Here is a 72,089-nt window from a genome sequence, read left to right as displayed (position 1 = left end):
ACATCCTTACATCTTTTTTGTACCTCATTGAGCTATTAGGCCTTGCACATTTCTCATACACAGTTTTATTTTTTACCCTTACAACCCCTCTTTTCAGCCCATTATATTCACATGTAACGGTTTTGTCATATTCATCCTCATAACTCAGCTCCCCCTTTAATGCCTTCATTACTAAACTACCCTTAGCTTCTCCATCCTTCTTTGACACCTCCACATCACTTCGGCTGCTTGGTCTGTGTAGTTTGCCGGAGTTTTTTTTTTTTTTGAACAAGAGAGCTCAACACAATACAGTGGAGCAATAGACAATCAAACTGAGGACATGAAAATAAAGGAAATAACCAAAGTAAATCAACTACCCCTGTTGTCATCTCCGGCATTGCCATCAACAACAACAAAGTTCCTACTACTCCACTCTCCATAACTGGTCAAGGATCGTTGATACACCTCTTCTGAACCACCTTCGTTGGAATTAAAAATACGCCTGTTCCTCTCAAGTCGTATATTCCAAATGACCGCAAAGAAGCACCTCAGCCATCGATTCCGCTCCTCATTTCTGTTCACAACGCCTGTCCAACTCTCAAAATGTTCCTTTAGTGAGCCCGGAATAGACCACGCTCTCCCGAGATCAGAGAGCCATCGACACCAAACCTGCCAAGTAAACTCACATCCCAGGAACAAGTGGTAAATATGTTCAACATCCCTTTTGCAAAACACACATATATTGTCCCCATGCCTAAGTATTCCAAATCTATGTAGTCTTTCTTTAGTATTTACTCTTCCTATCAGAACAAACCAAATAAATAACTCCACTCGTGGTGGCGCCAAACCTTTCCAAATGGTTCTGGTGAATCTGAAGCTTGTGATATCCTCTGGGAGAGTCTCTGATTGCACCACCTGCACAAAAGAGTTAGTTAAAAAATTTCCTTTCTTGCCATACTTCCACACGAGCCTGTCTTGCTTATCACTTGCTAGTTTAATAGGCCTTAAAGCCTCATGTAACCTATTCAATAATTCCAACTCCCATTGATGTAGGCCTCGCCTCCACTGGAAATTCCATACCCACTCTAACCCATCCCAAAACCCGCAATCCCCTATGGCAGATCCTTGCTGGTTTGAAATAGAGAAAAGTCTCGGAAACCTCAACTTGAGTGAACCGCCTTGTAACCAGACATCTTCCCAGAATAGAGTCCTCCTGCCATCACCCACCTCCATAGACAATCCAGTAATCATCTTGTTCCTTACATTACTATCCTTGAGCTGCAACTGGCATATGTCCTTCCATGGTCCCCCTCTAGTAGGCAGTGTCTGAGTTGATAACATCATATCGGGCTTCAAGTCATAGCAGGAGCATACAACCTTCTTCCATAAAGGACACTCCTTTTTTGAAAATCGTCACCACCACTTAAATAGTAAGGCAGAATTTCTAATCACTGCATCTCCTACCCCCAAGCCACCCTCCTTTTTAGGAGCCTAAACCACCTCCCACTTGACTAGAGCTATCCCATTTCTATCTTCCTCCTTACTCCATAAGAATCTTCTCTGCAATGATATCAACTTTTCTGCCACGGCCTTCGGCATCTTATACAGGCTCAGATAGTACACTGGCAAGCTATTCAACACAGACTTAATAAGGACTAGCTTACCCGCTTTATTTAGCACCTTAGCCTTCCACAAACTCAGCTTTTCCTCAACCTTGTCTATTATCGGCTTCCATGTCTTTACCAGCCTCGGGTTTGCTCCTAGAGGAATGCCAAGATATCGGACTGGGAGCTTCGCTTCTTCACATCCCAATAAGCTACACATGTTGTTAGTCCAATGCTGTTCACAATTGATTGGAATTAAACTGGATTTATCAAAATTAATCGATAACCCCGACATAATCTCAAAGCACCTTAACAGTCTGGCATAGTTTCTAATGGTCTCCTCCTCCTGTGGGCAAAATAAAATAGTGTCATCTGCGAACTGGAGATGTGACAACTCTATGTTTTCCTTACCCACCAGCAGCGGCGAAATTCGTCTATTTCTCACTGCCTCCCCTATCATTTTGTGTAAGACCTCCATTACCAGAACAAACAAGAATGGGGACAAAGGGTCACCTTGTCTCAAGCCTCTCTCCATCTTGAACGGTTTGGAAGGGGAACCATTTATCAGAATTGCCATGGACGCTGTACCGATACACTCCCTAACCCACTCTCTCCATCTCCGACCAAATCCCATCTTCTATAGCACGATATCCACAAAGTTCCACTTCACCCTATCATAAGCCTTCTGGAAGTCTAATTTCATAATTTTCGCCTTCTTCTTCCTCGTTTTCAGCCATTGCACTGTTTCGCACGCAATCAGAGCCCTGTCGTGAATTTTTCGACCTTTCACAAATGCACTTTGAGTCTCCCCTACTAAGCCTGTCATCACTGATCTCATCCTTCTGATCATCACCTCTGAAATGACTTTGTAGATGCAGCCGACCATGCTGATCGGTCGGAGGTCTTTTATCTCCTTGGCTCCAGTGTACTTTGGAGCAAGAGCCACCCAAGTAACATTGGAATCAGGCAGCAACCTAGATGACCAAAAGAAATCCAGAACAGCTGTCGAGAACTCTGTGCCGATCTCATCCCATCACTTCTTGATGAAGTTCATATTATACCCATCACTACCTGGAGCCTTAGAGGATTCACAGTCCCAAACAGCCTCCCTAATCTCCACCAATGATGGTATGCTCTCCAATGCACTGGATTCTTCTTCGCTAATCCGGTTAACCAGCCTGTCCCTAAACCCTATTACCGGGGATCTCTCCTGGTGATACAACTCTCTGTAGAAGTCTCTTATGGCAATCTTGATCCTAGCTTGATTTTTTGCCAACCTTCCATTAATCACCAAAGCATCAATCCTATTGTTCCTTCTTCTTGCCGACACCAAATTATGAAAGTACTGTGTGTTCTTATCCATGTCCTTCGCATGCCTAGATCGCGACATCTGTTTCCAGTGAACCTCTTTCCTCACATACCACTGCTTACAACAGCTTCTAGAGCCTTCCTTCTAGCCTCCACTGTACCATCATAGACTCCACTTCCAACCATATCATCCACCTTCTTTATCTCCTCCTCAAAACGCTGAATTTTCTTTTCCAAGTCACCAAATTTCTCTTTATGCCATTTTCCCAAAGGCACCGTAAGAGCCTTCAACTTATCTGTGAACTGCCCCTCTCCAATATTTCTCCATTCCTCCCTGACCATTCTTAGGAATCCTTCATGTGTAAACCATGAGTCTAATGTTCGAAATGGACGTAAAGGCCACCTCTATACTTAGTATCTTCAACTATTATTGGGCAATGATCTGACAAGCCTCTCGGACCACCTTTTAAGCGAATCTCCGGGAACTCCTCAAACCATTCTACACTCAGAAGGACTCTGTCAATACGACTACAAGATCCACCTCTATACCATGTAAAACTTACGATCATTCAGTGGTAAGTCCACTAACTGCATATCTTGGATCCAACCCTTAAATTCCTCTGAAGACATTGTTAACCTGTCCTGATTTTTCCTTTCATCAACCTGTATCACCTCATTGAAGTCACCTATGTAGCATATCAGGACTTGACATAACCCAGCTATATAGCTCAGTTCTTCCCAAACAGCAAGTTTTTCAACTCTCGTATGAGGACCATAAACCAAACAGAAAGCACAGTGGAACTCATTTTTCAATAAAATTCCCTCAACACATAGCCACCTATCCCCTTTGTAACAGTTATTCATTCTAAACAGCAACTCATCCCACATTAACAACAGACCCCCAGATGTGCCTTCCGATCCTACAAACTCCCAGCCCACTGCATCACTTCCCCAAATACGTATGACATCGAATTTATTCACAACTTGCAATTTTGTTTCAATCAAGCCTAACATATTCAATTTTTGGTTCTTTTTTAGCTCTTTTATCATACTCAACTTTCCAACCCCCCTTAACCCCCTCACATTCCAAGAACTAAAAATCATTTTAAAACATTCTTGCACACCTGTTTGAGCTTTTTCGGTCTGCTTCTTCGCACCTTCTCTTTCAGTTTTGCTAGCCTCCTCTTCTCAGCTATCACTTCATTTTGCTCTTGTAATATCCTCATTAAGTCGTCTTCTTCATCGTACTGCACTGCACTGGATTCAACAGCTAAATCCCACGCCTTCCTATTTTCAATCAACTGTTCTTCAATTTTGGATATTTTATGCCCTTCATTTGATTCCACGATTCCAGATTCACTACTGCCCTCAACCACTGTTGCAAGAGCCAGGTTTCTCCCTTCATTCACTGCATCGGTTCCCTCGGAATTCGAGCTAGGCTCCTTGGCATTTCGGCCAGTCCCGCCTGCGCCGGACAGATCACCTCCCTTCATCTCCTGCCATGGAGCCCCAGGGCATGTTGACAGGCTTCTAATTGGTCCATGGATGCCCGCGTCGTAACCTGTCCCGAGCACGACGTCGGCCTAAACTCTCCCGTTGGTGTCATGGTTATCTTCCATTTGGTCTCGGCCTCGTCGTGGTGCTGTCTCTCCGGACTGGCCAATGTTCAGATTCTCCATATCCGTCAGGGCAATGGCCACGGCACTCTCCTTTGCTGCTGGACAACCTCGACCCGGATGGAATCCTGTCCGGCCCATCTGAGTTGATGCCCGCGCCCCAGCAGTCCGCGTATGAATCTTAGCTGGGCTACATGTGACATGTTCAAGTTGTTTTGGGCCTACGGTGGGGCAGCCCGCATTCAAATCCTCCAAAGTGTTGTATCTCTTCTTGTTTTTGGCCCAACCATCACCCCATACTTGGACTCCTTTTTTTGAACAGCAACATCCTTCCTTCAGCCCATTATCATATCCCCAACTAACCATTTGTTCTGAACCCGAATCACTAACCAAATCAGCATATTCCTTTAATTTAGTGATTCCTTTTGAAACAGTGCCTTTCGTTCCTCTTGGAATTTGAAAATGAATTGATTTGCCATTACTCCATTCATTCAATATGTCTTCTTGAATTACCAAAATGTCCTTTCCACCATCTTCCTCCCTAGGAGTCATCATCACCAATTCAGCCGCCGGATCACCATTTCCCAAACCACTGCGCGCACCGGAGAACTCGCATATTTTTGAAAAATAAGGTTTACTTGTTTCCTTAATCTGAAACTCCCTTCCAAACCTCTCGTGACCAACCTCTTTAACAAGGACATCGAACCCACTAGTCCTAATTGTGATGTGGATCCACTCGTTAATCCTGTCCATACAACAAGTGTCAATTTGGATCCGCGCCACGCTGAAGGAGATGCATGATTTCGTGGCTTTGTCACATCCAACAACCTCTCCCCATTGGCTTCCTATCAACTTGAATGTATCTGATGACCATGTATGCAAAGGAATGCCAAAGCACTCTAGCCATACCCTTCGAGTTTCGCTCCGCTCCTCCTCATCCCATTTCCATACATTATGAAAAAACTTGAGGAGGTTGTTCAGTTCAAACGTGTAGGCCTCTTCAGCACTGAGTATACTGTCAAACGTCAGGAGTGCTTTGTATGCTCCTAGTTCTCTGATTTCCACCACCTGGGGTATATTCTTTCTGATCATGGCCTTCAAAGAGTTATAGTCTATTGGCTTTGTCGTTCCGCCTACTAAACTCCTTTGCAACCAGACCAGATTCTCTTTTGCCACCGGCACTTCCAACTTCTTCGTCCACCTATTGCCGTGTGGTTCCCTTGGTGTTTCCTTCTTCTTCAACTCCTTCCCATTACTCCTCTCATCCTTTTGTCGCTCTTCGTGTAAGGGTTGAGCCTTGAATGAATTCTGAGTGTCGTTTTCCTCTTGACGTCCCTTCGTAATTTTTACTTCCTTTGTGCGTCGATATCTAGCTTCTCCTACTGTGACAATCTTACCTCGTAACCTCATCCCATTCATTTCCGCAATAGCCTTCGTAGCTCCTCCCTTTGTTGTATATCGGATGAACACAAAAATGTACAGCGTTCCGTGTTTTTGTTTTCGTGACAGGTAGATATCATTTATCCGCCCAGTCCAATTGAACAGATGATACAACTCCTTCTTGGAAATATCTTCTGGAAGCTGATCAACGAATATAGTGAAGGATTCGTTTTCCAATCGATAGTACTCTTCTCTATTCCAAACCCTAGGATCCTTACGAAAAAACCTACTTCTACCCCTCTCAGTGTCTGCCGGAGTTGTTATTCTTGTTTCCTCCGCCACGCACTCATTTCCTGCACCTTTTTAATGAGGCACAACATATGCCACTAGTATAAGCCTCTAACTAGAGACTCTCTTTTTTTAAGCAAATAGATTTTCAAAAATTTATATTCATTGATTAATAAGGTGAGAAAGTAAAATAAGAAGGCTGAATCAATCTATTTTAAAATTAATTCAGATAAAAGATTTTCAGTAGTCTATAATTAGTTCCAAGTTTGGGAACACATAATTTTTATTTTATTGGATAAAATATATTTTTTGTTCTTGAAGTTTAATAGAAGTTTTAAAAATATCTCTAAATTTTATTTTGTTTTAATTTTGTCCCAAAAGTTTTCAATTTGCATCAAATATATCTCTGAAGGCTAATTTTTCAAAAAATTTAAGACCAATTCAACAACAATTTCATAAGAACAACTCTCAACACAAGTAAATTAAGCATAATTTTCATGCATTATTGTTAGATTGATCTTAATTTTTTTGAAAATTTAGCTGTTGAGAGTATATTTGATGCAAGTCGAAAACTTTTAAGATAAAATTGAAACAAAATAAAATTTAGGGATATTTTTGAAACTGTTGTTAAATTTCAAGGACAAAAAATATACTTTACCCTGTTTTATTTAATAATTTACATTTATATTTTACTATTAATAGTGTTTATCTGTACTATTGTTCATTGCTTGTTGCTTAAACAAGACTTTGGCTGTTTGTGTTGCACCTATCTTTAGCCATCACAACCGGCACAGCCTTCTTATCCATATATAAATGTGTCATGTTTAATTTCGACTTAACAATCTTAATTGTCGATAATGCTCAATTTGTTATAATTATTTTTAATAGGACACAGAGTGAGTTAAAAAAAGATGTAACATCACGTATCTGTGTTCAATTGTTCATGATTCAAGGACTTGAATATTTTATTTCCAAGTCATTTTCCTTTAACATAAATGTTAGACGTATGCATCTAAAATACTTGGACTGGGTACATATGCCATTTGGGCATATGACAATAACTAGTCCTGTATTCCTGAGAGGATATTTTATTTATTTAATTTTTTTTGGGAATATTTTATTTGCTTGTATATTATATTTTATAATCATTATAAATAAGAATTATTCGCAGTGACTTATTTTATAATAGTAATAATTCTTCATCAAAGTCAATAATAAAATTGTCGGTTATGGTTACCAGATTTGTCTTCTGTGATGTTGAAACTACAACCCACAATGAAAATAATAGCAAAAGGAGTAAAGGAAGGAAAAAAAAATACAAAAGGGAAAGGACAGAAAAGAAGAGGAATAAAATAACCGAGTGCTCAACCTAAGAAGTTTCAAAATTTTAGGTGATCATCTTATCTTATTAATAAGAAAGTTAATCTCCATATTTAATGATAAATACTTCTTTATCTTAAATTAACTATCTCTTCTATTTTTTGAACTTATTAACAAATTGATGTATCTAAATACATTCTTATTTAAATTTTAAATACATTACTTTTTTAATAAATAAATAAAATATAAAACAACGGTCTGATGAAGGACATTTTATTTTTCCCCTTCTTTTTTTATAAGCAAAATGTCAATTACTAATAACTAATAGCAGTTAGCTATGGTTTCTTTTGACTTACAGCTTTTCCTACGCTTCATTTAGAGAATGTTTGGAAAAAATTCTTTTTTTTTTCTGTAAAAAGTTAAAATAATAATTATAGATAAAAATACTGAAAATTGATCAATTAAATTAAAAAATAATTTATAAGCAAAATTAATATTTTAAATTTTATGATTATAAATGGACTAAAATACTAAAATTGACCATTAAAAATTATAAAATTGACAAAACTAATTATAGAAAAATTAAATCTAATTTACAACCATAAAAAGATAAATTTCAGTAAACAAAATTACTCAAATACTTAAAAATTATAAAAAAAACTTTTTAATTATTCTTCTAACCTATTTTAACTAATTTCATACTCTAACTCTATTTTATCTCTAATCTCAAATACTTCTCATCACTATTTTCAATCTCTTAATTTCTATGAAGCACGGACACTTTTTTTATTTGTCGTGTTTACATGTTAGACACATTTTGGATACGATACTCATCGACACTCGTCTGAAACACGTGTCTTCTGTATCCAATCGTTTCTTAATAAAAAAATAAAAAATTATTCTCCAGACATGTTTAAACACACCTAAATACCATCACATATTAGCATATCTAGTCTTATTCTTAACATGTATTCTTGAAATAAATTTAAAAATAGTATATATTATTAATTATTACAAAAAAATATTTTAAATAATTTAAATAATCAAAAAATAATATTAAAAAATAATTAAAAAATTAATTTATATTTTAATATCAATAAAATATCAAAATATCATTATAATTTATCTAAAAAAACTTTATATTTTACATATATGTTGTGTCCCATGTCTTATATAAATTTTAAATTTATCTGTCCAAATATCTCGTATCGTATCGTGTCTCATATCCATGTCAATATCTATTCATCATAGTTCAATTCTTTTCCCAATCTCTCTCCTATTTCATCCACTCCGTCCTTTCCGTCCTTGTACCTACCTCACCCCAATCTCTTACTCCTAACCCTCTCCTTTTCTATTCACCTTCAAAGTTGAATTCACCCTTAAATTGAAGTGAGCATAAGTTAATTCAAATACAGAATAAAAGAAAAAGAACAAAATAATTCACCAATTTATTTTCTGTTCTTTTAGATTTATTAAAAAAATGAGTTGAAGTATAATTAGAGATCAGTATGCCTAGCACACCTTTACAGGTTGTTATGTAGGGTATCTCGTTTTGACTGCAAGAAAATCAATGGTCCACTAACACTTCTGTTAGCTTGGGCTTGGATCCGTCAATCATTTCTTACGCCGACTCCTAGAGAACCCCACAATTTTCCGCTTGCAAATAGGTAACATTATCGACTAACATCGTATCTTCATATTTAGAATCCAATTATATTAATGAAATAAATCATATTAGGTGGCGTAACAGGGAGTGTGCAAACCGACGCTATAGGTATCTTAGTCTTGCTCACTTTAGAAAGTCATTGGATGATCTTCAGGAAGGCCAGATATGTTTTCATTAAAGAAGTATTGGTTTCAGGTTTATTCTTATTATTATTTAGCATGTAATCATCTGTTTCTTTTATTATGTGCAGTTTGTGTGGGAGGACTATGGTGTTGATCGCATTAAGCCAAATATAATTCCTGTAGACATCTACATGCATTCAGTTGTTTAGAGCGCTACGGTGCCATTAGTATTATTTGAATTCATTGAGTGGAATGTAACTGATAAGTTTAGGCGATAGTTTAGTTTCATTCAGGGAGTTGTAAGAACCAAAGTTTTCACGTAAAGCCGCTTTAATAAAATAGTAATTTAATTGCTTGAAATAGGTTCGAAAATATAGAAATCATATTTTGAAAATAAAAAGGCAAAATTTGAATTTAGTAAATTTTTTTGAATGAAAAAATGTATCTTTTATGAAATTTTTTTGTAAAAATACGTACCGGCAGTACCGGCTTTAGTCTGTCTAGTACCGCATATTGAGAAAAATAAGATTTTAAAAATTAAATTTATTATTTTGAAAGGACAAAAATAAGTTAGAATAAAAAATCAGGCACTAATCTTAAAATTTTGGACTAAAATGGGTCAAACGGATTAAAAATGCTAATGGGTTGGACCGGGCCCAAGTTGAGCCCAAGTCCAACTTATATAAACACAACTAATGAGCATTTCAACTTATTTCTAGCCCTAAAATAAGAAAGAGGCATTGCTGAAGTGAGAAGAGTGGAGGTGAGGGTTTGCACTATTCACCTTCTTCTTCTTTTGGCCATAATTTAAGCTACGGAGCTCCGATTGACGAGTCATTTGTAGCCACGCGAAGCTCTCATTGAGCCCGTCATTTCTAACTAAGCTTTATAGGTAAGAACTCTAAAATCGTGCTCTAGTTTCTTGCCCTATCATTTTCACATTTTTTGTTCTAGTTCTTGAGTAGATTTTGTGATTTTGTGATTTTGTTTGTTTAGGTGTAATCTAGCGTTAGAATATTACTGGGTTTTGCCCCTAATTTCATTGGGTAAAGTAAGTCTCTTCAAAATCTTGTGGTTTGATGTTTTGGGTTAGCCCTAGTGATATTTTTGTATATTATATGATGTTAGATTGAGGTATGGTGTTTGTTGGAGTGAGCTTGATGGTTTTGGAGCTTTGAATTTGAGTTTGGTGTTTTGAGTTGCGTGAGAATTGGTCAAGGTATGGTTTTAGTTTCCTTTATGTATATGTAATATTTCTGGAAACTTAGGCTAATGAACCATAGGATATGATTGAATTGGATATGTGATTGTTTGAATTATGTTTGTGGTATATGCATGATGATAGAGATTGAGAAAAATGTATATGTTGAAGTATGATTGTGGTAGATCCTGATATGATGATAGATTGATGTTAATTGTTGGTAGTTATTGATTTTTGTGGGTGATGGTGATTGTTGAGAATTATTGGTGTTGATGATATTTGATGATTATTGATGTTTGTGATGATTTTGATGGACTAGGATGGTGATTGTTTATGTTTAATTATGAATATTAATGATGATAATGAGTATGGAATATTGTGGTTGGTGTTGTTAACAATTGGTTGTGATGGTGAGCTTTGATTTTGATTGAGTTGAGGAAGCGAGGAGGTTGATAAAAATCTAAGTAAGTTAGTGAGGATTAAATGGTTTTAATAGTGAATGATGGGAGATGATTAAAAAATGTTGGTATGAGACTTTGTGTTGGTTTTAGGTGTATTTGTTTTGGTTTGGATTTGAAATTTTGGAAACTAGAGAATTTTGTTGAATTTGGTAAAAACCAGTTTTTAGTAAACTTTGATGGATCATAACTAGAGATTCTGTTTTCAAAATTGGTTGAAAGTTATCTTAAATAAAAGTTCATTTAATGATCTTTAAATTGATATAAAGTTTGGAAAAAATATAATTTTGTAGAGGAAGTTATGAACGTTTAAATTTTGGTGTTTAAAATTGATTTCTGCAACCTTACAGAATTTTGCAAATTTGGGATGGCATGCGTACGCGGGCACCCCCATAACACGATGTCATGCTTTCTTTTGGTATTTTGATTAATTTGTTGTGGTACTTTCTCTCACTTTTTTATTTTAGACTTTATGGCTTTAGAGGCTTGATTTTGAGAGATAAGTTGTATAAGATGTTTTTGACTTCAAAACTCTGTTGTAGTCAGTTTGACTAGCCGGCCTAAACACCGCAGGTTGTGGCTAGTCTTCTTTTTGGCATATCCTACTTATATATATCTTCTTTAATTTAATTATTAACTTGTATATGCTGGAGCTATTTGCAAGGTTTAATACATATTATGTCTTGTTCTGCCCATGCCTACGCATTTAGTCATCGTGTGTGAACGCTTCGCATTTTTTAACTCCATTTCATGTGACTTTGAGCTTTATTTCTTCATCGGGCTTCTAGTAATATGAATTCTTGGGTATATATTATATTATAAGCTTTAGAATTGTCGTGACACTTTGTTATCCTTTGTTTTACGACTAGATGTAAGGCTTAGGGTAAAGGGGGTGTTACAGGAGTTCCTTATCAAGAACGAAGTCTAGACAAGGCACACAGGAAAGTCCTGACTGGTCCTAAGAATCTTGACTGGTCCACAGCCACGACTTATTTATTTTGGGCGATGCAGTGGACAAACAATTATAATCATGTTTTTACTGAGCTTCTCGTGCCTTCACAGCATCCTTTAGAAATTTACATGTATTGGTACCGTATAAAGTATGGCAACCAGTTGAACTTGTCGGATCTTGTGATAGAAGAGAATGATGAGGGTAATCTAGTTAGGGATGATGACAACCAAGAGCAAGAAAATGATGAGCCATAGTCACCACCATCCCAACCTCCACCTCTACAAGAACAACCACAGCTCTCGATTCCATATGTACCTCAAACATAGTTTACCCCATCATACCCATTACATCAGCAGTATTGGAGTACTCCACAGTTTGACACAGGAGACATAGCTTAATTTAGTCAGTTACTTGGGTTCATGACTGCAGATCCAAGCCAATCACAATTTAGCCATCAGCCTGATATGATGATGGATAAGTATTCCTTGAACACGAGGCATCCATGCCACACTTCCTTGGGTACTTCTAGAGGGTTAGTATCTAGAGACTCTAGTAGGAGTATTGGTGGTCGAGAAATTATTAACAACCAAAATCCACGACGTGTTTCAATGGATCTAATTGAAGAAAATACTAAGGCAATTGAGCAAGAGACTGATGACTATCTAGTAGATGAACCAGATGACGAGGAATTTGAAGATGAGGATATGAATGATGATCAAGAATCCCAGAATGATGACTCTGATCATAGTGATGATGCAGGTCCGGGTACAGGTTTACTTTTTTGTTGTTTGATTCCTTATATTAGATTCATATTTGAAGGTGTTGTAGATTGTTTATGTTAGATTCATATTTGGAGGTGTTGTTGATTGCTATTATTAGATTCATGTTTGGAGGTGCTGTTGATTACTTATGTTAGATTCATATTTGGAGTTTCTGTTGATTGCTTATGTTAGATTCATATTTGGAGGTTCTGTTGATTACTATTATTATATTCATATTTGGATGGTCTGTTTGATTAAATTATATACGGGTGAGGCATGAACTCCATATGAGACAGGCAAAGGATAAAATCTTAGAGTTGATCGGTCACGTCGTAGCACTAATTGATTCACCCTGTTCGTGTTCAAAAGGGCCGCCAAAAAGTGCAAGAGTTTTGTGAAAGATGTAAAGTGGGCGATGAGAAAGTAGTTGTTATGTATTTAACTTTTCTATGTATCATTTAACTTTTCCATGTATTCATTTAACTTTTCTATGTATCATTACTATACATGTCATAGAGTCGTTGAAAAAATTATTGAGTTTCAAATATCGTAGAGGGCTTGGATAAAACATGAAGTCACAAATGTCATAGAGTAATTTGATAAAACGAAAGTTACAAATGTCATGAAGTACTTGCATAAAATGTAAAATATATAACTCTACAAATCGTTATTACTGACACTTGCACCACCTGATTGACGGCATTTACTACGGCTGTGGCCCTTGGCCCCACATTGTCTACATCGCCTAGGACCACGTAACATATTTATGTCCATCTCGTTCAAGAAACGCGTCATCCTTGGGTGACCTTTGGTAACTCATCTCAGGAATGGATTTGGTACGAATCGAGACCCGTTGTAGGCAGGCCATGTAGTAGGATTCCCCAATGGCCTAACCTAGCTCCGTAAACCCTTCGAACTTGGTCCATCTTATAAACATCATGGACATACAATTGCCAATCTAGCCATTGATTCGCACAACATGCAAACACATGTCGACATAAAATTTGGTCCACCTGGAACTTGCCACAGTCACATCGTTGTCGACGGAGGTCGATGGCATACTCCAACCCACTTGGCATCTCACGCATTTCAAAGACCTCATTCTTCCTGTCGAAGCAATTAACCTAGATGTTTCCTGATGCAAGTTGATTTGCATATAATTTTGATGTCACAAGCTCAGAAAAACATGTCCAGCATTAATTCGAGCCTCCTCCTTGGCTCTTTTTTGGGTGAACAACTCATTAAGCAAGTAGAATGTTGCTTTGACAAGTGCAGTGATATGGAGATTGCGTGCACCCTTCAAGACTGAGTTGATACATTCCACTAGGTTCGTGGTCATGTGACCCTATCGATAACCACCATCGAATGCCAATGCATACTGTTCGCGGGGAATTCAGTTTAATCAATTAGTGTGAGCCTCGCTCCATTCTCGTAAACAACGTATGTCGTATTCGCAAACCGTTCTTGAGTATCCTGCGTAAAAAAAAACAAAGAGAAACACTATAAATGAGAAACACTGTATAAAAGTAACTCTATTAATAATGAACTTCGACATACTCAACGTTACCTATATTGACAACAAGCTTTTGCAGGTATGGTGCCTTGAACTTTCTAAAAAAAATCGACTCTATATGCCTGATGCAAAACATGTGGAAAGCTCTAGGAGGCGACCAAGCTCCGTTACTACAGGCAACAGCTGCATTGATGGATTCGTGTCAGTCAGAGATCAGTCCCACACCATCTTGAGTCACCACATGTTATCGTAGGTTACTAAGAAAAAAGTGCCACGCATCAAAAGTTTCTCCCTCTACAATGGCAAATGCAATTTGGACGATATTATTGTTATCATCATTTAAAACTGCAACCAACAAACAACCCTTGTACTTTCTATACAAGTGAGTCTCATCCACCTGGACAACTGGTTTATAATGTCTGAATGCTCTAATGTAGGGGTAATAACTCCAGAAGATTCGATGTAATATTTGGATATCAGTTATCAAGTCATCGCCTTGATATGCAGGCATAGTTTCAAAATAGACGATTGCTGATGGCTCCTTATGACACATGCCTCAAACCATATGGGCAAAGTTTCGTATGATACTTCCCAATCTCCAAATATTTTTTTCACCTACTTTTTTCTTAGCCAACCATGTTTTCTGATAGTTGATATTGTAATTAAACTTCGACTGCACTTCCGCAATAACTGATTTCATTTTTATTGAGGGATCAACCTTTACCAATGACTTTATTGCTTCTGCAATTGTGTTTGAATCTAGCTTTGAATGATCCTGAGAAATGGTTGTTCTGGTACAAGTGTGATTACCGTTATAACTCTTTGTAATCCAACACTACTTTCTACAGATCATGCTAACCCTGATAAGCCAATCACAACCTAACCCATACTGTATACACTTCGTATAAAATGTCAACGGCTCCGACTCATACACTCGGTAGTCTACACCTCTTCGAATGGTATAATCTTTCATCATCATAATAATAGCTTCCCTAGAACTGAATTCCATTATTACGGCAAATTCACCATCTACCATAATAGGAATTTCTACCACGATGACAGCCATACCATAAATATTTAATAAACAAATATTTAATTAGTCAAATTAAAAATAAAATCTATCTATAACTTATAAATCAATCATATCAAAAAATTAATACTAACATAAATAAATATTCATATGTCAAAGCAATATTTACAATATTAATATTATTTTAATATTAATATAAAAAATCAATACTCACTACATCAATATTAATATAAATAAACTTTACATCAAGAAATTATCTCAATTTTAACCAAATGTAAACATAATCACATAAATAAATACTAATTAATAAATAATAACTAATATTTAACTAAATCAATAACTAACTATATGATTATTATCTTAAATTTAACCATTTAAACACATAAACAAATGCTAATTAAATATATTTTCACATGTCATGTATTTATTTAGTCCATCAATCAATATAAATTATAACAAAATTCTAATCCTTCGTATAAATATAGGTAATTACGTACCTGCATTCATATATTCAGGAAACTCCAGAGCATGCATGGCCTCCAAATTCAAAGCTCGCATGAAAGATGGCTCTTCAAACAGATGTTCGTTTGCAGTACATTTGCTATGTCTGTCATATTTGTTTCCATAGTGTCGTCACCTTGATCTTCGTCTCCATATGGACCAACAACTTTGTAATTGCTTTCAAACTCTTCTTCACTGTCACTATTGTAATCTTTCCATTCAATATTTTAGTCGGCTTCAGATTGTTCGAACTCAATATACAACTCAATGAATGACATTTGAACACGACTTTCAATATTCATTGAAAACGTCTCTTGCATGCTCGCTCATCAGTTACATATTTGGTTTGAAATTGAACGAATCCACCAAATACCGGTATAGGATACTTAGATAAAATACATGATATTTTCCTTGACATTTGAGAATCTATCTTCTCACAAATCACACCTTTTAGTTCTTCTAATGAGATTGTAAATGGAATAACAACATCTAACGGATTTTCACAAACAAATTTCACTCCTTTATATATTTGTAACAAAATCTGACAAAAAATAATATACTTTTAATAGGACTTTATCATCCATTTTTCTCACTCACATAAATATAAATTCTACTGTCAATTTTTTTATACTCATACGAAATGATAAAAATAGATATAGGTGGAAGAACTGAAAGAAAAAGAAGAACAAGACGAAGGAAGAGACGAGATCTGCAAACTCGTAACACACAAACACACACACACATATATATATATATATATATATATATATATATATATATATATATATAACAAAACAGACTAAGAGATTTTTATTAACGCATTAAAATAACATATATTATAATCAAATCAAACTTCGATTTGATTTTTTCAAATATATATATATATAGTTTTATTACATTGGCCAAATTTCAAATTTTTTTTCCTCCACACAAATTAGACCATCCAATTTGTATTTCTAATTTTTTTAAAAAAAAAAAATTAGACGATCCAATTCTTTTACTCTATAATTTAAAAAAAATTGTCCTATATTCATGTTTAACATTACCTACCTACATAATCACAGCACAACACACACAGAAAAAACTGCCCCATGGTCTTATATTAATTTTTTAATTAATTTATTAATTAACTTTTGAAAAAATATATGAAATCAATTAATAATCAGCCAAGAATGGAACAACATAATTAATTATAATTAGTTTTATTGATTTATAATTTAATTTGTTTTTTAAATTATTATTGACCACGTTTAAAACACGAGGGAAGATACGCTAGTGATAGGAGAGAATTATAGAACAGATGCTTTGATCATTCATTAGTTGATTCTATATAATTAATTATGTTTTATTAATGCATAACACAGAAACATAGAAATCATATCCAAAACCATCCAATTTACAAGAAAAATAAACATCTTCGTGCCTATCAATAGCAACATCCAATTAAAGTTACCGGTGCCTCTGGTTTACCAGTTAGCTGATTCTTGACTTATATAGAGTTGATTCCTAGCATTGTTGTTAACTTTTTGGTTTCTCGGTGTGCAATCTCACATGAAATCACCCTATATTAGCTTTTTCAATCATACATGTCGCTTCTGATTTTGAACTTTATTTGTTAAATAATTTATTTATTTTTATTAATCAAACTTAACATAACAACATTGTTCATTTTTTTTTTTTGAAAGCTACAAGACTTGAAAAGTAACAATCTTTTGGCTAAGCTTTTATTGGATTGCAATTAGATTTTTCAATTGAATGTTATTATATGAATCTCTCTACTATTAACATCAAAATTAATCACTAATATATTACACATATATATAAAATATTATTTAATTTATTTTTAATATATATTTTATATTTTAATATATATTTATATTAGTGATTAATTTTGATGTTAATAGTAGAGAGATCCATATAATAACATTCAATTGAAAAATCTAATTGCATTTCAATAAAAGCTTAGCCAAGAGATTGTTACTTTTCAAGTCTTGTAGCTTTCAAACATAATGAACAATGTTGTTATGTTAAGTTTGATCAATAAAAATAAATAAATCATTTAACAAAGTTCAAAATCAGAAGCGACATGTAACAATAAAAACTCATTATAATGGAATCATGTTTATGATGAGATTTTAGCTGTGTTACGCTCTTTTTTAGTCTTTTTCATAATGTAGGTTTGAAGCTGGGAAAAATAAATGCTATTATATATCTATTATCCAATCATAATTTTACATTGACCACGTCGAACGTGAAAGCTCCAATCGATCTTCTTCAATGGTTTAGTATTTTTTTAGTGTTTACATAAATTATGTTTACCAGATCCAACCACTCATTAATATTATAGTTGCAAGCATATTAAAATTTTGACCAAACATTTAATTGGTTTGTAATAGAATCGTTCAAATTTGGTGATGTAACACCTACAAAGATATGTTATAGATGAAAAATTCAAGTTTAAGTAGTTAGTCCTGTGTTATTATTTGAACATCCAGAAGGACGATATAAGCGATAAAATCAATCGAATAACATAACATGCACATGCATTTGAATGCATGCTCCCATGTGATAAATATCATAATGTATTTTGCCTTAATTATAATTCTAGAGCAATTCTGCACTGCTATATTTAATTTTATGACGTTATATAAAATAATATCTGGTAGCCATTAACCAACGCTAATTATTTTTTATATCATGATGACATTGGTGATTAGCACCAGAACTATATTATCCAACTTAGTCTTTAAGATTTGCCGTTTATACCAAAAAATTCTTTAAATTTTAATTTTACCATAAATATTTTTAAGACTGAAAAATTATACCACGTTGATTTCATTTTTTTTCGTCGAATATCCCATTATATCATGAGTAATCTGATACATATTTTTTTTTATACTAAACTAGATAAAATACCATTATTTTAATTTTGATCTAAATATATAATAAAATAGGGTCATTTAACTTTAATAAACCACAAAATATTTTATATTCCACAAAAAATATATGACTATTAAAAATAAATAATATCTTTTCATTCATAGTTTAATGTCAAAACTCAAGTGACACCATCTCTTCTATTCAAGTATAGAAAAGATTTGTCAGGTTACTCACAGTACAAAGAATGATTCGACAAAAAAACGAGGAATTAATATAAGAGTAAAATATTAAATTGATCCCTTATGTTTTGATGTAATTTTGTTTTGATCTTTAAGATTTAAATTGTTTTATTTGAATAAAAAAAGTTTCAATTAACTTCAATTTAGTCCTATCATAAATTCAAAGTTAAATAATTAACGAAATGTTTTACATGACAGCAGTATAAGAACAAGGTCGATATATAATCTGGAAAACAAGTACAAGCTCCAAAGGCACAAAATCAACTGTGGATGTATCAATACATTTATTTATCATTCTCCTTAGTTCTATAGAAAATATTTCATTTAAATTGTAAGAAAAATGATAAATAAATATATTGATACATTCACGATTTATTTTGTACATCTAGAGCTTGTATTTGTTCTTTAATTTATCGAACTTGTTCTTATACTGTTGTCATGTAGGACATTCCATTAATTATTTAACTTTAACCTCACGGTGGGATTACATTGAAGTTAAATAAAATTTTTTGAGTAATTACTCAAATCAGTCCCTGAGGATTTTAGAATCGGACATTTTAGTCCCCAAAGAAAATTAATACACAGATTAATCCCAAGGTTTTACCCCGGCAGACAAATCAGTCCCCAGTTCATTTTTCGGCAGTGTAATTACCCAGATCAATCCGTAAAGATTTTAAAAATGGACATTTTAGTCCCCAAGAAAAACTAATATACAAATCAATCCCCAACGTTTTTCTCTGTTAGACATAATAGTCCCCCATCCAAAAATAAAATAAAATAATTATTATTAATTACACAATAATATTGTACTATATTTTTTGTATTTTTTAGACAAAAATAATGATAAATTTATTCATTAAATTCTTTTATATATATATATATATTCACTCAATAACAATAATAATAATAAAATTATTAGAGATTATTTAACAAAAAATTTAAAGTTAAAACCATTTGATATTTTTATATTTAATATAATCAAAAGATGTCCTATGTAAAAAAATATATATGTTTGTATTAAAAAAATATGTATTAAAAGAAAATATTTTAATTTAGATTTATATTAAATATATTTTTTTAATACAAACATTTTTTTAAAATAGTACATCTTTTAATTATATTAAATACAAAAATATCAAATGATTTTAATCTTGAATTTCTTGTAAAATAATATCTAATAGTTTTATTTATTTATTTATTTATTTATTTATTATTATTATTATTATTATTATTATTATTATTATTATTGATGAGTGACTATATATATATATATATATATATATATATATATATATATATAAAAGAATCTAATGAATAAATTTATCATTATTTTTATCTAAAAAATACAAAAAATCATGGTATAATATTATTGTGTAATTAATAATAATAATAATAATAATAATAATAATAATAATAATAATAATAATAATAATAATCAATAAAATTATTAGAGATTATTTTACAAAAAATTTAAGGTTAAAATTATTTGATATTTTTATATTTAATATAATCAAAAGATGTACTATTTAAAAAAATGTTTGTATTAAAAAAAATATGTATTTAATATAAATCCAAATTAAAATATTTTTTTTAATAGATATTTTTTAATACAAACATATATATATATATATATATATATATATATATATATATATATATTTACCTAGGACATCTTTTGATTATATTAAATACAAAAATATCAAATGGTTTTAACTTTAAATTTTTTGTAAAATAATCTCTAATAATTTTATTATTATTATTATTATTATTATTATTATTATTGAGTGACTCTATATATATATATATATAAAAGAATTTAATGAATAAATTTATCATTATTTTTGTCTAAAAAATACAAAAAATATAGTACAATATTATTGTGCAATTAATAATAATAATTATTTTATTTTATTTTATTTTTGGACGGGGACTATTATGTCTAATTGAGAAAAACGTTCGGGATTAATTTGTACATTAGTTTTTTTTTTGGGACTAAAATGTCCGTTTTTAAAATCTTTGGGGACTGATCTAGGTAATTACACTGCCGGAAAATGAACTGGGGACTGATTTGTCTGCCGGAGTAAAATCTTAGGGATTAATCTGTATATTAATTTTTCTTGGGGACTAAAATGTCCGATTCTAAAATTCTTGGGGACTGATTTGGGTAATTACTCAAATTTTTTTGATTCAAATAGAACACTTTAAATCTTAAAGACCAAAATATAATTACGTCCAAATGTAAGAGACCAATTTAATACTTCACCGTTAATATAATATAATTTTTTAATCTCCAAAATGTTTATAGTGCAATTGAAATTTTAAAAATCTTTTCGGTACAAACGGTCAATTTGAAGAACAATTTAAAACTAAATTTTAGCACTAAAATTATACAATAATGATAAACGATTGAATCACCAAAATATGGTTGCACACACCTCAATATTTCAAGAGTTACCTTATCGGACTCTGTCCCACTCTACAATAATTTGCATCAAATTCGTTTTGTTTCTATCTGCGGCTAATAAAAAGTTGGATTTGGATTCTCTAAATTTTGAATTTCATTTTCAAGAATAAATATGATCTATCACCATTTATTTTATAGGTGAGACAACAAAAATATAAAAGAGAAAACATTCAATGGTGAGAGATTTTATTTTATCTTCTAAAATGAAAATCTCAAATTTAGAAGATCCAAATTTTAAAAAGTTAAACCCTAACTCGTTTCTATAATTATTAAAATCCAATAAATAAAATTAAATTTTAAAATTGATATAATTATCATTATATACATAATATAAATTAAAATAAAAATTAAAATATAATGTAATATTATTAATTATTTTATATATATTACATATATTATATATTAAAAATATATCGGAACGGATTTAATCGAAATCTGACCCATCTAAAAATCTGTCTCGATGCAGAACAAATAATTACTCGCTCCAAATAAATAGAAGTGGGGTAGATATTCATAGATTTAGATAGTATTACCACCCTTATTCAAAAAAAAAAAAAAACCGCCATTCTAAAAAATGAACTCCAAAAAGTTCGCTCTTCAATTGCCTTTAACTAATTTAGTATATTTTTTAAATAAAAAATAAATTATGCAAAGGCCCACAGATGTTGTATTTTAAAACAAAATAAATTGAAAAATATTAAAAAACACTATTTTCTGAAAATTCACTCATAAACTATAATTTTTTTTCCGTTAATCAAAGATCATGCAATTTACTGCAATAAAATAAAATTTGAAAAAGTTATCGCTCTTAGGTAATTATGAGTATCAATTATTTTACTTAGCCGTTATTTATTTATTTTTCGATTAAGAGTATCCCTTTTTTAGTGCACCAAATTCTTTACAGACTGTTTTTTTTATGAAAATTATTATTGTATTATTTTTAATTATGAAAAAAGAGTGTATTTTAATTTAGTATAGAAATAAGATAAATTAAAAGATCTAATTTGTAAATTTAAAATTTTTTTAATATTAGAATACAAATTGGAAGATAAATTTTGTGTTACTCTATAAATCAAAAGATAAATTTTGTATCATTTCACAAATTAGATGATAGGTTTTATATTTTAAAAAAAAAGTTAAACTTCACAAATTAAAATGTTAGATTTATGATTTTTATATAAAAAAGAACACACCAAATTTTACACATCATTAAAAAATACTACTATAAACTCAATATCAAAATTAAAAACTCTATCGGCTAATTTAAATTTAGAATGGTTATTGTCTCTTTTTAATAAGTGTATTTCTTCCTTAATATTCCAGACAAATTTTACTTATAATTAAAATTCAAATCTTAAAACCTATATTTTAAAAATAATTTTACGTAATCGTATAAGCACAAAATTGAGTTAAATCTAAAGTTTTACTATTGATAATAATATTAAGTATATACTAAAATATATATTGAAAATATAAAATAATATATATCTATATATAAATATATAATAATAATATTAAGTAGTATCTTTTACTCGTTTAGCATGTTCGTTCTTAGGAGATAGTGAGATACCCATTCTTACTCCTTAGCCGTTTAGATTTTTAGTTTTTTCAATCAAATATTATTTGCAGTGGAAATAGTAACAAAGCTATGGAAGTTATAAGCTACAGTAATTAAAATCTTCCAAGTTCTAAGAAAGAAAAGTAATTACGATTTTTTTTAGTTAAGGAATTTCTTTTTTTCTCTCTCTAGAAAACGGCATGGAAAAAAACTAAAAAGCGAAAGAGGAGAAGGAAGACAGTGTGTGCTTGTTGTTCCTTTCTCTCCCTCTATCTCTATGTAGTCCATACTCTCTCTCCACACACACTGTTCTTCTTCCCATTTCTTTCTCTCTCTCTCTATCTCTCTCTCTCTTCATTCTTTCTCTCTCTACAATGGCCCATCTCTTCAGGGACCTCTCATTGGGACATTCCAAGAGAGAGACCACTCCGCCGCCACCGCCGCCCTCAATTATGCCTCCCAGGCAATCTCACGCTGAAGACCTTCCGTCACCGCTCGGTCAGCTCGCCGCCAAGCTCACCGATTCCGACCTCACCCTAACGGCCTACGAGATCTTCGTCGCCGCATGCCGCACCTCCTCCGGGAAGCCTCTGAGCTCCGCTGCCAATGGCTCCAACTCCAACAGCAGCAGCAACAACAACAACCACTACTCGTCGTCCTCCACTGAGTCGCCGAGTCACAACTCGCCGAACACGCCGGCGGTGCAGCGATCCCTCACTTCCACAGCCGCCAGCAAGGTGAAGAAGGCGTTCGGTTTGAAATCGCCGGGTTCGGGGTCCAGGAAGAGTCCTGGCTCAGGTCCGGGTTCGGGTTCAGGTTCCGGTCAGGGAAAGCCGAAGAGGCCGTTAACGGTTGGGGAGCTCATGAGGAACCAGATGAGGGTTTCGGAAGCCATGGATTCGCGCGTGAGGCGTGCGCTGCTCAGGATCTCCGCTGGCCAGGTCGCTCGATTTGTGCTTTTCATTATTTTCACGATTCTCGCGTGTGCTCGTCTTCTTTTTTATTGAATGCGTGTTTGTTGCAATGCATGTTGAGAAATGGAGTTTGATCTGGCTATTGAAGCTGGTTTTTCGTTTAATTTTTTGCTTGTTTATTGGTTTTGTTGTTTGAATTTAAGTAATTGAGCTAGGTGCTTATTTGATCTGCTATTGGATAAGGTTCTTCTAGTTTTTTAGGTTGAATTGTGTGATTCTGTGATGTCGCTTTGATCCAGTTATAGGCCATAGCACGTGTTGAAATTTGAGCTGATTTTTATGTTTATGCGATTGTGCTTAATTGTTTCGTGCATGTGATTGAAAAGGGAAGACGGTATTTGAGTGTTATTGACTGCGGATTGTGCTGTGTATTGTGGTGTTTATTGCAGGTTGGAAGGAGGATTGAGTCTGTGGTGGTTCCGCTTGAGCTTTTGCAGCAGCTCAAGTCTTCGGATTTTACTGATCAGCAGGAGTATGAAGAATGGCAGAAGAGGACACTGAAGGTTCTGGAGGCCGGTCTGATTTTGCATCCACACATGCCAGTCGATAAGTCCAATTCTGCCGCACAGCGTCTGCGGCAGATTGTTCATTCGGCTTTGGATAGGCCGATAGAAACTGGGAGGAACAATGAGTCTATGCAGGTTCTTCGTAGTGCTGTCATGTCGCTTGCAAGTAGGTCATATGATGGGTCTGATTCATGCCACTGGGCTGATGGGATTCCTCTGAATCTTAGGCTTTATGAAATGCTGCTGCAGTCATGCTTTGATGCTAATGATGAGTCATCAGTTATTGAGGAGTTTGATGAACTAATGGAACAGATTAAGAAGACCTGGGGAATCCTTGGACTGAACCAGACACTCCATAATCTCTGTTTTACTTGGGTTTTGTTTCACCGATTTGTTGTGACTGGACAGGTAGATTTGGACCTGCTTTCTGCAGCTGATGGCCAGCTAGCTGAAGTAGCAAAGGATGCAAAAACAACAAAGGATGCAGAATATTCCAAAGTTTTGAGTTCTACGTTGACTTCAATATTAGGATGGGCTGAGAAAAGGCTCCTTGCATATCATGAAACTTTTGACCGTGGAAATGTTGAGACCATGCAGGGAATTGTTTCTTTAGGAGTTGCAGCAGCTAAAATTTTAGTTGAAGACATTTCTACTGAGTATCGGCGAAGAAGAAGAACTGAAGTCAATGTGGCCCGTGAAAGGATTGATACTTACATCAGGTCATCACTACGCACTGCTTTTGCTCAGGCAAGTCCTTACTGTTTGCAATTGGCTTTTCCACATTGTAAAAGTTGGTAGAATTGACTTATAGTGTCACATGGTTTGGTTACATCGACATTGGCCATTTATACTTAACATAAGAGAATGGGAATCTTTTTCCAAGAAAAAAAAAGTCTTACCTCAGCTGAGTTTCTGTAATCTTATAAAACAGGTTTTAGATTGTCAGTACCACTACAGTTTTTTGTGACTGTAAGTGGAAAAGCTACTCTATTAGCTACGATGCATGCCTGCTTCATTTGAGTTGTCATGTCTACATGTTGAACACATTTCAGACATGACACTTGTTTGACAAGCATGTCTTACGTGTCCAACTATGTCTTAATAAAATATCAAAAAATATTTTCATGCTTGGACACACCTAAATAGGATTATGAGTCGGTGTATCCAACCTTATACTTGACCTATATTCTTCAAATGAATTTAGAAATAGTATGTATTATTAATAGGAAACATTATCTAAAATACTTTATAATTAAGAAAAGACATTAAACATAAAAAGTTAGTTTGTTCTTTAATATCAATAAAATTTCTAGATATTATAATTTATCTAAAAATTCTTTATATTTATATGTACACCATCTTTTTGTGTCTAACTAAAATTTAAAATGTGTCCTGTCTTATGTTCTATCCCGTGTCTATGTAAGTATCCATGCTTGATAGACTATTAGTGGAAAAATTACTATTCTTATAAAAGCTAGACTATTAAGTTTATCCAGCAACTTATCCAGTCTAAGAACTAGGCTTAGGTGAATCCATGTTATTTGGTGTAGTTTTGGATAATACATTGTGAATTTTGACTTGATTACATTTATCATTCTACTTGAACCCTTCAGCTATCTATCTGTCTCTATTTTCTGATACACACTTATGCTGAAATGTGCTTGTTTTGCTTGTGCATAGATAATGGAGAAAGCAGACTCAAGCAGAAGAGCATCAAAAAATCAGCCAAATGCTCTCCCACTCCTTGCCATCCTTGCAAAGGATGTAGGTAGCTTGGCAGTTACTGAAAAGCAAGTGTTTAGTCCAATACTTAAGAGATGGCATCCTTTGGCAGCAGGTCTTGCTGTTGCCACCCTTCATCAATGCTATGGGAATGAATTGAAGCAATTCATATCGGGCATCACAGAACTGACACCTGATGCTGTTCAAGTGTTGAGAGCCGCCGATCAGTTGGAGAAAGACCTTGTGCAGATAGCAGTTGAAGATTCAGTGGAGAGTGATGATGGTGGTAAAGCAATAATCCGTGAGATGCCTCCTTATGAGGCTGAAGCTGCAATTGCAAATCTGGTGAAAATATGGATTAAGACTAGATTAGACAGACTGAAGGAGTGGGTTGATAGAAATCTTCAGCAAGAGGTTTGCTCTCTCCTTATTTTATGTTTTATCTAATTGATGATTTTCAATGTACATGACATCTGCTTTTTTTTTTTTGTTGGTTCCAATCATGCATAAATTGGTTACATTTAATTAAACTAACCCAGTTTATTGTGATTTCCTAGCATTGGATTGCACAAACAAATCAAGAAGGATATGCTCCATCTGCCGTTGAAGTTTTGCGGATCATGAATGAAACTTTGGATGCATACTTTCAGCTCCCAATACCGATGCATCCTGCTTTGCTTCCTGAAGTGATGGCTGGCCTTGACAGATGCCTTCAGTATTATGTTACCAAAGCAAAATCTGGATGCGGTATTATGATATTTGAAATTTAATGGTTGAGCTGTGAAATTTGACATCCTTAATAACTGTTGTTTTTTGTTCTTCTATTCAGGATCACGAAATTCATTTGTTCCAACAATGCCAGCATTGACCAGATGCACCATGGAGTCAAAGTTTCAAGGCTTTGGGAAGAAAAAGGAAAAATCTCCCAATTCCCAGAAGCGAAATCCTCAGGTAGCAACAAATGGGGATAGCTCTTCTGGGATACCACAACTCTGTGTGCGTATAAATACTTTGCAATGGATCCTGGGTGAATTTGATGTCCTGGAAAAAAGAATAATTACACTTTTACGGAACTCTGAATCTGCTCAAGTAGAGGATTTTTCAAATGGATTAGCGAAAAAGTTTGAACTCTCTCCAGCAGCTTGTCTAGAAGGAATTCAACAACTCTGTGAGGCAGTGGCATATAGAATTGTCTTTCATGATCTTAGACAGGTTTTATGGGATGGTTTATATATTGGGGATCCATCATCTTCCAGGATTGAGCCATTTCTCCAGGAACTCGAGCGGAAGTTGATGTTTGTTTCAGACACTGTTCATGAAAGAATCCGCACCCGTCTTATCACTGAAATAATGAGAGCTTCCTTTGATGGATTCTTGCTTGTATTGCTTGCTGGTGGTCCATCCCGTGCTTTTTCCCGGAAGGACTCTCAGATCATCGAGGATGATTTCAAATTTCTTAAGGAACTATTTTGGGCAAATGGGGATGGCTTGCCTTCTGAATTAATAGACAAGTTTTCAACTACTGTGAGATCTATCCTTCCCCTTTTCAGAACTGACACAGAGACCATTATAGAGCGGTTTAGACGAGTAACCCTGGAGACATATAAATCCTCTGCAAGGTCTAGGCTTCCATTACCTCCAACTTCTGGCCAGTGGGATCCATCTGAACCAAACACGTTATTACGTGTTCTATGCTATAGAAACGATGAAATAGCCTCTAAGTTTCTTAAAAAGACATATGATCTACCTAAGAAACTCTAAACTGAGAAACAGTAAATGGGATGGAAAATTGGGATGTCGGTGGGGACTATGCATTCTGCTTAACAGCCTGGTTATTCCTGTATTTATTACAACATTGCCCAGCTAATATATGTGCATTATTCTTCAGGATGCGACTCTCTTGTAGCCAAAAGCTTATTGCTACTGGCATATTCTTAAGAGTATGAAGTGAGGCAGCTCAAATGGTAGCTAGAATGGCTGGCTTACATCAGAAGGTAGTTGAATATATTCTTTCTGATTCATTTATTATTCTAAGATATATTTCACGGTGCTTCTTTGTTCTTTCTACGTTTATTTTTTTTGGTCTGTCCCTCGCTCTTCTCTCTCTCTCTCTATATATATATATTATATGAAAGTGATGTTCTTGTTCTCTTATTCTTTTGTTAAATTCCTCTGTGGGTTGCCCCATTTCTACTAGTGCATTGTATAGCTTACTGGTTGATTGAGTATAGCTTAATTGTTCTTAGTTGGGATCTAGCATTGTGTCAGTTTATTGGGAAATTTTTGTTATGTAATATATATCATTGTGTGTACACACTATAACGGTTCAGATATCATTTATCATAAATGAGATGTGAACCCCACTTAAATTAGACTCGTAATATCTTGCGATTATGGGGATTGAGTATAAGTTGGCGTGATGTCCCATTCATTCGGTTAAAAAATATAGATACTTGCAAAACAAGTCTAGTTTATTAGATAATTTGGGCTGTCGGGCGCAGTATAATGGAGTTTCTACTTTGGAAGAGATGGGATGCGCCAAGTGTGGACAGCTAGAAACAGCTGCGGCTGCGTGATTGATGGAAAGTGTAATCTTGATCTGCCAGAACAATCACTTTCCGTAAATTAAAATAAGGACATTCATGTGGCCACTCATGTTGTACACTTAAATTTACACCTCTCATAAAAGGCTTGTTATTTCATTAAGTAGATAATTATCTGAAAAGAAAAGGACAAAAGAGCGTAATTAAAGAAAGAGAAGAATGTTTTGTTTTTTTTTTAACGTGACATGTAAGTGTACAATTTGAGTGATCTTCATCATTAAAAGTTAGGGAGCTAATTTCTTTGACACTAGTACCCACAAAAATCATAATTATAATGTATATTTTGTTTTTTTCCATATATCCTCCTTTTGGAAAATCATAAATCGTTACTTTCTCTTGTAAATTATATTTAAAATGTGATTAAATAATATTTTTAAGAGAAATTTTTGACATTTTTGTCAGATTACTTATAATTTTGTTATGGTGGATAACTTGGACTGTTTGACGAGCGGTACACTCGCTGTATTGGGCTATTGGCAATAAATATCCTAAGTAGACGTAGTTAGTGTGTGTATATTTTATCAATTGGAATAATCACATGATTTTGCGATGTCAACATCGTTAACTTGATGTCAACATCGTTAACTTGTACAGTTGTACTTTAAGATGTCCGATGAGTTAAATATCAAAGTAGTATATGTACTTACATTCGAGTCTTAAATGATTTTTAAAGTTAATTATTTAAATTCGTCTTTGAAATTATCTTCTGAGAGACTCATAATAGTTCTTAAAAATAATTTTTGTTCATCCTTTCCATTGAAGAGGACTGAAAGTCTGAAACGCCGTTTTATATTTATTTAAAAAAAAAACAAAAGGAAAACCTGAGGTTTTCCTTCTCTAACCCGAGGAAAACTTGAGTTTTCCTTCTCTAACCCGAGCCCCTTCCTCTTCCCCTTTCTCTCTGTTGCCATCCGTCACAGTGTCGCGCCGCGCTGCATACTTCTCCTTTTCCAACCTAGTCTCTTACACTCTTGTCTCTTCTCAGTTTCTCTCCCTCTCCCCCTTCTCTTGTCTCCTCTCAGTCTTTCTCTGCCTTCCTTGTCTCAAAATTAATTTTTCATTACCTTATTTTATTTTTCTTCATACACAACCAACTATCAATTTTTATAGATGAATTAATTAAACATTTTCATTACTCATCAATTTTCAGTCAATAAAAACAAAAAATAAAAAATAAAAAAAAGAAAGAAAATTTGCTATGCTTCTTAAGAAGTGATCACCAAAATCGGATTTGTGGTTTGACATCGAAGGTTGAGAATGGCGAACTCCACTGCCACTCTTGTCAATGCTACATCGGTCGAGTTCGAGAACAACTTTGACAGCAGAACGACGACATAGCGGTGCAGCTGGTCTAGAAGGAAAAGTAGAGAAGCGGCAGTGGCAACGCACTGACTTGTTGGAGCCGAGAGTAGCCGAGAGTAGCGAACTGGAGTAGAAGATGCGAGTCGGTTCCGTAAGCTAAGATCGACAATGGTAACAGCTCTCGGTGCAGCTGGGAAACAGAAGGCACCAAGTGCGGCGCCATAATAATAATAACAAAAAACTAACGGAACAGTAGAGATTGGGGAAGAGGGAGGAGAAGAGGAAGAGGATGGGTTGGGGAAGGGGAAGGGAATTGGAGAAGGGTTAGGAAACGGGAGCGTTTTTTTTTATTATTATTTAATGAATACAAAAAGACGTTAATTATTAACTTCAATGATCACTATGAGACTCAAGTGCAAGTTCAAGAACTATTTTGAGATTTAACTATTCATTTAAAGAAAAAAGAATTAACTTATTTTCAAAAATTGTTTATGAAAACATATTAATCTCATTTATTTGAAATTCTAAAATCTAATTTAGTAATAATTTATTTTCAGAAAAAATTTATGCCAAAACTTAAAATTTGTTTTTTCTCGAAAGGTAAATAGTTGATAATTTTTATGTCAAAAGAATAAAAAGTAGCATATAAAATTATTATTATATCCCTCAATTATTATATTTCTTGTTAAAGAATTCTTTTTTTGACATTGAAGATGTTTGGAAATTAAAAATATATTCTAAAAATATATATAATAAAACATATTTGTAATTCATTCATCGTACTATTAAAATTAACTTTCAATTATTTATAATATTAAACAAACAATTTTTTATTGTAGTTAGAAATAATATTTCCAAATATAATATTCCTAGAAATATAATTCGTTGAAATATATTTTTTATTATTGAAATAAAAGCTTACTTAAAATGGCATTTTACTTGTGTCCTGGGATCAAATTCAGGCTACAAGGGGAATGAATACATATCTTATACATGTTATTGACACAAATTTTACATATCTTTAGGCTTAAACAATACACATATAGAACGAGGCACCGAGGATTGATGCAAGGTGCAAAATAGAATGATCAAATAAAGCGATAAGTAGGCATGCCATGCCACACTCCAAAAATGGAACATGATCACCTAGCTCATTGCCTTTTGTGTGTTCACCAATTTGTTCCTCTCATACATACTAATTTTTCCGCTCCGGTGATTGGAGGCACTCCTTTACAATTTCCTTGATCCTCCTCTTCATTTGTTTATCTTTCACACCAGCAAGCATGTCCCGGTAGAACATTTCCAACCTCATTAGCGTCCTATGATCTGCAGTCTCCAACATGTTCTCCCATTCTTTTGCAATGTTGAATGAACCTGAATCCTTCAATGAAGCAGGGACATCTTGCTCAGCAAAAGGTTTTCCGAAAACACAACCATGAAGTATGCTAGCATATTGTTCCATTGTGGATAGCTTCAATTGAAGCTGCTTCAGCTCATTCAGTGCCGAGGATAATTTCTCATCTGTTTCTGTTTTTACTTCGGCCTCCTTTTCTTTCTCTCTGTCCTGCTCGAGGGAGCTCTTTGATTCCTCTTCCTCTGAATCTTCGGTCGCTGGAGGCCACCGCACCTTGGTGGGAGTATAACAATCCAATTCGTTACCAGTTCCAAGAACTCCACATCGCCCCCTACCCCAAGACCACACCTTATATCCATCCCGCGCAACAATAACAGTATGTGCAGCTCCACATGCAACTTGAACCGGATCTGGAAACTTAGGTTGGTATGGAGCACACGGTTTAAGCAAGGGTGAGAGGGCATCACCAGAATCTGATGAACCACGACCAGCATCAGGGCATAAGCCAAGACCCTTCTCCATTCCCCATGACCACACATCCCCTGATGAGGAAACCACACTTGTATGAAACAAGCCGCAATCGATACCAATAAGAGATATATCTTGCGGCAAGTCTTGAACAGGTGTAGGAAATAATGCGCTTTGTGTTGTTCCATGCCCGAGTTGGCCATTATCCCCAAGGCCAAAAGTCCAGCACTTGCTTTCCAACTCGGTAGATTTCTTTTTGCGAGTGAGCAAGGCAGTGTGAGCAGCACCACATGCTATGTCATAAATTGTCCAAGGGGACTCCTCACCAAATGTTTTCACAACTTCTGGATGTGCCCTGTTCTCCCTATCCCCCAATCCTAACTGGCCATGGTTGTTAAAACCCCAAGAGTAGCAGACCAAATCTTCACCATTGTTTGATTCTCCGGCACTAACCAATGCTACAACATGCTCATTTCCACATGCAACCTTGGCAACATTAAGGCCATGAAAGGCCAGTATTGGCATTGGAATGAAACTACTTACAAGAGAGAATTCACCTTTGCTTTCTTGTGGGCAGTTTCCCCACATCCAGAGGGTGCCACGATTATCAATAGCCATAGACATCATTCCTCCTGCTTTGACAGCATGTATCTGCCAAAATTAAATGGGCAAAAACACACATTAAGACATTCTCACGATGTTTTATGTTTTAGGATGAAATTCATGTTTCTTATTGTACCTTAATTGATCCTTTTCCTTCTACTTCAGAGACACCAGTTGAAGAATCAAGTGGGTGCGACTCGGGAAACTTATTCAATAAGTGGGGCGCTAGGTTATAAACTCCACCAATAGAATTTTCATCAGGTGTATCCTCTCCGTCCGTGCCAAGTTGACCATCCATACAGTAGTCAAGGATGTAGATACTAATCATGAATATAAAGTAAACAAAACTCTCAAAAGTAAAAATAAGTAATATCCGTAACTGAATTCGACTAAGTGACTCCCAGCATATTAAGGATACAAATATTGTAACCCCAACTCCAAACGGACCCGTCATCTGTCAACACACAGAAGGAAGAGTTATTGCGGCAAAAAACAAATTCCAATAAGTTGAACCTGCCTAAGATTACACCAGATACCTAGTACTCATGGTGCTACATATCTATATCAGCACAAAATTCCAAAGGCATCCACATGATATTCACTCTTGCAAAAGCAGGGTATAGTAATTGATCCATTTTTGGAGGGAGAGAGACTGAATTCTTCTTCCCTTGTTAGCACTTATCAATGTTTACTGAGACCCAAAGGACATAAAAAAAAGGCACAAATTGGACATATTTATTCACACCATTACACTTGCAATGCAATCAAGAAGATGCATAAAATTTGTTATATAGTCTCAAATATTTTTCTCCATATTAATTTCATATAGTTGATGTTAACAACTATTACTGCTCAAAAAGTAGCATTACATGTAGTTTGAAAATGCAGCCAATAATACAACAAGAGTCTGGCAACATATCATTAAAAATCATTCTAATGTCTTAGCTGACATAACAATTTATCATATATTCCTTATTCCCTTATATAAGCTTATAAAGAAAAAGGGTTCAATTGTTCCTCTTTTGATCAAATTAATTAAACATGTGCTAAAAAAAGCCAGATACTACATTGTAGTGAATCTTTCATTTAATTGTTTATACCGGTTAAGCTAAGAATTCTGCAACAGTGAAATATGTTAGAATGCATACAAAGCTTTAAATATCATATGACCAAGCAAGTCTTCAGTATAAGCAGACTGAAGGACTTCACAAAGCAATTCAACTGAATCAGTCAATATTATAACCATTTTACTCTTGCTTGGTGCAATGAAAGCCATACACGGTTGAAAAGGCTATATACCCTTTATCTTCAAGTTCCACCCACAAGTACCAAGTAGTGAAAATCAAAATCTTCTCACTTTCACTCCACTCCCAACTTACTTCCCCTGTTGTCACTCAACACCTTTGTCACTTATGTTCAAATACACAAAACCATAGCTTTTTATTTATTTCTTTCTTCCCAAAAAAAAAAAGTTTAAAATTTTTGAAACATGATTAGAAAAGTTAAAAGATGCAATCTGCATACACTATCAGCAGAAAGTTTTACCCAGAACCTAATCTAACAGCAAAAGTTTCAAACTTCAATACATACACTTTAATTGGTAATATAAGACAACAAATTTGATTAGATGACGCTGCAAGCAAGTTTACACTACTCTTAATGTATCAAAATTAATTAACTTCAAAAAAAGAAAAATAATAAATAAATAAATAAATAAATAAATAAATAAATAAATAAAGGGAAATTGAGAAGGTGTGAAGAGTTACACTGTTACAGAACCTGCAAGAGCAAGATTATGATATGCACCAGAAGCAATAGCAACAATTTTGGGTGTGTCTGCTTCTCCTCCATTAGGGTTCTGAAACTTGACCTGAACTGGTAAAAGCTCATCCTTTTCTGAACCATGGCCAAGCCTCCCAAACATTCCTCTTCCCCATGAGTACACACTCCCATCCCCTGCATCCAACAACACTGGAACATTATTTCCCTCTTTCACACACAGAAAAAAACAGAGAAATTTGAGGGTCTCTTTGAATATAGCGGTGTTACCAGTAAGAAGGAGAGTGTGCGCTTCCCCGGCAGTGACGGCGATGGCCTTGTGCGATGGGTTGCCGGAGTTTGGAATGTTTCCGGCGTCATCCATGGTCTCCGGCGAGTTCGCAAAACCAGAAGCTGAGCTACCACTCACATCACAGAACAGAGATGCTGTCGACTGTTTTTCCTGATAAGCTCGATTCGATGGCGTCAATTATTGCCGATCATTTCTATTTTTTTTTCTTATTGTATTAATTTATTCTATTTTATAGTTAGTTAAATAATATAATTTTGATAGTGGATATTGTTTCTCCATAATTGACAATATTATTTCAAATTAACTTTAATAAACAATTTCTCTCATTATAACCATGGAATAAAATAATAAAAATAAAAAGTAATTTAGGTATAAAACTTTAACCCACTATATACTCTCCCTTGTGAAATGTTATCCTTTGACAATATGATTTAGTATAGCAAGTAATCACATTTTTATATACGGATTAAAATATTAAGAAAATGTTAAGCTAAGTGGTAAAAGAATCCAAAAATTGTTTAACCAAGTGATCAGTCCAATTCTTAAAACATATATAATATAAAAATACTAGAATTTATTTTTTTTCCAATAATTAATTAATAATATTTAAAAATATAAATTAAAAAGATGTTGTCAAACTATTGAATTATAAAAAATTATATTAATAATTAAAAATATTAGCTACAAAATAATAAATTCTGTTTGACTTTTGAAATTTTTTCTATATTGTGTAACATCAACCAAAAAGAGAGATGAGAATATAGTATAATCTAAAATGATCATGTAAAATAATTTATAACAGGTTAGACCTTTCTATACTATAGCAAATTCATTCACAAGAACGAATAAAGATATGCGTATATCCACCATTATGAATGCTGCAAAGAACAATGGTAAATAACATTTTATGAAGGTCGTTCAGTTGTTCCAATAGATATGAGAATAATGAGACGCTATCTAATTTCAAAAGGAAGGATAGGAATATACCTTATCCCCCAAAATAGAAGATACATACTAGTACAAAAGCAGTTGGCAAAACAACAACAACATGTGTGAATTGCACGTAATGGTATGTGATTTTTGATTGATTTGCCTAGCTAGGCAGGTAGCTTAAGCGTGCTGCATGGGTAATTACCTCATCATCAAATTACGCTTTGGAATTCTCCACCCTACAAACTAACTAAATAAAGCTTCCTTCCTTCCTCTGATCTTACTCTTTCCCTTCACGTGCCCCCAAAGACAAAGAATATTCACAGCCACAATTAACCACACCCCTTCAATTTCCCATCATATCTATAACTATATCCTAAATTCCCATTCTTCCAACTACCCCAACAAACAAACAAACAAAACCACCAACTGTCATAACAACCCTCTCTCCATAACAATGGATTCCGTTGCTTCTAATTCTGATAATAATAATAATAATAATTCTTCTTCGTCATCATCGTCGTCTTCGTCGCAGCAGAATCATCACCACCACCACCCCCGGTTCAAGCCGAGCCAACCAATCTCGGACCGGATAGTCCGTGCCCTGAGGCACCGCCTCCTCCTCCTCCACCGCTCCACCACCACCTTCTTCGTCTTGGGCGCCACCGCGAACGTCTACACGGTGAACCTCTCGTCCACACCATCATGCACGTGCCCGGACCGAACCACCCCATGCAAGCACATCCTCTTCGTCCTCATCCGTGTCCTGGGCGTGCCCCTCGACGACGCCTGCCTAAGGCGGAGGACCCTCCGACCCTGCCAGGTCCAGCGCCTGATGGCGGCACCCACGCTCCCCGAGGCAGTGGCGGGAGACGCGCTGAAGCAGAGGTTCCGGCAGGTGTTCTTGGAGGGAGGAGGATCGTCGTTATCGTCGTCGTCGATCGAGACGGAGGAGGGTGCCACGTGTCCCGTGTGCATGGAAGAGATGGGGAAGGAAGAGAAGCTTGTGGCATGTGGGACATGCAGGAACCCTATCCATGAAGAGTGCCTTATGAGGTGGAAGAGGAGCAATGGGAGGAGATCGGCGAGTTGCGTGATATGCAGGGCACGGTGGCGGAATAGGGCGGAACAGGATAAGTATGTTAACCTCTCCGCGTATGTTAGCGAGGATGATGATGTCATGCCACCCCCTTCTTCGTCTCTCTGCACTGATCATCCCTAGGTTGTCAATATACTTAATGTTTGTAAAGTGGTAGCATTTAATGGGAGCTGATTCTGAAGAATAAATGTAAAGATTTAATTTATGTTGCAATTAGTGTAGTTAGAAAGTTGTGTTCATGAGAGTTATTTAACTGTGTTGTGTATGACGTTGATTGACTTTCTGACACCACAATTTGGATCGGAACAAGATCCCACTTGGCATGTGTCTACTGCCAAATGCATGGATGTTATGGTGCTGCATTTTTCCTATAAGTAATATTTTGTGTTTTATAAAATACAGAATAGAAGTTCACTTCTCAATATAATTTTCCCTTAGTGGCCAAGCACTTCATCCCACATTAGTTCTCTAGATTACTTTCATACTTTGTGCTCAAGTTTTAGAGTTTAGCTAGGCACGTTTTCCTACTGATCCTTATCCTTTCTCTTGGCTCCATCATATCTTACTTTCAAGAACAAATGCCATTCTAAAGATTTGACTAAGTTTTCTCCATACCTTTTAAGTTTTCTTGATCTTTACTACCACCCCACCCCTTAATCCCACTACACCACTGCAATCTCACCGCACCCCAACTAAAGATGGATTCAAAATAGGTGATAGAGAAAGAAAAAAAAAATAATGTAGGAATGGATGGATGGAAATTTGGATTTGTTTACAGGAAGAAGCATCAAAAGCCAAATTTCCTGCATGTGGTATTATAGACCAAGAACTACTTCAACCCTCTTACTCGCTTCTTCCACCATATATATTTCACGACTTTGGAATAATCTCATCTCTCAGAACAAACTCCAAATCATAGATGCAGCTACAAAATTGCTTCACCACTTTCTTCTTCTTATTTTTCTTCATCGTTATCTTCATCTTCTCCTTTTTATGCTAGTTTGATATCCTTTGTTACACCCATCACAGCAATAAACTTGTCGGCCACACTATCATTATTCTTCGATTCAATGATGAAGAATAATCGAAGTTAATGAAGGATTGCAAGGGTTTTGGTTCCAAATAGCACGTTTTGGTTCCAATACAAGAATAATATAAAAGCACTCGCAACACAATATGACAGTAATGATGAACAAGCAAATATACAAAGTAAAACAATAGTAAGAACACACTCATATTTTAAGTGAAAAACTCTCTTAATGTAAGAGGTAAAAACCACAAATCATCCAAACTAATGAAATAGCTCTACTATAATCAAATGAGGTATAAGAGAGTCTCAAACAAAGCACAGATCGTGCATATAACCAGCAAAAAATTCAATATACCAAAGCTATTAAAAGTAAGAAGATGAAGAATACCCAAAAAATAGAACTGTTGTTCAAAACCTATTTTTCTTTATGCAAATCTCCCATCAAAATCTCCATTGTCTAGAATGAAGAACAAGATGAGCGAAACTGCGGTTCAAATTTCAAGCCAATCCAACGGTTAATGAGAAACTGCTGCTCAAAGATTATAAAAATGGAAAATCTATTTTTTTTCTTGTGAAGCCAGTTTCTTCCACTGAAGACCTCCAATCAACATCTTTATTGTCCAGTATGAAGAACAAGATGAGAGGAATATTCAGTTCAAATTTTAAACCGATTCAACAGTGAAGGAATGAGAAATTTTTATTTGAAATTTACTGTTTTGTATAAAAACAAAAATTCTGTTTTACTTTTTTCTCTCACACTTTGTGACTACTCTTTCACACTCAAAGAGACCCTAAAAATTTGATTAGGATAGTGACACAAGGGTAACAAGAATACATCCCAAAAAGTTGGGCTTGGGTCTCACAAAGGAGAGAAAAAAACTCAATAAATCTCCCACTTCTCGACTAGGTGGAGGCCCTTGCCATTTCGACGATCAAACATGTTTCAAACTTATCTCTTGACAATGCTTTTGTCATCATATCATCACCATTATCATCAGTGTGAACTTTCCCAACACACTACAAGAAAAATGGCCTATGGCCACGCTTTTTTTTGCCACGCTTCAAAAGCATGGCCAAAAGTGGTCAATGGCCACGCTTTTGTGAGGGTAGCGATTGCATAGAGATTTGGCCACATTTTTTCTTGTCACGCTTCAAAATCGTGGCGAAAAAGGTCAACAGCCACGCTTTTGGAAGGGTAGCAGTTGATTAGAGATATGGCCACGCTTCTTTTTTGCCATGCTTCAAAAGCGTGGCCAAAAGTGGTCAATGGCTACGCTTTTGTAAGGGTAGCAATTGCATAGAGATTTGGCCACGTTTTTTCTTGCCACGCTTCAAAAACGTGGCGAAAAAGGCCAACGGCCACGCTTTTGGAAGGGTAGCAGTTGATTGGAGATATGGCCACGCTTTTTTTGTGCCACGCTTTAAAAGCGTGGCCAAAAGTGGTCAACTGCCACGCTTTTGTGGGGGTGGCGATTGCATAGAGATTTGACCACGTTTTTGGAATAAAACGTGGCCATAGAGGGAACGAGGGACTCTTTTGGCACGCTTTAAAGCGTGGCCAAAAGGTTTTGGGAAAATAAACCCTAAGTTACCCCAAAGCAAGCTTCAATCTGAAAACCCTTTTGGCACTCTCTCACTCTCAACTCTTACCAAGTTACCATCGTCACTCAGCTCTCGACTCCATGGCAACCTTGGAAAAGCTCAGATCCCCGCCGTCACCAGCACCGTCCTCGCTGTGCCATTAGCCTCTCCTCCGCCTCGTCTCCTCCTCGTCACTAGCATCGTCCTCCTCGCCAATCTCCTCTGCATCGTTGCCAGTGTCGTCTTCTCTGCTCTCCTACTTTGGCCATCTTTCTGCTCTGGCCACCATGCCCTAACCCTCAACATTGCGCTGGCCACCGTCTTCTTTGTCATCCCTTCCACCGCGCCTCCGCCTCGCATCTGCTACATCCCTCGTTCGTGCTCCTCCTCGCCGATCTCCTCTACATCGTTGCCAGTGTCATCTTCTCTGCTCTCCTTCCTTGTGGTTTCACCTTACTTTTGTCATCGCCTTTCTGCTCTGGCCATCTTCCTGCTTTGGCCACCATGCCCTAACCTTCAACATTGCGCTGGCCACCGTCTTCTTTGTCATCCCCTCCACCGCGCCTCCACCTCGCATCTGCTGATCCCTCGTTCGTGTTTGTCTCGCCATTTTTGCTTTGGTCGATTTTCCCTGCTGGTGCATTCGTCTCTGCCATTCCCTGCCTCGCCGTTTTTGCTTCGCTTGATTCTCTACTGAGGGTTTGTACATGTTATTTTACTCTATTCAATTTCTCGTTTACAATTTCTCGCGAATTAGGATGGATTATTGTTTATGACAAATTTGATGCTTCGGATTAGGTTTGGAGTATTTAACTAATTTTAGGGTCACATTAAACTTGTACTGTATGTGTACTAAGGAAAATAGAAAATAGACTTTTCATATTGAATAACTTTTTAGTATGCTAATTCAACATATGAATGGGATAGATAATACTGCTACAATACTTGCGACATTCAGGATACTTAAAATGATCAATTGATTATCATCATTGCAGAAGTCAACACCAAATGCCTTTTATTATACCATTTTGATTATTAATATCCCGTGAATTGTTTTTTAGAAAGATTATGACTGTGAATAATCTTAACTTGTCCAGGTTGTAATATTTAGAGATGGGACATATCTGACCTTAAAAGAAGTTTTTGAGAGTTTGGACTAGACTGGGTTAAATCTTATTCCTAAAGTAGGATAATCTCATTCAAGGTAACTATTTTTTATGCTATAGAAAGAAAAAGCTGCTCAATTATGCTAATATAAATATCTCTTCGAATTTCGTGTGAATTTCCTAGAAATTATTGATTGATTGATTTTTGGTGATGTTTTTCAGGTATAGAGAAGGAAATTGGATCATTACAATTGGAAGTATGTGAAGCAGTTATTCATTGATCACTGATTATTTTTTTGCTGAACTTTGGGATTATCTCTAATGTTTTTCTTTCTTACTATTTTTAGGAAAAGAAGCTTCTTGCTGAGATAAAGAGAACTGCTAAGACGGGAAACGAGGTATGATCCACATTTTCTCATAGGTTTCTTATGCATAATTACTTGAGAAGCTGTCACGTTGATTTGAATGTGTTCGAATTGGCTTACTTTTGGTTCGAAACATCTTATATATTGAAAGAGCCTTCTGTCAAAAGTTTTAAAAGTATTAAAAACTATTATTTCTCTCTAGTCTCTAGATAATCTGTTGTGCCAAACATGCTAATATATTCTTCTTTTCCTGTGCAATATTCAGGTTGCAACTAATATAAAGTTCTTGCTCGACAGTTGGTAAGGCTTACACAGTAGATTGCTAACCTTTAAGGTAGTCAAGCTCAGATGAGAGGCATAGCAACTCACACACAGGTAAAGAACAAGCATTCAGAATAAGGAAAAGTTGTATGGACAAGTAAATTTAACCAGTTCTTGAACAAATAAGGACAATTATGCTATTATAATTGTTTTATTTTGGCAAATGAACTTAAATACTTAATACTGAGGCAAGTTGAATGTTTAAATATGATTGTTCCATCCAATAGCTTGTAACTAGGTTATGTTAGAGCTGGAAGAAGTTTAAAAGAATGACTATACTTTTAGTATTCAACAGCACAAGATTAAACAAATACATGGGACAACTTGATTTTTTTTTGTACAACTTTATAAAGAACAAGCATTCCGAATAAGGGACTTGCTACCTATATGGATTATTTTCATATTGTATGTGTACAATTTTATAGTATTACATGGCAATTAAATAAGGAAATATAGATTGGAGGGAACCCTACCTATAGTCTATAGGCAACTCTTACCACTAATACTATATGTATTATGTTTTCTCATTTAATTTCAACTTCTCTTTTTATATTTAGCACTTATTGCAATGAAGAGACCTAGTAAATCTAGAAATTGTGCTATGTTTAACTGTATATAGTATGCTGATAACTCTGATTTCGATATTCTATTGTGGAGATCTAAGATCTGGTTGAACTTGACTGATTTTATTTAATGTGCATAGCTTGTGTGTTTATTTTTCGTTTTTCTTGTTGTCTTGACTGTTCGCCGGCCTTATTGTCTGATCTAATTTTTCTTCTGATCTGGTTGCTGGACGGCCTTTTGTTTGATAGAGTATCATATTATGGTGTAGCTCATATTTTTCTTGGTCCCTATTTTTCTTTGAAAACTGTAGCTCATATGTAATTTATGGTGTAGTTTGTGTAATACTGCAGTCTATTATTTCCATGCTGTTACCAATAATTGATTGATCATGCTCTCACCAATATTTCTGTTTGATTAATCTGGTTTAACTCATTCTGTTTAGCTTGTTTAGTTCAACTAATTTAGTTTAGTTAAATTAGGTGGTTAATTAGAGAATTTGGACTGTTATATGAACTGCAATGATTTCAGTTTGTGGAACTGGTTAAGTCATATGAATTCTGTTTACTGTTTGCTTGAACCTGGGAAACAGCTATTTACTGCTGCTGTTTAATAAGTGTTGCTGCTTCGTGCCATGTGTTAGAAACCTAGTAGATCTAGAAATTATGCTATGTTTAACTGTATATAGCATGTTGATAATTCTGATTCTGATCTTCTACTGTGGAGATCTAAGATCTGGTTAAACTTGACTTATTTTATTAAATGTGCATAGCTTGTGTGTTTATTTTTCGTTTTTCTTGTTGTCTTGACTGTTCGCTGGCCTTATTGTCTGATCTAATTTTTCTTCTGATCTGGTTGCTGGACGGCCTTTTGTTTGATAGAGTATCATATTATGGTGTAGCTCATATTTTTTTGGCCCCTATTTTTCTTTGAAAACTGTAGGTCATATGTAATTTATGGTGTAGTTTGTGTAATACTGCAGTTTATTGTTTCCATGCTCTCACGAATAATTGATTGATCATGCTCTCACCAATATTTCTGTTTGATTAATCTGGTTTAGCTCATTCTGTTTAGCTTGTTGAGTTCAACTAATTTAGTTTAGTTGAATTAGGTGGTTAATTAGAGAATCTGGACTGTTATATAAATTGCAATGATTTTAGTTTGTAGAACTGGTTAAGTCATATGAATTCTGTTTGCTGTTTGCTTGAACCTGGGAAACAGCTATTTACTGCTGCTGTTTAATGTGTTGCTGCTTCGTGCCATGTGTTAGCAAATCATTTCCTCGTTGTGATTCTTTGTGCTTATTATGCATTCATGCTCATTACATCCTTAATCATTGGTTGCTGCTGATTTCTCGATTTGCATTTCCTCTTCTGCTCACTAATTAACAAAGTAATGTTACTATGCTTTGTGTTTTGCAATAACAACCACTAACAACACTGAAGCTATTGAGAGAGAAGAAGAACAAGTTTGAAGAGGTTCTGTTGTTTCCGCTTTGCTCCTTCATCCCTGCTGGTGCATTCGTCTCTGCCATTCCCTATTTAGTTTTCTCTGCCATTAGTCACTGAGTCTGCAGTTTATTGGTTAGTTTCAAGGTGTATTGTAGTTTCTATGTTTTTAAGTTTTATAAGGTTCAGAGTGTGATGAAATTAAAAAGTGTGGAGCCTGGACCATAGTAGTATTTTGATTGTTGCATATTCCAGTTCAAAAAGCTTGATGACCATTTCTATATATGCTATGAATACATTATGCATATGGTTTGTGGTTCTCACACTGGCCAATAATTGGGAATTGTGACAACTAGATTATAATTCTTTTTTTCAAGACTTTTATTTGCGTTCGAGTTCTAAAAAAAAGCTTTAGATAAAAATGGTTATCCCTTCACTTTTTTGTCTAAGAAAAAACATATTTAAAAAAATAATATTTTAAAATTGGGAATGCTATTAAATGGGCCATCTCAGTTAAAATAAGCCTTATTTAAATTTGAATTTACTTTTTACTTATTCAAAATTTAAATTTAAATTTGCTTTTTTAAAAGGGGGTCTTAATGCGTTTCCCCATTAGCAATCAGTAGCTCCCAACACTTGCTTCCATTTTCCCTTTTTTATTCCTTCACATTCACATCAACCCACTTTATACTTTGCATTAACTAGCAAATTGTATTAAAGTTTAAGAAAATTGAAAACAAAATTATGAGTTAGGACTTAGGAGTATAAAAGTATAAATGGCACAGCATGATGAGTGGATTTTAGTAGTAGTAGAAAGAACAAATGCATTAGGCCATTTAAGGATATTCTACTCTCTTGCTATTTTTAATTAGCAGTTTGGGTTTCAATGTAGCTTATTTTTGTTTAGGCTTTCGATAGTTATCTATCCACTGCTGCTACCTCTTCTTTGTTCTGCTGCTCCTGTGGTAATATAATAGTCTGCTGCTGCTGAATAGCTGTTCGCTGCCTGGTACATGGAATCGTGATCTCACACACTTTCTTCACAACTTCGCGTAGCTGACCATCAAGTGCACTAGGTCGTCCAAGTAATACTTTACGTGAGTAAGGGTCGATCCCACAGATATTGTCGGCTTGAAGCAAGCTATGGTCATCTTGTAAATCTCAGTCAGGCAGATTCAAATGGTTATGGGGTTTTGATAATTAAAAGATAAATAAGACATAAAATAAGATAGAAATACTTATGTAATTCATTGGTGGGAATTTCAGATAAGCGTATGGAGATGCTTTGTTCCTTCTGAATCTCTGCTTTTCTACTGCCTTCATCTAGTCATGCGTACTCCCTTCCATGGCAAGCTGTATGTTGGGGGATCACCATTATCAATGGCTACCGTCTGTCCTCTCAGTGAAAATGGTCCGGCTACGGGTTACGTAGGGCTAATCATCTGTCGGTTCTCGATCGTGTTAGAATAAGATCCAATGATCCTTTTGCGCACTGTCACTGTGCCCAACACTCGCGAGTTTGAAGCTTGTCACAGTCATCCCATCCCAGATCCTACTCGGAATACCACAGACAAGGTTTAGACTTTTTGGATCTCAAGAATGATGCCAATTGATTCTAGCTTATACCACGAAGACTCGGATCTCACGGAATGGAAGGCTCTGTTGTCAGGAGAGGCAACCATGCGTTGTGGACCAGGAGGCCAAGAGATACACACTCAAGCTATTGCAAATAGAACGAAAGTGGTTGTCAGGCACGCGTTCATAAGTGAGAATCATGATGAGTGTCACGGATCATCACATTCATCAGGTTGAAGTACGAGTGAATATTTTAGAATAAGAATAAGCTTGAATTGAATAGAAGAACAATAATACTTTGCATTAATTCATGAGGAGCAGCAGAGCTCCACACATTAATCTATGAGGTGTAGAAACTCCACCGTTGAAAATACATAAGTGATAATGGTGTTCATTGGTTTCTGCCCCAGAGGGGAAACCAGAATAACCAAGACGTCTAATACCATGAGAAAAAGTAATATTTATACTAAACCTAGTAGCTAGGGTTTACAGAAAATGAGTAACTAAGGTAGATAGTGCAGAAATCCACTTTCGGGGCCCACTTGGTGTGTGCTTGGACTGAGCATTGAAGCTTTCACATGTATAGGCTTTTCTTGGAGTTAAACGCCAACTCTGGTGCCAGTTTGGGCATTTAACTCCAGCTTTTATGCCAGTTCTGGCGTTTAATGCCAGAAAAGGGTCTCTGATCGATGTTTTGACTCCAATTTGGACAATCAAATCTCGAACAAAGTATGGACTATTATACATTGTTGGAAAGCCCAAGATGTCTACTTTATAACACAATTGAGAGCGCACCAATTGGGCTTCTGTAGCTCCAAAAAATCTATTTCGAGTGCAGGGAGGTCATAATCCAACAGCATCAGCAGTTCTTTTTCAGCCTCTGAATCAGATTTTTGCTCAGGTCCCTCAATTTCAGCCAGAAAATATCTGAAATCACAGAAAAACACACAAACTCATAGTAAAGTCAAAAAATGTGATTTTTTCATAAAAACTAATAATTATATACTAAAAACTAACTAAATCATATTAAAAACTACCTAAAAACAATGCTAAAAAGCATATAAATTATCTGCTCATCACTGCCGCTGCTACCTCTCTAATTCTGCTTCTATTGTGCTACCACTTTGCTGCTGTTGTGGAACGGATTAGAACAGTAATTAAAGTTGGTTTATGAAAATTTAAATACATCTATTAATTTGTTATTGATGTTATGCGTGTTAGTGCTTTCCTGGGGCACTCATCACTTTAGGCCCTTCTTTAAGCATTGCTAAAATTCAATTTTCTCTGTTATTTTATGTCTAATGCCTTCAAAGTATTTTGGAGGCTTGCACAACATTGTCTCTTAGTTAATTAGGAAGTTAGATTTGTAGTTAGTGAGACTAATAGTAAGGACTTCAATTTAGAAACTTAGCTATCTACGTGAAATATATAGGTTTTCGATGGATATGTCGAAAGACTAGATGGATACACCACGTCATGAGAAAGAATATCAAGTTGGTGTAGAAAGATTTTTACACTTTGCTTTCTTATCAAATGGAGTTCCTCAAGGGAAAGAAATTCAATGCCCTTGTGTAAAGTGTTGTAATATATTTTGGTTAAAGAGAGATGATGTATATGATCATCTAATATGCCACGATTTTGTAAAAGGTTATAGGCGGTGGTTTAATCATGGGGAATCACTTTTTGCTATGGATATTGACAGTGACATAGGCCGTGAATATAACTGCAATGATAACATTGATGAGTTGTTACGTGATAGATTTCGAGATAATACAGAAGTTGACAAACAAAACATGGGGCCTAACGAATGTACAAAGGAATTTTATAAATTGATAGACAGGGCAAGCCAAGAACTATACCCTGGGTGTAAAGGATCCACAAGATTATCCTTTACCATTCGTCTTTACTTGTTAAAATGCTTGCATGGTTGGAGTAATGTGTCATTTACTTCTCTCTTGGAATTATTGAAAGAAGCAATGCCATATTTGAATATTCCTATTTCTTTTGATAAAACCAAGAATATGGTGAAGAACTTGGGTCTTGACTACCAAAAGATCGATGCATGTCGCAATGACTGCATGTTGTATCGGAACAGGTATGAGAATGACTCATCTTGTCATTTCTGTGGAACATTCCATTATATTGAGCATCATGAAGAAAAAGATGATGTTACCTCATCTAGAAAGCCTCGCAAAGTTGCTGCGAAAACTCTAAGGCATTTTCCTTTGATTCCCAGACTTCAGCGGCTTTTTATGTGCACAAGAACTGTCGAAGCTATGTCTTGGCATCACAATGAGCGTGTTAAAGACGGGTTCTTAAGGTATCCTACCGATGGTGAATCTTGGAAAGCATTTGACAATCGACATGAAGATTTTGTAAAGGAGCCTCGTAATGTGAGACTTGGGTTAGCAAGCGACGGATTCAATCCATTTCGAACTTTGAGCAGTACACACAATACATGACCTATTGTTCTGATGGTGTATAATCTACCCCCTTGGATGAGCATGAAGCCTGATTATTTTATGCTATCTTTACTCATTCTTGGACTATAATCACTGGGAAATGACATTGATGTCTATCTTCAACCGTTGATTGAAGAATTAAAAGAATTATGGGAGTCAGGTGTCGAAGCATATGATTCGAAAGAAAACAAAACATTCAACATGAGAGCATGCCTTTTGTGGACAATTAATGACTTTCCTGCGTATGCTATGTTATCTGGGTGGAGTACAAAGGAAAAATTGACTTCTTCTATCTATCTAAAACATAGTCACAAGACTGTTTATATGGATCACTGAAGGTTTTTACCCATGAATCATCCATGGAGGCATAACAAAAGATCTTTCAATGGAAAAACTGAACTCAAGTCTCCACCGCAGTTGTTAGAAGGTTCAACTGTATTTGATATATTGCAAGAGGTAGATAATTCTTTTGGAAAGAAGCAAAAGAGATCAAAGAATGGCATATCAAATTTGAAAAAATGGTCAATCTTTTTTGATTTACCATATTGGAAGTCCAACATGTTTAGACACAACCTTGATGTCATGCACATAGAGAAGAATATAGGTTATAGTATAATTGGAACTCTTTTAGATATTCTCGGAAAGACGAAAGATCATGCAGCTGCTCGTTTTGACCTTAAAGACATGGGTATCAGGAAAAACCTTCAACCAAAAGATACGAAGGATGAAAAAAAAACTAAGTTAGCAAAAGCATGCTTTTCAACGACTCCAGTAGAGAAAATAATCTTTTGTAGTGTGTTGAAAGTGACAAAATTACCAAACGATAGCGCTTCCAATATTGCTTGATGTGTGCATGAAACAGAAAAGAAGATTTCTGGTTACAAGGCCCATGATGCTCATTTCATGTTGCATTACTTGTTGCAAGTACCAATCAAGAGCATACTTCCTGACCATGTTGCCATCGCTCTAGTTCGATTATGTTCATTTTTTCACCGAATATGTCAGAAAGTAATTAGCCTAGATGAGGTAGTTAACTTAGAAGCAGAGATTGCTGAGACATTATGCCAATTGGAGAGGATTTTCGCTCCTAGCCTTTTTGACATAATGGTGCACTTGCCTATTCATTTGGCAAATAAGGTGACGTTAGGTGGTCCAGTTCAATATCGTTGGATGTACCCCGTTGAACGGTATATGTGCACACTAAAATCGTATGTTCGTAATAGAAGTCGTCCAGAAGGATCCATTACCGAAGGATATTTAGCGAATGAGTGTATCAATTTTTGCACAAGATATTTGCATGAAGATGTTCAGACAAGATTTAATAGAATCCCTCGGAACAACGATGAGTGTGTTTCAGATGAGGTGCGAACTCCTAGTTTGTTTCCAAGCAAAGGATGTCCTCTTGGTGGAAGAATAGGAGATTTATTTATTTTAGATGAAAAATCAGAAATACAAGGTCATGCATACATCCTAAACAATTGTGATAAGATCGAAGTTTACATGAGGTATTTTGTTCGATCCACTATCATTTGTTAGATCTCAATCATCATATTTAACCTTACTAACAACTAAGACTATGAATATTTAATCTCTTCAGAGAGCATGAGGAGGCAGTTAATGATAACAATCCATGAAGAACAAAGTGGGAGAAAGCCAAGGCCCGCACTCAACAATTTTCAGAATGGTTTAAAATTTGTGCCATGAAAAAGGATGTGCCTCGTTGGGCAAAAGGGTTGGTTAGGGGTCCAAATCAAGTTGCAAAAAGATTTTCAGGTTATATTATCAATGGGTATAGGTTCCATATAAGGCACCGTGATGTGAGACGTAAAACTCAAAATAGTGGTGTCACATTAGATGCATTGACTCCTAGTTTTGCTAGTGTGAAATATAAGAACCCAATTGAAGCAAAAGTAGCCTACTATGGTAGAATAGTTGATATATTTGAGTTAGATTATTATGGCCAATTTAAGGTAGTCTTGTTTAAGTGTGAGTGGTATACAGTTGCAAAAGACAACTTTGGTCTTTCATATGTGTATTTCAATAAAAAATGCTACCAAGAAGAACCATTTATGCTAGCATCTCAAGTAAACCAATGCTTTTATGTGAAAGACCCATATGTTAGGGACAAGCACTATGTTATGAAAACAATTCCAAGAGATTTATTAAGGGTAAGTGATGACCTTGAGTCTGATTCCCCCATAATATATGCAAGGGAGCCATACGAACCTGAAGTGATTCCAAGTCTTCCAAATGATAATGGCGAAATTGATCTAGTAAAGAATGATCTACGAGCAACTATTATAGATATGGATCAAAACATGTTTGCCAAACAATATTGTGAGGAAGACAAGGAAAGCGAATATGAGTACATGGAGGACCTTGACTCTGGAACATTTTGACAAGTTTTTTTGGTAGAATCCTAAACAACCCACTTTCCTTAGTTGTTTTGCTTAGTTAATTACTTGCTTCAGTTGATTATGCTCATTTAATTATTATTTAATTAGCATTTTATTCATTGTTATTATTTTGTGTATGCAGAATGGAAAAATGGGAGATCATTAAAAGAAAACGGATACTTACCTTAGGCTAAAAAATGAAAGGAAAAAGCCCAAAAAAAAAATAATTCCTTACACAAGTGACGTCAAGTGCTAAAACAATACAATATTAAGAGAAAAAGGATCATGGCTGAAAATGAGAATGTTAGCATGCAAGCTCAAGCTCCAAAGGATCCAACAAGCAAAAAACCCATCACAATAGTAGAGGATGCATTTGAGAGCAAGTTAGGACTTCGAAGAAAACAAGGAAGGCTCAACCAACGGCACTTTTTCAAGAATGCACGCATAATGGAAATGGGACAATGTTTGAAGTTAAAAAGAAGTCTAAAACTAGGAATCAAAGGACTGCTGAACCTGATGCAATGGATCAAAATGACATAAATTCTGATGATGACGGAGAAGATACAAGCGAGATGAGTGCAACTTCAAATAAAAAAAGAATGAGTCTTGACATGTATTTTAAGGTACATGGGATAAATTTGGAAGATGAAGAAGATGAGGAAGATGAAGAAAATGAGCTTGATGATAATGCAAATGATGCGGGTAGTGGAGGACAAACTAGTAATGAAGGTACTTTTCTTGTTTAGTTTATTGTCTAATTAGAGCTTATATTACTTCTCAATTGAATTATATTATTTTATTCGGACTTAGGCACAATAAAGAAGAAAACCCGTGGAAAAACTACGTGCAAAAATCTTCATGCCACAGATTTTAATGATCAACGTGAGGTGGAATTTTTTCAAGGGCAGCCTATAGGTCCAACCAATGAGGTTGTATTTGACCTCAACCAACTATTGGGCACAACAGTTAGAAACCCTCGTTTTGTGACTTTGTTATATACTAATTAGGGGTGGAAAAAGGCCAAGCGGCTTGCCAGGGGCCTGCAGCCTGGCCTGTGTTTGGCCTGGCTTGGCTTGGCCTGTTATAAAATAGGTACAGACCCAAACTCTTTTAAAAGCCTTAATACATTAATAGGCCAGGCCCAGGTTTACTAATTAGCCTTATAGGCCTGTCAGGTCTGCTTGGGCCTGTTAAAATATAATTAAATATATAAATAATTATTTGTTATTAATAAAATTATGAGATATTTTAAATTTATTATATTTTATTATAAATATTTTTGTATATTATAAATATGTTAAAAGTTTAAAATTTTTTATAAATATTAAATATATGACATATTACATATAACTATTTTTATTAAAAAATAATGTTTTTAAATAATATTTTTATTTTTGTAAAAAAAATTTATCAAACCTTTTAACAGGCTTCAGGCCAAGCCTAGTACTTTATAAAGAACCTATAACAGGCTGCAGGCCAGGCTCAGGCCAATCAACTATATAACAGGTCAGGCCTGTTAAGAGCAAAGCTTGGCCTGGCCTGGCCTGTTTCCACCCCTAATACTAGTTGGCATAGTGTGCCTAATAAACTCAAAGAGGACATGTGGGAGTATGCCAATGTATGTAAATATGGCATTATAGATAATTTTTTGTTAATTTATTTGTCACATTATTTATTCTAACCGTTGATATTCTAATGTGTTGTGTTGCATAGCAAAAGTTCATTCTTCCCATAAGTTCAAAGCCGTGGGTAATGCGGGGATTTTGTGGTGCATGGAGAAAATATAAGAGAGAAATAAAAAAGAGCATTTCGTGAAGTACAACACAAAGAAAGAAATAATAAAGAACCGACCATTAGATATTCCCGAGGTTTAATTTCACAAACTAATTCGGTATTGGAGTCTTCCGGCCATCAAGGTAATATTGCCCTTTTATTTCTTCCTATACCATCAAGCATACTATCATTGATTCTTCATGTTCCTAAACTTAGGTGTTTTGAAGAAATTTGATTCTTCATTGATTATTTATATGTAGGATATCTCTGCTAAGAATACTGAAAATAGGTTAAAACAAACATGTCCTCACCGAATGGGATCCACAGATTTTGGAATAGTGCGTAAGCAGCTGGTAATATAACTTATTCTTTGTGATTTCTCTTTTATATGTATTCATGGTGTAGTTGCCTAGTTAGTAGTAAACTTTTCTCTATGTACTCTAGCGTGGCTCTAAAGAGAATAGTGAAGAACCATCAAGGGCTGAAGTTTTCATAGCAACTCGCACAAGTAAAAAAGAAAAAAAAAATTGATGCTAAAACATAAGCCACAATTGTGAGTTGTTTGTATTTGTATTTTGGATATGTACATTATGAATTCTGATGTGATTTCTATCTAAATTGAGTTAATGCGACTTTGAACCTTATTGGTTGTTGCTTTTTGATAGACTGAACTTCAGAACCGCTTAGAAGCAGGAGAAAATAAAGAGGATGCATTTGTAAGAGTGTTAGGAAAGGACCAACCAGGTCGACTTCATCATTATGGGACTTCGATTACAAGAAGCTCTCTTAAAAAAGATGAGGAGATTCGCCACATAAAAGTTGAATATAACACTAAGGTCTCATCATTAGAGAAGAAGATGGATGTTGTATGTGGTTTATTAAAGGTATTGGTGCACTAACTCAACCCTGGAATGAGCGATGAAGAGGTAGCAGCCTTAGTTCAAGCTGCCTAAGATTCTCCTTTGGATACCTCAAGTAGCAGAGTAAGAAATACTCCTCGCTCCTCCGAATCAACTCACATTCCACACAAAGATAATGTAGGTAAAATTATAATATTTTTATTAATAAAAATGTTGGAATATAACCAAGTACTTCAATTTTGTTTGTTGTTGCTGAATTCGAACTTGGAAGGTTCTAATATAATTTTGAATAACTATGACTGATGGAAAGAGTTAAGTTTGTTAGAACTTGGAAGGTTCAAACTAGTTGCCATTGTTGTTCGTTTTGCATCTTCTTTTTCACTTGTGAGTCTCTCTAATGTTGAATTTTTAGAGTTATTTGCAATTTGATTGTTTCACTTATTAGTTTCTTCTATCTGAAAATTCTGAATGCACGATTCAAATTTCATAGTGTGTTGTGAAATGTTAGAGAGATATTAATGGTACTAGCTGATATCATCATATTGTGTAGGCGCATGATCAAAATTAAATTGCTGACAGAGACCTTATGCCACATTCACATCTTTATTTTGTTAAAAATAAGTAATATATGTTTCAGTTTTAGTTTGTTAGGTTTAGGCTTGGCTCAACAATAGAATATCAAACATTGGCTGAGGGAACATGAATGTTGTATCACGTTTTCATTGATCCTATAAATCAGATTTATTTATTGAACAATAAGTTGTTTGTTAATAAGTTGGATATCAAATTTAAAGGATATTTTGAGAATCCTTGTGCAGATTAGTGGATATTTGTAGCAAAATTAAATCTGATTGTTAGAATGCTTTTTATGTTACAAAAATTAAGTTTGATGTCAAATCTGATTGTTAGAAAAATTAGTGGGCTGAAGTTTACTGCATCATCCATTTTTCATTTGTAGTTGTTCATTTGTGTTTTTTTATTTTGCAGGGTATAGGTCAAAACAATTTAGCTTGCAATGATACATGAAGTTTTTATATCTTGGCATGAAGTACAAGAAGACTTTGATTAGAAATTCTAATTCATGTATTAGGAATTCATGAGTAGTTATGACTTTCACTTTTGGTATTTTGTTAGTGTATATTGTTATGTGATCACACACTTATTTTGGTGACAATTTTATGAAAGTTGGATTACTTGATTATTGGTCATTGACTAAATTATAAAATTATCTATGAATTCATGAAAGATTTTATTTATGAAGATTAAAAAGGAATTAGGTTACTGACCATCTTTTTTGCCACGCTTTAAAAACGTGGCCATATGGCCATATCTCTGTCTACTGCCACGCTTAGAAAGCGTGGCCGTATCTAAGCTTTTTCGCCATGCTTTTAAAGCGTGGCCAGATCTCCTCTTGTTCTACGCTTTTCAAGCGTGGCCATACCTCCTCTATTACCACACTTTTGTCACGCTTTACAAGCGTGGCCATACTTCCCCTTTTGCCATGTTTTAAAAGCGTGGCCATACCTGCTCTAGTTGCCACGCTTTAAAAACGTGGCCATATCTCCCCTTTTGCCACGCTTTAAAAGCGTGGCCATATGTCATCTACTGCCACGCTTGTAAAAGCATAGCCAGATCTGCCCTATCGCCACGCTTTAACAGGGTGACCATATCTCTACCTATAGCCACGCTTTACAAGTGGCAGTTTGTAAAAAAGTGTGGCAAAAAAAGCATGGCAATAGGCTGAAAAAAGTGTGGCGGTAGCTCAAAAAGTGTGGCGAAAAGCTATTGCCACGCTTTTTTCAGTTTTTCGCCATGCTTTAAAAGCGTGGCACTTTGAGGTTCCCTTTGAAATGAGGCATGGAATGGAGCGTGTTTTCTTGTAGTGACAACTTGGAATCTAACATATCTCGTATCCAATGATACCTAACATCAATATGTTTATATCTTGCATGAAAAGTAGAATTCTTGGCAAGATGAATAGCACTTTGACTATCATATAACAACACATAACGGTTTTGCTTGAAGCCAAGTGCTATAAGAAACTTCTTCATCCACAATAATTATTTACATTCTTCAGTTGCTGCAATAAACTCTGCCTCTGTGGTAGAAAGTGTAACACACTTCTGTAACCTTGACTGCCATGAAATAGCTCCCCCAGCCCTCCAAACTTGACCAAATAACTTGAAGTAGACTTTCGAGAATCAATATCTCCTGCCATATCTGCATTAATAAAGCCAACTAGCAAAGGTTTCTCACCATCAAAACTCAAACTCAAGTTAGTTGTACCTTTGAGATATCTCATAATTTAATTAACAACATTCCAATATTTTTTACTTGGATTAGAGAGAAAACGACTCACAATACTAACCGCATGAGCAATGTTAGTTTGGTCTAGTACACACCATAGCATACATCAAGCTTCCAATAGCTGAGGCATAAGAAATTTCATCCATTGCTTATTTCTCCTCATCAATGGTTGGACACTGGTTGGTACTCAACTTAAAATAAAGAGCAAAAGAACTAGCGACACATTTAGCATCATTCATGCCAAACCTTTAAAGTACTTTCTTTATGTACGTCTCTTGTGACAAATAAAACTTCTTGAAACCTCTATAACGAGTAATAGTCATGCCCAAAATCTGTTTGGCAGGACCTAAGTCCTTCATGGTAAAGAACTTACTCAAGTGTTTCTTCAACTCATTAATAATCCTCAAAGTATTCTTACCCACAATCAAAATATCATTCACATAAAGCAAAAGAATGATAAAATCATCATTAGAAAACTTTTGCACAAATACACAATGATCTGAAGTTGTCTTATAGTAACTATGCTTACCCATAACGGATTCAAACTTCTTGTAACATTGTTTTGGAACTTGCTTCAACTCATAAAGACTCTTATTAAGTTTGCACACAAGGCCTTCTTTTCCTTTAACAACAAAGCCCTCTGGTTGCTCCATGTAGATCTTCTTGTCCAAATCATCGTGTAGAAAAGCTATTTTTCACATCTATTTGCTCAATCTCCAGACCAAGAGAAGATGATAATCCAAGCACAGCACGAATGGATGACATGCTCAAAATAGGAGAAAAAATCTCCTCATATTCAAAATCTTTTCTCTGGCTAAAACCTCTAACAACCAATCTAGCTTTATACCAAGGCTTAGAATTGTGTTTTTCATTGTTGATTCTGAATACCCATTTATTCTTCAAAACTCTCATACCTTTAGGTAGCTTCACCAACTCAAAGGTATCATTCTCAAGCAAGGACTTCATTTCTTCTTGCATAACTTCAGGTCATTGAACTTTACTTCCTTCTTCAACAGCCTCTCCATAACATTCAGGTTCTCCCCCATCAGTTAACAAAACAAACTCATGTGAAGAATACCTTTACAAAGTTTTTCTTTCTCTTGTAGACCTTGTAAGTGTATTTGCAGAAATTTTCAAAACTGGTTGTTCATCTTGATCATCATCACCAACTTCATCAAGTATCAGATCAACTGTTTCATCTTCGCCTGCACCTGTATTATGCTCATTATTTTGAACTTCAACTCTACCATCTTCTCCCATAGGCATAGAGGAAGTAATATCCAAGTCAGAAAAATCATCACTAGACTGAACCATTGGCTTATCCACATTATCGATATCCTTCAATGTTTGGTCTTCAACAAAGACAACATCTTTACTCTAAACTACCTTCTTGCTAACAGGATCATAAAACCTGTAACCAAACTCATCCATGCCATAGCTAACAAAAATACAATGCCTAGTCTTTGCATCAAGTTTGGATCTCTCATCTTTGGAAATATAAACAAAGGCTTTATATCCAAAGACTGTTAAATGATCATAAGAAATATCTTTACTTGACCACACCTTCTCTAGCACTTCAAATTGCAAGGGAACACATGGTGTCTAGTTCAAGACATGAACAATAGTGCTCAAAACTTCACTCCAAAAGGATTTTTCCAATTCAGACTGTGACAATAAGTACCTAACTCTTTCAACCAATGTTCTGTTCATCCTTTCAGCGAAGCAATTTAACTGAGGAGTCTTCTGATGTCTTATACCATGCTCTTTACAATAAGCATCAAATGGACCTGGGTACTCACCACTATTGTCAATACGAATGTATTTTAACTTCTTCACAGTTTCTCTTTCAACAAAAGCTTGAAATTTCCTGAACACATTCAAAACTTGATCTTTGGTCTTCAAAGTGTAAACCCATAATTTTCTAAAATGATCATCAATAAAGCTTATAAAATAGATAGACTCTCCAAGTATTCTTGTCTTCATCGGCCCACATACATCAGAATGCACCAAGTCAAATATCTCCAGCTTCTTTGAAGGTATATGGATCTTGAAAGAAACTCTGTTTTGTTTCACAGCAAAGAAATAATTGTACTTTTGCAAAGCAACCTTGCGATCAGATAAAAGATTCCTCTTGGATAACATAGTCATGTCTTTATCACTCATATGACATAATCTCTTATGCCATAAGTCAGTTCCATCAACAATATTTGTAGCATTAACAACATCTTTTCTTGAGTTAAATAAAGAGCAGAGTGTCGTGTATTGATAGAAAGAATTCTTTGATGGTCTAGAATTTTCTCAAATGAATGAATTCTCGTTGCAAGTATAGTTCTAAATCAACAAATAATCCTCCCAATAAAAAATTTGGTTGTCATAAATAACAAACCCCAAATAAGAATTAACCGAAGTATTTGAACTCCGGGTCGTCTCATAAGAAATTGCAATGAAGTGATCAATTATTGGTTATGAAAAACAAGGGGTTTGATTTTATATTTTGGCAAAAAAAGTAAATCACAATTGACTAAATAAAAGAAATGGGAAAGAACTCTTGGCTAAGGCTTGGGAAATTGAGATCATCATCCTTGTCAAAAAACCATATATTGACAATTATGAGAGGCCAACCTATTAAATCTACCTTCAAGACTTTAAGTACGTATAATATATACTGCTAAGCTTGAGGTACATCAAATAGGCTTGATCACATCAACCCATAAGTCCCAACCTATCTACCAATTAAATTAGTAGTGGGTTAGTATCAATGGGTATCAAATTGATCACCAAGAGTTCTCAAATCACCAATTCATTGAGACCCAGTGACTCAAGGTCACTCAATTCCCTTAGCCTAGGCCAAGAGTAAAGAAAACTACTCAAAAACTAGAGAAAACATTTCATCAAACACATAGAGTGCAATATAAGTAAACATCATGAAATACAAGAATTAACAAAACCCATAACCATCATGAGCAAGAAGTCAACAATAGCAATGAAGATAAACATAAAAGAAGACATGGAAACATAAAATTGCATTAGAAGAAATCAAGATCCAACAATGGTTCATCAACATAAAAGAGAGCAAATAAGAAATTAACAAGTAAAACTAGAAGATCAAAGATGTAATAACAAGAAATTAAAAAGAAAAAACTAAATCAAAACAAGAATCAAAGGTTGGATCCAAGAGAATTTGACTTAAACTACCCTAAATTCTAGAGAGAAAAGAGAGCTTCTCTCTTTAGAATTCAACCTTAAACATGATGCAAAACTACATTATGACTCCTTGTTTCATCCCCCTCCAATCCTTGGGTTCAATAGCATCAGAAATGGGTTGGATTGGGCCCAAAATGCTTCAGAAATCGCTGGCCACGAGTTGCCTTTAGTGAGGCACGTGCAGCTTCCCATGCATCTGCATAGATGCACACGTACGCATCTCTAAACGCCAAGCAACTATGGCAAATTTTATATCATTTTAAAGCCCTGAATGTTAACTTTCCAACGCAATTGGAAACGCTTCATTTAAACCTCTGTAGGTCAAGTTATGATCAATTAAGTGGGAAGAGGTCAGGATTGACAACTTTGCGATTCCTTCATTTCTTCATGAGTTCTCCATTTTTACATGGTTTTTCTTTATTCCTTCAATCCAATCCATATGAGGCAATAGCAGACGGGCATCACCACCTACCCAATGGTTTTCTGTGAGGGACTTTGGACCTAAGATGAAGAGAGTTTTTGGAACGTCTAGTCTAACTCCAATACATACATTAGAGTATTTCCCTCACTTTTGCTAGTATGCTCAGAGGGGATAGACATGTCATAGAGTTAGGCTAGTCTAGGTGCCAATTTAGGGGATCGTTAGATAGGCTAAGCCCCGAGACATCTTATGTACATATATGTAAATATTATATGAGTCATTAACTGAGGAATATTGTATCATAGTTCTGTACTTGTATAACTGAGCTACTTTTATATCATGATGTATATTATAGTGTGATGTTTTATATATTGTCTTCTACTATGCTATGAATGTGTGTGCTTATGTTTCCTTGTTATAGTGTATGCAATGGTTATTATGTTAGGCAAGAATAATAGTTGGGGACCAATTGTTCAATGCAATCACAATGGAGCACTTCACAATAGGCAACCAAATTTAGAAAGCCTAAGTTTAAAATTTGAACGGTAAATTATATTCTTTATCTATTCTATTTTCTTTTTGTTATTTTGTTTGTTGTAATTAATGTATGTTTGTTGTTTTAATTCTTATCGTGATTTTCAAGCACAATAAAGAAAAAATGCATTATATTGAAGGATGTTTTTTCTTATTTTTGGATATTGAGTTCATAGAAAGAAAGACATGATTTTGAGAAAAGTATGAAGAGGAGCCTTTTTTGTTGTTCATATCCTTCCTGTTTTTGACATATTGATATAAGAAAATTATGTTTAGTTGAATTATTGCATTTAGTTGAATTGTAGACCTAAATTTAATGCTATTTTGCTTTAGAATAAATCTCTATATCCAAGTAAAATATTTAACCAAGTCTAACAAAATTATAACAATTTTTCAAATCACGCGTTTCTTTCCCCTTTTCCTCCCCTTTCTTCGTTTTCTCTTCCTCCTCCTGTTGCGTCTTCTTTTTATTCTTTAAGTAATTTTTTAGCTATTTATTCAAATTTGAATTGAATTACTAATAAATCAGAAGCAGGAATTTAAAATAGATCAGGCAGAAACAGATCATATTGTTCAAAACAATAAATGATTCAAATTCGAACAGTTGAATGAGAGCAATTTAGATTTTTCTTTTGAATCGAATCAAATGGACGAGGATTGAATTATTCAATTTTGAATTGAATGAAATGGAAGGCAATCCAATTGTTTATGAACACCATTTTTGTTTTATTTGGTATTATACAACGGTTTCGTTTTAATAATATTTTCAGTTCCGAAATTAGTTAATGATGTGATTAGTTAATGATGTCATCACAAAGAACCAGAATCAATAAAGATGTTAGCAAAATATTGGTGTTGTTGGTGATTATGATAACGAAAGAGAAAGATAATAAAAGAAGAAGAAGAAGAAGAAGAAGAAGAAGAAGAAGAAGAAGAAGAAGAAGAACCTACGTGCGCGAATTTAAAAGAAGAACGAGGAGGAAACGGAAAAGGAGAAGGAGAAGATGAAGAAGACGAAGAAGTTGCATTGTTGAAACATGCGTGTGATACACGCTAATGTGATGAAAGTGGTTTTCATTGAGGTTGGACCAACTTGGTTAGACTTAGTTGCAAAAACACTTGGATTAGTAGCTTGACTATTTGCTTTAACACAATCTTTAAATAAGATGTAAGATGCAAAATATATATATATATAAAAGATATTTGAATTTTTTATGTTATTATATATTATATAACTATTGACTTGTAAATTAATTAGTGTATTAATTAATTAAAAAATAAAATTTGACAAATTATGTGTATAATTTGTATTGTAAAAATTTAGTAAAATGAATGTTCTATTTTGTAATTAAAATAACAAAAAATGTTACAAAAATAAGTCATATTTTTTAACAATTTTATGACAAGAAAAATTATATTGTTACAAATTTTAATTTTTGTATTAAAAAAATTATTACAAAATATTACATTAATTTGTAATAATTTTGTTTTGTTACAAAAAATTTTTTGTAACGGGATATACTGCAACAACTTTAATTTTGTTACAAAATTATTTGTAACAAAATTCATAACTTTTGTAATAATTTTTTTTGTTATAAATGCTACTTTTTTTTTGTAATGCACGCTGTTATATAGTCATAGATATACTTGCAGGATAGAGAATAACAAATCATATCTATAATCTAACATGATAACATCCACTAGAATATGAAAAGAAAAAAAATACTTTAATTAGGGCTGCACATGTATTGGATAATATCTGTATATCTGCAGTAACTATTCACATCTGATTCGAATTTTGTGGATATTATCCGATCAGCAGAGTTATCGGATCGGATCAGATATGATCCGCACTATGGTAGACTCGGATTGCGGATTTGACACTAATATCCGCACGTCTCATATAAATAGCATAGTTTATGATATCTTGTTTTTAATTTTTTATGTTGTACTTCAACTTAGAATAATTAAACTTAGATCTTGTGTTATTATTAATTTTTTTATTATTCAAAAGAATTTTTATTGATAGTATTTTAGGAGTAAATAGGCTTAAACGGGTGAAAAAATGAATTTTCTGGATTTTTTTTGTAAAAACAGCCAAATAAGGCCTTAAAATAGGTTTTTTAAAAATTATGCGGATATACCCGATACAGGATCAAATCATATTGGATCTTACGTGAAAAAATACAGATATCATATCTGATCCGATGAATGCAGTGTGGATCGAATAGAATTATAGGTTATATCTGATCTAATCAGATCCTTGTGCAGCCCTAACTTAAACCATGCTCCTCCTAATTCTTGTATGTGTCCATGGTTATTTTTATGTGAGTTAAATCTCAAAGTTGTCCATGAACTTGCAATCCAAACTCAAAGTCATTCCTAAACTTGCATTGGCCCCAATATTGTCCCTAAATTTAACAAAGGTGACTCACGGTCGTCCCTGAAGTATTTTTCAGAGAATATTCCTTAACGGCATGATGACGTGTACAGAGAAGCACCACGTTGGATAGGTAATGGCTATCTGATGTGGCTGCTATGGTTATTTAACTCAATTTAGTGCCTGGAGTGGTTTATAATTCTAATCCCCAATCTACTCTTTCTTCTTCTCTGCTCTCCTTCTTCTTCTCTACCGTGTTGAGCATGGTTTGAGTGGGTCATGATGGGTGGAGGTAGCAACCATGTTAGTAGCTCCAGTAATGGACGATCCGAGAAAAGTTATTTTACATACTTGGGAGTTATCTCTAACTGTTAGTTTTTTTTCTTTTTTCTTTTTTGTGAAGATGTACCAATTTCTTGGTGATATCAAGTTAGAATTTGACAATTCTCATGCTACATACTCGAATAAGTCTTACTAGAGAGAGCTGGATTTAGATACTACAACAACAAAAGTAAAATACTCTATGGGTAATGTAGAATATAGTAGATAACGTTTCGCTTCTCATCCAGACCAAGTAAGAGTGTCAAGAATTTCTGCAAGCAAGCCAGCTTCGTTTTCATTAACAGTGTCTTTGGATAGCAAATTACCTCTTAGTTTGCAAGTTAGTGGCCAAAATCAGGTACTAATGAAAGGCTGTCCTAGTGAGAAGCAACCACCAAAAATGAATTCAAGTGCCAATTTAAAAGAAATTCAATTTTTCGTTGTTCTTGATGAACATATTAGTGGCAAAAAGGGGATTGTGCATGTTTTGGAAGGTTTAAAATTAAGGATTGAAGGTTCAGATTCTATTGTTTTGTTTCTGACAATTTCTTCTTCTTTTGATGGACCATTCACAAAATCTGAAGACTCTTAGAAGGACCTACTTCATATTCCCTCAATACAATGAAGTTGGTTAAAAAATTGTCATATGCTAACCTTTATTCACATTACTTGGATGACTATCAGAATTTATTTCATCGTGTGTCATTGAAGCTCTGTAAAAGGTCAAATCTTTCCTCTCAAACCGTTCCAACTTTGGCAAGGGTCAAGTCTTTCCAAAAGATGAAGATCCTTCACTTGTGGAGCTTTTGTTTCAATATAGTCGATATCTATTTATTTCAAGTTTTTCTAATATATATAGAAGTAATTTAAGTGTCCTTTTTTCTTGTCATCTAGTGGTGCTCCTCACTTGAACATTAATCTTCAAATGAACTATCGGCCATCTCTTCCTTGCAACTTACATGAGTGTCAAGAGCAGCTTGATTACATTTATTCTTTGTCACTCAGTGGAAGTAAAACTGCAAAGGTATCTCCTGCTTTCACCTTTTTTCCCAATTGAGGCCAAAAGCAAAAGAAACAGGGGATGCTATATAGCATATAGTCATTAGCAGAGCATCTGATCATCATGTCATGGATTTTTTATGTTGTATCCTGAATTTGATTTGATGCTCTATACAGGTAAACTATGAAGTAAACAATTGAGTTGCACATCAAGTTTCTAACATATAGGCTAAATCCTCCCCTGATCGAGGTCGTGCAGTTTGGGCATTATGACCAATAGGTGGAGCTTGACTTTGTACCTATCTATGGGAGCATTATACTTATACAACGGGCAAAGTAAGATATACAATGGACAACTATAAAATGGTCTCTCTTGATTCGCCTCTGTTCCTAACCATTTGAGAACGGGTCGGCTACCACACCTATCTGAAAGTCATTCGTGGCTACATATAGTGGTTCTCCTCCCATAGCTTCTCTCGAATCTTCGATTACTGGAGCTACTAACATGGTTTCTGCCTCCACCCATCATGACCCATTCAAACCACGCTCAACAATGGCAGAGAAGAAGAAGGAGAACAGAGAAGAAGAAAAAGAGTGGTTTCTAATAATAAATTGGGGATTAAATTGGGAATTAGAGTTATAAACCACTTCAGAGACTAAATTGAGTTAAATAACGATAACAGCCACACCAGATAGCCATTACCTATCCAATGTGGCACCTCTCCGTACACATCATCATGCCATTAAAGAATATTCCCTGTAAAATGCTTCAAGAACGATCGTGAGTCACCTTTGTTAAATTTAGGGACAATATTAGGGCCAATGCAAGTCTAGGGACGACTTTGAGTTCCGATTGCAAGTTCAGGGACCACTTTATGATTTAACTCTTTTTATATTCATTAAGGTCATTAATTAAGTGTAAATCAAGCCTCTATATTTAAGACGTTGTTTGATATTTGAAAGTTGCTCGAATCTTCGATTACTGGAGCTACTAACATGGTTGCTGCCTCCACCCATCATGACCCATTCAAACCACGCTCAACAATGGCAGAGAAGAAGAAGGAGAATAGAGAAGAAGAAAAAGAGTGGTTTCTAATAATAAATTGGGGATTAAATTGGAAATTAGAGTTATAAACCACTTCAGAGACTAAATTGAGTTAAATAACGATAACAGCCACACCAGATAGCCATTACCTATCCAATGTGGCACCTCTCTGTACACATCATCACGCCATTAAAGAATATTCCCTGTAAAATGCTTCAAGAACGATCGTGAGTCACCTTTGTTAAATTCAGGGGCAATATTAGGGCCAATGCAAGTTTAGGGACGACTTTGAGTTCCGATTGCAAGTTCAGGGACCACTTTATGATTTAACTCTTTTTATATTCATTAAGGTCATTAATTAAGTGTAAATCAAGCCTCTATATTTAAGACGTTGTTTGATATTTGAAAGTTGATCACTAAGACTATGAGTAAATAGTCATTTTTAACCATGAAAGATTCAGATGTTGACAAAACTAACCATAAAAAATTGAAATTAAAGTTATATCCATACAAGATAAGTTTCTTTCGACAAAAATGGCTAATTATTAAATTTTTATTTATAATTCTATAAATACCCCTTAGCTTTCATTTTCCTTCATCTCCAAACCCAATCTTAACTCTAACAATTTGACCGCCCTTTCTTTTTTCTCTACCTCTTATCCTCCACCCCTCTTCACTGCAACAATTCCTTTTCACCACCACCATCCCTTCCATCTCTTCACTCTCTCTTTATCTTGGACCATCACCAACATGATAAAATTCTCAAAAAATAAATAAATAAATAAATAAATAATAAAAGAAAAAAACAAATAAATTAGTTTTAACTAACCAAAGGGTCTTGCTTAATGTGCTGTCTGTGTGTCCCACTCTCACCGAAGGAATCATCCTAGCTGTTGATGGGTGCGAGCGGTTGATCAGACGGCTGAGCACTATAATTCAAGTTGAAAACAACGGAGGAGCCACGTTGTTGGTGGTGGAGATTTGCGGTGGTGGCAGCAGCACTGATTTGCACCAATCTTGATGAGTGGTTGTTGGTGTCAGGATCTGACGGAGGAATGGATGGAGAGCATGAAAACGATAAAAGCGCATGCCTTTTGCGAATCCTCATGAGGATGCAAGAGCAAATAAATTGTTATTGTTGTTGGTGGTGGTAGTGTTAGTGTTATTGTGAATAGGGAAGAAGTAGTGTGATGATGGAGAATGATGATTTGGAAAGCGAGAACTAGGTGGTGGCGACGGAGTTCGTGATGGTCGAAGGAGAAGGGTGGGTGAGGGAGGTAGAGGGGATGGTGGTGGTGGAAGGGGGTTGTTGTGGCGGGAAAAGGTGAAAGGTAAGAGACAGAAGAGGAAGTAGAGATGGTTAAATTATTAGGATTAGAGAATGAGTTTAGAAATTAAAGAAGATGAAACAGAAAAGGGTATTTATAGAATTAAGAATAAAAATTTAATAATTGATCATTTTTGTCAAAAAATTTTATCTTACATGAGTATATTTTTAATTTTAATTTTTTATGGTTAATTTTGTCAATATCTAAATTTTTCATAATAAAAAATGACTATTTACTCTTAAGTCTATAATACCAACACAAAGAATTATATCATCATAACACATAAATCAATAATAGGGTTGTATATATGTGACGTCCACATCAATATGCGCGAGCTTTGTTTTAATTTCTTGATCAAGTGAGATTTTAGTGGCATTTAGTGTGTATGTGTACATGTATATACAAAAGTTTTATTTATATAAAATCAATCATTTAAATCAATTACTAATATATTTGTATATAAATATATATTATTTACTTTATTTTTAATATATATTTATATTTTAATATATATTTTATATTAGTAATTAATTTTAATGACTGATTTTAATATACACCTGTTCTAAGAGTTATCTGAAACGTTGATTTGAGTCTGAACGTGAGGTCCATGTTTTTTGATAAGGCAGCGTCCGACGTCTTTAGTGCCGAGGTGTCGCCTGTCCAAATTCCTTGTGAAGAGGTGGGGGATAGTACCTGCAAAAGACTCCAATGCTTAAGTTAGCAAGGAATTTAAGTAGATTTTCAGTAGATTAAAACGTAAATTATACTTAGGAATGCCAGTGTACTTATAATAGAATTGATAACCACTTTTGTTAGAGTAGTTCCCTCTTTGTTGATAGATAACTATTCCTTTTATCTTGGGAGTCTGTTGAGATCTTTCTTCTTGACGTAACGAAAAGATACCCAAAGGCATCTGTTGGTGTCCGACCTCTTTAAAGAGGTCGAGTATGGATAGAGGCCACCTTCTAAGATTGGACCTTTTATTCTTATTAGACCTGACTCTTATTTATTGGATCAGAATATGAACAACATCTAACATAATTGATGTACATATACATGGTTCCCACAAATACGGTCCCATACCGATTTGGCATCAGAGAAAGAAAAAAAGCATCGCTACATTTTTGTTCATCGTCACTTTTGGATTAAATAAAAAAAAGCAAAATTTAATTATAATTACTACTTATATGTTTTTCTAAAAAATGAAATAACAATTAATTTTTTAAAACATTTTGTGATAAACATAAATTTTTCAAAGAATACCAAATAAATCCTTAACAAAATATTAAAACAACTAGATTTTTGCAAAATTGCAATACTTTTTCTATCATCAATCTTTCATACCATTCCGTAAGCTAAGACACATATATGTCCACCATTGCAGTTTTTAGTAATTTGCTATATTTTTCTTCAAGGATCTATAAATCTATCGCAAAGTATTGGCTCATTAATTTAGATATGGAAAAAATTTTGGTGTATTGGCTGAAAATGGGTATACTGTGTGTATTGCAAGTATGTGAACGTGTCAGATGGTAGTGCAACACGCAGGGGGCGTGTTGCCTGAACCACGTGGGGGGCGTGGAAGCGACGTGGCTGGATGAGGTTGCGCCAACAAGCCAGCACGCAGGGGGCGTGCTTAGTCAGCATGCAGGGGGCGTGCTGACGTGGCGATACCTGGATGGCTCAGACGGAGAAGCACGCAGGGGGCGTGCTGACGTGGCAAAACCTGGTTGGCTCAGGTGGGGAAGCACGTGGGGAGGGGGCGTGCTGACGTGGCGAACATGCATTGGTCCACGTATGCAGCACGTGGGGGGCGTGCTGAATGAGCACGGGGGCGTTCTGACACGTGTCAAAGCGTGATTGGTTGAGGCAGGCAGCACGTGGAGGGCGTGTTAAGTGCACCTCTCTATATAAGGCAGAGCTCGATAGCATTTGCATGCTGAAGAAGATTTGAGTGTTCTTTGAGGCTATTGTTAGTGCAATGGAGGGCACCACAAACTTGGTGGTGTATAGCAACGGTGAGATAATACATAATACTGATGAGGGAGTGAGGTTTGTGTCCCAAAATTTATTTTCATTTGTGGTTCCATGCACGATGACGTTAATGGAGCTGCAGAACGGCCTCTGTAAAAGCATGGAGAACAGTACGTTAATGAGAGTGAGCAGAATTCTATACCAAAATCCGATTGTAGTTTTTGGTGGTCTAATACAGTTTGATGTCATGCCGATCACTGATGAAGCGAGTATGCAGAACATGTTTCAAATTCACCGGCAGACTCAAATGCGACACCCACAGATTGAGGTGTACGTTGAGTTTGAAACTGTAGAGGCAGTGGCAGTTCAGAATGATACAGATATACATGATGATAGAGGTGCAGTGTACGAAGGAATGAATAGTGACAGTGAAGAGGACTTCGAAGCCACTTATGAGGCCGGTGACGAAGATGAGGATGGTGATGCGGGAGTTGAGGCAGCAGCAGAGAATGTAGTGGTTCGTCCGTCGAGCAGTCAACCGATGGACGTTCCACCTTTTATGCGTGAGTTGAATCTCGAGGCCATGCATGCCCCCGAGTTTCCAGAATATACAAACATAGGTACGTGGTGACTAAATAATAAGTTTTTGTTAGTTTATACGTTCGATTGAGCAATAAACAGTGTTGTCATAACCGGACCGGACCGGCCTGTTCGATCGGAAAACTGGTGAACCAAACGTTAAACCGGTCCGGGAGGTTAATTAAATCGAATAAGGAAACGAACCGGTATGAATCGGTCAAACCAAAAATAAACCGATGAAAACTGTTCAAACTCGGTAAACCGGTCTAACCGAACCGCTGAAAATTAAAATAGCTTAATATTCTTAAAATATTAGTAAAGATATGTATTTTAAATTTTAACTTTAAATTTTTTTACTATTTTTTAATTTTGTTGACATAGGCATTACCGATGCTGAGGACGGGGAGTTCCGGATTGGAATGGAATACAGTTCTAGAAAGTCGGTCGTCGCAGCAATTAGAAGTTTTACTATTGCTAAAGGAGTTGACTATGAGGTGTATGAGTCTGAGCCACAGACGTTCTATGCAAAATGCAAGATGTACAGGCGTGGATGTGACTGGCTTATCCGAGCTAGCTTGATACAGAAAAAATGTTGTTGGGAGATACGAAGATACAACGGTAGGCACACGTGCACGATTGGAACGATTTCACAAGATCATTCCAAGTTGGACTCAGATACAGTTGCTGATGCTATAAGGCCATTGGTCGAGACGGACCCGTCCATCAAGGTGAAATCTATAATTGCGGAAGTCCAGTCAAGGTTCAACTATACCATCAGTTACCGAAAGGCTTGGTTGGCAAAGCAGAAGTCCATAGCCAACATTTTCAGTGGTTGGGAGGATTCTTACCAAGCCTTGCCATGGTGGCTCTCGATCATGGTGCAGAAGATGCCTCGTTCAGTTGTCCAAATAGAAACATGTCCACTGTACAACGGAAATGAGGAGGCGCAAGGTGTAAAAATACTTCATCGTGTATTTTGGAGTTTCAATCCATGCATTAGGGCATTTAGGCATTGCAAGCCCCTGGTTCAGGTTGACGGCACACACCTATACAAAAAATACAAAGGTACACTTCTAGTCGATGTTGCACAAGATGGGAACCAGAACATTGTGCCTATCGCCTTTGCCTTGGTAGAAGGGGAGACAGCTGATGTGTGGCACTTCTTTCTCAGAAATCTGCGAATGTATGTTGTTAGAAAAGACGGCGTGGGTATGATCTCAGACCGACATGAGTCAATACGGGCAGCAGTAAATCGTTCCGGTGGCGACTGGCAACCTCCAAGAGCATGGTGGATGTTTTGTATAAGACACATCGGCAGTAACTTCTTAAGGGCATTCAAAGTCCCCCACTTGCAAAAGCTTGTTGTCAACATAGGGTATTCAAGAATGGTGGAGGAGTACAATATCAACTATAAGAGGTTGGAAGAGCGAGGCGAGGCATATGCCAGGTGGTGCGATGCCATTGGACGCAGACATTGGGTATTGGCATTCAACGAGGGACATCGATGGGGCCATATGACAACGAACCTTGTCGAGTGCATTAACTCAGTGTTGAAGGGTGCCCGTAATATACCTGTGTTGGCGCTGGTCCGAGCAACATATTATAGGTTAAATGAACTTTTTATGCGGAAGAGTGCTCAGACTCACGAACGCAAGCGTGCTGGATATACGTACTCCGTATTTGTGCAACAGTGGATAGAAGTAAGTATGCAACAGGCTGGGAATATAGTTGTGCACCGCTTTGATAGACGAAATGAGGTGTTTGAGGTGCGCAAAATAACTACTGGAAATGTGTTAGTTCTTGATCTTGCGCGACGGACGTGTGACTATGGGCACTTTCAGGTTGAACGAATACCATGTCGCCATGTTATTGCTTGCTGTGCTAACCAACGTCTCGATTGGCAGTTGTATGTGCATGATGTGTATAAGATGACAGAGGTTCGTGAAGTATATAGGTTTGAGTTCACACCATTAGGTGATCCCGATACATGGCCTGCTTATGAGGGACCCACATTGGTTGCTAATCCAAGGCTGAGGCGAACGTCTAAAGGCAGGCCCAAACTGACCCGATACTTGAATGAAATGGACTCACGCGACATACGTGGTCCTCAGATATGCCGTCTCTGTGGTGCTCAGGGTCATAGTCGGAGTAGGTGTCCTCAGCGTACTGGACCGAGTGGTGCTGGTTCGTAGTTTAATATTGTTATGTTTGTATTTTTTAATTTGCATTTTTTTAGTCGATACTTTTGAAATTAGACGTGTTTGTATTTTTCAATTGAAATCTATCCATTGATATTAAAATGGTCGCTTAATATTGTCATAACTGATTGCATAAGTTAATAAAACAAACATTAAACACGATTTACATAAGTTAACAAAACAAACATTAAACACGATTTACATTAAGTTAATTCTGAAAATAAGATAAAAAAAAACCTAAACCGAAGCTCACTTCTTTCCAACGAACCAGTACAGTCCCTTACGCATAATGCCTGTTTCTAACCACGATGGAGTATACCTATCAGGTGGATTTCGCTCCGTCCGTAGGTCATATGGGTGACCTCGAACCGAGTCATCCACCCCCGAAGCTCCCGAACTGCCTGCCTTTGTAGGAGCGGCTGACCCACCTGCATCTGTCGGAGCGGCCGACCCGCCTGCCTCTATCGGAGCGACCGACCCGCCTGCCTCAGCTGGAGCGGATGGACCGGGATTGAACGTGTCAACAACTGCATATGCCTGCTGATGCTGGATAAAACCACTATCACATGACGCACTCTCTAATGTGTGGTCGGAAGTACGACCCCGCAAACCATGTCCCACATCCACTGATGCCCTACGTGGATCAGCCGGCACTGATGGTGAAGGAATACCACTAAAATCTGACCAGCCACCCAAACCAGCGTCGATCCAATGCTGTAGTTGCTGATCTCCGTGTCTGTCGCTGGAGAAGTCAAACCAATCATGACCGGAAGGAATGGTAAGTATGGGATCATGATGCTGAGAGTGGTGGCTGTGCTGGGACTGCTGAGAGTGGTGGCTATGTTGAGACTGCTGAGAGTGGTGGCCGCCCTGAGTGTGATGGCTACCATGACTGTAAACCGGTGGCTATGTTATATAATAAGGAAACGACTCAAACACTGCATGCTGAGGTGGCTGTGGGGCAGGTGGCTGTGGGGCAGGTGGCTGTGGATGATGAGGAACGTACCTCGTCAATCTCAACAGATATCTGTAAGAGCACATGTACCAATCCTGGTACTCAGCCATCGGTAAAAAATCCCAGGTCGGAAGGGGGTGCAGGCCCTGCAGTCGGCTGTGTCGCCTGTTGGCCCACTCCACTATCCATGGCCCATGCAAAACTGTCCAGTCATGAAGCTGCACTTCGCGTAGGACGATGCAATGCTGGACAACTGGAATATCCCTTGGTACCCCTGGAGGAGGTTGTACATATCCAAACTGACGCATCACTCGGTCTGCAGGGTGCCACTCGACACACTTGAACAACAACAATGAAGCAACGATATCACACACCTCAAGATGGGGATGTAAGTTGTCGGGGACGATCAACCCATCATACGGCCGCCACTCAAACTGCCACAGTATTATTGGTATATTAGAACCCTAACAATAATGGTTGAAAAAACGAATCAGAAGAACCATAACTATTTACCTCCTGCATGTAGTCTATATCATGCCTGAAACATTGTTAATTGAAAAAATTTAAATAACTCATCATATGTCAAACATGCATCATGAATATAACACATAACTAAAATAAGACTTATTACCTCCTGGCAACTGGTATCTCGGCCGGTGGAATCGTTTGTCTCGGTACGGGAGCAAGACACGGCATTCGCTCCCATGCCCAAACAAACAACAGATTTAGTGGGCCATCCATCTCCTTTGTATCATATCGTAATGCATGGCATAGTGCTCTGTAAAAATGTGCCAGACATGCTGACCCCCAACTATAAGTATGGATCCGCTCGAAATCGCGAAGCAATGGTAGATATTTCGCATGGGCATATGCGGTCGACTTGTCCGTGAATAGAGTCGATCCTAACAAACAGAAGATCTGACATCTGACGTATCACCTGATGGACTCCTCAGTGTCCAACAGCTCTGTGTCTCTAATACGTCGAACCCAACCCAGCTTTATATAGGACTTCGCATTATGACTGACTGATGGCTCACGACCGAATATCGCTATGCCCTGACTTTGAACGAAGTCGCTACTACTATCTGTCCATCCACTGACAGGCTCTCCATCAATGTGTAGGCCGAATATATGAGCGACATCCTCTAATATCACCGTAACCTCACCGATCGGCAATACAAATGTGTGGGTCTCAGGCCTCCACCTTTCAAACAGAGCAGCTAACATGGGGTGAAATCCTCTTATGACTCCAATTCTAGAGACGTGGTAGAATTCGGTGGCGCATAAGTAGTTCTCCACCATCGGAATCCACGTCTATGGCAAATCTAGTTTACGCACCAACAAATTCCTGTTAGGCTGCATCAACAAAGATATATGTTACATTAATTAAATAATAATCCTTATAAATATTTTAATAAACATTCATATATTTATTTTAATATCTTATTTATTAAAATATTTAACATAGCTTATCTATTTATTTATTAAAAAATTTAAATTCCTTATTTATTATAATATTTATTTATTAAATATATTTTATACATTTTACATATTTAATTTATTATAATATTATTTATTTATTAATATACGCATATTTATGTTAAAAATTTCAAAATATTTTTTTTATTCTTGAATATATTCATAACAACAAAAATTAAAAAAATTATTAAAAAATTACATATTATTATTATTAACGTTTATTTCATAAAAATTGTTATTATATTACTAAAATCTTTATAAAATACACAAAATAATATTCTCATTACAAAATACATATACATTAAAAAATATAAATACATAAAAAATAAATTTTAAATACAGAACAAAAATTAAAATTTACCAACTTACATAAATATGATGATCCAAATAGTTGATAATATGTTCTTCGGGCGCC

The 72,089-nt window shown here is 35.6% G+C and overlaps 4 protein-coding genes and 1 long non-coding RNA gene across 8 annotated transcripts; 4 read left to right on the top strand and 1 right to left on the bottom strand.

Moving 5' to 3' along the window:
- The first annotated feature begins 22,805 nt into the window (after window positions 1-22,805).
- LOC112716105 (protein unc-13 homolog) lies at window positions 22,806-28,449 on the top strand. The gene is made up of 5 exons (XM_025767950.3): window positions 22,806-23,781; window positions 24,204-25,067; window positions 26,001-26,456; window positions 26,600-26,789; window positions 26,872-28,449. The coding sequence occupies exons 1-5, from the start codon at window positions 23,215-23,217 to the stop codon at window positions 27,801-27,803; spliced, it is 3,009 nt and encodes a 1,002-aa protein (XP_025623735.1). The 5' UTR covers window positions 22,806-23,214; the 3' UTR covers window positions 27,804-28,449.
- A 2,379-nt stretch (window positions 28,450-30,828) lies between these two features.
- Window positions 30,829-34,846, bottom strand: LOC112716103 (ultraviolet-B receptor UVR8). Of its 4 annotated transcripts, none has more exons than XM_025767949.3 (5): window positions 34,422-34,659; window positions 34,152-34,328; window positions 32,791-32,826; window positions 32,509-32,666; window positions 30,829-32,420 (listed from the first exon to the last, which is right to left on the bottom strand). In XM_025767949.3, the coding sequence occupies exons 1-5, from the start codon at window positions 34,513-34,515 to the stop codon at window positions 31,143-31,145; spliced, it is 1,743 nt and encodes a 580-aa protein (XP_025623734.1). In that variant the 5' UTR covers window positions 34,516-34,659; the 3' UTR covers window positions 30,829-31,142. The 4 variants fall into 4 exon arrangements, with proteins under 4 accessions (XP_025623734.1, XP_072061286.1, XP_072061285.1 ...); XM_072205185.1 differs by having other exon boundaries at window positions 32,509-32,692; window positions 34,139-34,328; window positions 34,422-34,643; XM_072205184.1 differs by having other exon boundaries at window positions 32,509-32,692; window positions 34,422-34,637.
- Window positions 34,847-35,387: 541 nt separating this feature from the next.
- On the top strand, window positions 35,388-36,894 carry LOC112716102 (uncharacterized). Its single transcript, XM_025767948.3, has one exon. The coding sequence runs from the start codon at window positions 35,831-35,833 to the stop codon at window positions 36,593-36,595; it is 765 nt and encodes a 254-aa protein (XP_025623733.1). The 5' UTR covers window positions 35,388-35,830; the 3' UTR covers window positions 36,596-36,894.
- Window positions 36,895-39,109: 2,215 nt separating this feature from the next.
- LOC112716101 (uncharacterized) lies at window positions 39,110-43,205 on the top strand. Its single transcript, XR_003160161.3, has 6 exons — window positions 39,110-39,782; window positions 40,181-40,287; window positions 40,412-40,446; window positions 40,537-40,587; window positions 40,820-40,929; window positions 42,882-43,205. It is a non-coding gene; the product is annotated as an uncharacterized lncRNA (long non-coding RNA).
- Window positions 43,206-66,584: 23,379 nt separating this feature from the next.
- Window positions 66,585-69,234, top strand: LOC112717804 (uncharacterized). Its single transcript, XM_025769744.1, has 2 exons — window positions 66,585-67,083; window positions 67,424-69,234. Exons 1-2 carry the CDS (start codon window positions 66,585-66,587, stop codon window positions 69,232-69,234), a joined length of 2,310 nt encoding a protein of 769 aa, XP_025625529.1.
- The last annotated feature ends 2,855 nt before the right edge of the window (window positions 69,235-72,089 follow it).

This window comes from Arachis hypogaea, chromosome 10, assembly GCF_003086295.3.
Source record: "Arachis hypogaea cultivar Tifrunner chromosome 10, arahy.Tifrunner.gnm2.J5K5, whole genome shotgun sequence".
In the NCBI taxonomy this organism is placed as follows: Eukaryota; Viridiplantae; Streptophyta; class Magnoliopsida; order Fabales; family Fabaceae; genus Arachis; species Arachis hypogaea.
Note: the sequence above shows the minus strand (reverse complement) of the source record. Positions and strands in the feature narration are given on the sequence as shown.

Excerpts from the sequence above, each read along its gene's own strand:
- LOC112716105 (XM_025767950.3), top strand. The coding sequence starts at position 23,215 with ATGGCCCATCTCTTCAGGGACCTCTCATTGGGACATTCCAAGAGAGAG. Across the intron at positions 26,457-26,599 it reads ATAGAAATCTTCAGCAAGAG|CATTGGATTGCACAAACAAA; the intron begins GTTTGCTCTCTC and ends GTGATTTCCTAG. Across the intron at positions 26,790-26,871 it reads CAAAGCAAAATCTGGATGCG|GATCACGAAATTCATTTGTT; the intron begins GTATTATGATAT and ends TCTTCTATTCAG.
- LOC112716103 (XM_072205183.1), bottom strand. The coding sequence starts at position 34,515 with ATGGATGACGCCGGAAACATTCCAAACTCCGGCAACCCATCGCACAAG. Across the intron at positions 34,329-34,421 it reads GCACACTCTCCTTCTTACTG|GGGATGGGAGTGTGTACTCA; the intron begins GTAACACCGCTA and ends TGTTGGATGCAG. Across the intron at positions 32,421-32,508 it reads AAGGAAAAGGATCAATTAAG|ATACATGCTGTCAAAGCAGG; the intron begins GTACAATAAGAA and ends TAATTTTGGCAG.
- LOC112716102 (XM_025767948.3), top strand. The coding sequence starts at position 35,831 with ATGGATTCCGTTGCTTCTAATTCTGATAATAATAATAATAATAATTCT.
- LOC112717804 (XM_025769744.1), top strand. The coding sequence starts at position 66,585 with ATGACGTTAATGGAGCTGCAGAACGGCCTCTGTAAAAGCATGGAGAAC. Across the intron at positions 67,084-67,423 it reads TCCAGAATATACAAACATAG|GCATTACCGATGCTGAGGAC; the intron begins GTACGTGGTGAC and ends TTGTTGACATAG.